General features: G+C 48.4%; 1 protein-coding gene across 1 annotated transcript; it reads right to left on the reverse strand.

Annotated features, from left to right (window-relative positions):
* Positions 1-4,061: 4,061 nt before the first annotated feature.
* Lpcat1 (lysophosphatidylcholine acyltransferase 1) lies at positions 4,062-57,234 on the reverse strand. Its single transcript, XM_057789918.1, has 14 exons — positions 56,933-57,234; positions 36,220-36,362; positions 30,930-31,144; positions 21,690-21,802; positions 20,469-20,529; positions 18,097-18,155; positions 16,077-16,111; positions 14,612-14,666; positions 12,169-12,251; positions 10,700-10,825; positions 10,173-10,326; positions 9,769-9,867; positions 7,023-7,164; positions 4,062-6,120 (listed from the first exon to the last, which is right to left on the reverse strand). The coding sequence occupies exons 1-14, from the start codon at positions 57,065-57,067 to the stop codon at positions 5,936-5,938; spliced, it is 1,605 nt and encodes a 534-aa protein (XP_057645901.1). The 5' UTR covers positions 57,068-57,234; the 3' UTR covers positions 4,062-5,935.
* Between the last annotated feature and the right edge of the window lie 14,855 nt (positions 57,235-72,089).

A 72,089-nucleotide genomic window follows, 5' to 3' on the forward strand; every position in this document is an offset into this window, starting at 1 on the left:
TTACCTTCCTTTGCACGCCTCCTACAGTCCTGCCTAGTTTGGATAAAACTCATGCTTACACACTTGTTTCCTTTAGAAGACTTGCTATATATTTCTTTTTGTGTAGCCCTGGCTATCCTGTAACTCACTCTGTAGATCAGGTTGGCCTTGAACTCAGAGACCCACCTGCTGACACCTTCCAAGTGCTAGTATTAAAGACTCGTGTCACCTCTCCTGGCTGTGACACACCTTTCAGTAGTGTACCTTCAGATAATGCCCTTCAGATAATACCTAGCTTTTGTGCTCAGCTCAGCTTCTTGTATTTTTGTGATTGACACTGTTGGCAATGATGAACTGGCTCACTGACTCAGCTTTTGCTTACTAAAAATGTCTTTATTTTAAACACAGAATTCCAGGCTGGTCTTTTTTCTTTCTCTCTTTGAGGATGCCACCAGCTATCTAGCTAGCATAGTCAGAGGCCAATGAGTAGTTGGTGGCCATCAAGGAGTTGACAGCTGTCAGTCACCAAGAAATCAGCAGGTACTGAGAACTTGTTGGCAGTCACTGAGGCGGCTCTGGTCATTGAGAAATTGGTTGTCCCTGAGAGTTTGGCTGTCATTGAGAAGTCATCTGCCAGTCATGGAAAACTTGGCTGCTAGTCACTGAGAATTTGGTTCTCGTTGAGAAGTGGACTACCATTGAGAAGCCAGCTGGTATTCACCGAGGAGCTGGCTGACAGCTATCAGTCCCTAGCCAGTGGGCACTCCGCAAACACCTGGGCAGGCTTGTGCCTTGGGAGCGCACACATTTCTCCTGGAAACCCTTGTGTTTTCCTTTCAAATTATCTTACATTGTATGTTTGTGTGGCATGTGAGTGTGAAACTGTGCCAGGCACACATGGGAACTTGTGGGAGTTTTTCTCTCCTTCGACCATGTGGGTTGTGGGAGGTCAAACTCAGATCATCAGGCTTAGTGGCAAGCATCTTTTCCAAGGCCTGGCTTGCTTGGTGTTTGTTCGATTGGGTGCTCACCGAGATGCCTCTTTTATGTCTGCATTTATAGATTTGGGGGAAATTATGGCTATTATCTTGTCAAATATTTTTTTCTGTCTCTGAAAGGTTATCTGACCATGTTTCTCGGGCTACTCATTTCTTTTCTCTGTATTTCTTGCCTGTGCTTGCTGGGACTGCACATTGCTAAGCTCCAGCCAGGTTCCTGTTTCTTCCTTCAGGACATCATCCAATAGGATTTTCTCAGGTGTAACATGGTATGCATGAGTTTGTCTCTTCCAGTGTGCATCTCATAGATCCTCTCCACGTGGCTGGAAAAGAAGGGTGGAGACTAAATGTGGATCAGCTGCGGAGCTGGTCAGTAACTACTTAGCCTGGTCGAAGTCGTGCTTCAATTCCCAGACCTAAAGCGGGCAGCACTCTCGGATCTGCCAGCTCTCCCAAGCAGGCCGATTGCTCTGGCCTTTCCATCACAACTGGAAAGGCTCCCTGATTGATACGAACCCCAAGTACAGATTCGGCTTCTAGGTTTTCCTGCCAATACCACCTGAAGTGCAGTGAGGGGCCTATTCGTGACTGTTCACTCCCCACTCATGGCTTTAAGCCTTGAAGGATGCAGGGCTGGGCTGACATTGGAGGTGGACCTGCGATTTTGGACTGCTTTCCCCAGTCAGAATGGTGCCGTAACCGAGGACTGGTGCGCATGGCTAACCGTGGCCAGAAAAGCACCTGTAACTGAGAAATTAGCAATGGCTCAGTTATATCTGGGGATGCCCTGGTGACTGTGCCCCTGTTCTAAATGCTCCCTTTGCCTTCTCAAAGTCCTCCCCCACCCAGCTATACTCCTGCCTACGACCCTGGGTATGGCCAGGTGACCGTTCGGCCCAGTGAGGCAGGAGGGTGACTGATAAACACCAACACAATGAAGACCCTTCACCTCCCTGCCATCTGACAGGCAGTCTCTGGAGGGGCTGGTCTGTCAGCCTGGGACAGGGATAGTAACAGTGGGCAGGGGTATCTGGGAGGATAAGTAGGGAAGAAAGGGAGAAACATTGTCATTAAATTACAATCTCAAAATCAATCAAACAAAGCCGCAGGCAGAGCTGCCTTGCCCTATGTGAGAAATAGATCTTCTTTGCTGGCTTCAGCTCTCTGTGGCCCTTATCTGTTACTGTGTAACTTGGCCTGGACAAATCCACAGGCCCTGACCAAGATTCTGCTTCTCCTTTTAATGTTGGAATACTTTGCTTAAGAGCCTCTGTCCCCAAGACCAGAGGTTTCTACCTGGGACCCCAAGACAAGTGCTGCACCAAGTTAAACAGCTGTCAGCCCCGGAGTTGTCTCTTTCCTGACTCAATGTATGACAAAGGGCCACTGTCGTGCAACTGGATAGAATAGGCAGGGGAGAGCCATCACTGCCTGTGGAGTCCAGTATCTCTCCGTGTGCTTATTGACATTGTCATGATTAAGACTGGGACTAAGGTGCTACCAAACCTGGGGTCAGGGGAGCACAGATAGGTACGGGGAGATCTGTGAACATGTGCCATCCTACAGTGAGACGGATGAGGACGGGTCAGCCACGGTACTGTGCAGTGCTTGACTGAGCATGTGCATACCTGCGCGCACGTGTGCCTGCTTGTGTGTGAACTTGCACATCGGACGGTTAATTGGTTACTCATTCTTCCCACTTCTCGGGAACCCCTATCACTTTAGACAGGGAATGGTGAGCAGAACTGGACTTTGAAACTCAGTTTTTCCCTAAGGAAATGTTTAGATTGGCTCCCGACCAAACTCAGTTCATCTGAAGGTGGAGACAAGGCTGGTGGAATTCATCTTCCCGGGAGAAGGTATAGCCTCGTGTTTATAGGCATGACTTCAGCAACCATGCTGGAAAATGCACAGGAATGTAACCTACAAAGCTGGGTGGTGGTGGTAGGGGTACAATCCCTACCCTGGTTCCATGTAGAACACGTAGTTTGCCTGGCTGCTGCCCTGCATGGGTGTGGCCAGTGTGTTCTTGAGCAAAATGATTACAGGTGACCACTTCCTGAACCAGCTCTGCCAGGAAAGCATACAGCTCATGTCTTGGTTTGACTCTTTAAACTGTAAACAAACCAGGCATGGCGGTGCATGTCTTTAATCCCAGCACCTGAAGGCAGAGGTAGGTAGACGTCTGTGAATTTAAGGTTAGCTTAGTCTACATAATGAGTTCCAGGACAGCAGAAGCTGGTGAGATCCTGTCTCAAGAAATAAGTCAAAACAAATTTTAAAAATCTTAAATATACTTAGTGTCAGAGCTGATGGTCATTTAAAAAATGACAAGTTCTTCAAAAAACACAAAGGAGAGGGATGGAAAGATGGTTCAGCAGTAAAGAGCGCTGAGTTTGCTTCCTAGCACCCACAGGGACAGCTCACAACCACCTGTAACTTCAGCTGTAGGGTATCTGACACCTTTGATCAGACCTGCAAGGGCACCTGCATTCGTGTGCACATAAACATAATAAAAACTGATAAAATATGAATCTTAAAACACAGGGTGTAAATAAAGCTTATGAAACAGTATCAGGCTAGACCCTATTTTCTCACTGCATGGAGCCCACACCGACATGCTAGTGTCCCACTGCTCTGGTAAACACCAGTCATTTATTCTGGGGATTGACTCGGGTCTCAGGCTTCTGCAGCAAGCACTTAGCTACTGAGCTATCCCCTCAGCCTTCACCAAACCTTTTTGAGGGTGTAGTTCTTCAGCAGTTGTTTTTACTTCAGTTTCTCCATCTTTTATAGTGGTTCCACAGGATGAATCTGCTGACAAACGTGCTCAGAGTTACACACGCATCGCGCATAAGAAACAGAATCAGCCTGCTGGATGCAAAGAGATGCACGCGTGTCATGGGGGTGAGAGTGGAGCTCCTGGCTGCAACACTGCCAGGAAAGCTTCCGCACACAGCTGCAGGTGCTTTCCAAGCCTAAAAGATGAGCTCACTTTGTTGGGCTTTCCTACCAGGCTGAGAAAAGTCTGTTGTCTTTCCACTGAGAGGCATTTAACAAAACACACTCAAGCCTGTAGAACTTTACATTGTGTTGTGTTTATTCCACCGAAAACCTGAAGACCGCACCCCAAAGGAGCCTGCAGGCAGGGCGGGCACAGCCCCAGCCCCTGCTTGCTCTGTACATTCACAGTTCTGAGCGCGGACTGAGGTTACTATCAAGAGTAATCAGGAGAATGAACTCCGTCCCAGGTCTGCTCAGGATTCTCTCAATATGCCCAGGGGCATTCCACAGGAATCCTTCACTTGCAGATGGAGGGGCAGAGCCCCAACCTCGGGACATCTTAGTTCATTAATCTCCTTCATTGGCCTTTTCATGGCTTTTCTCTTCTGGAAATTTGTACTCTACAGTTATAAAAACCAACCCGTTGGCTACAAAGGCTGTGTTCACATTTCATTCATACCTAACAAGCTAAGAGCCCAGAATCCAAGCTCCCTGCCCATCCTGCGGCAGTGTGGCGCTGTGTGGCTAAGGTTGAGGGGTTCTGTTTACGTATTTCTCTTGGGGGACGCACACACTAACACTCTCTCTGAGAAAGTTAGTAAACACCTGTTCCTGCACTTATTAGCCTAGTGGTCATTTTTTATAGCAATGCCCCGGATGTAAAAATCTAATTTAGGAGTAAAAAACAAAGTTACAAAGCAACCATTGCTTACAAAACAAACTAAACCTACGGTCACTGTTGTGCTTTAAGGATGAGTTTGTCATATAAAAAGATGAAACCAGGTAATGCCAAAGGGGACAGTCTGGACCCTGCTCCTTCCTGACTTCAAGGGGTGGCCAAGCGCAGTAAACGGTGTGGTCTGTCCCCTGCAGCTGTCATCCCCACAGAAGAAGGACACCTGTGCTCAGAGGGTGGCTGCTTTCCTAAGTCACCATGTTAGGAGAGGATGGAGGGCTTTGGACAGGACCTCCTGGCTCATCTCAGTATGTCTGCTCCGAGGTCTAGAATGACATCATAATGACATCATCAAGGCAAGGGGATGCCTTCCAGTTCTTTCCCTCTGCCTGATTCTGTACTCACATTCAATGCTCTCACCAGTTACATGAAGTAGATTTTGGTTATATTGAAACTGAAATACCGAATTGGCAATGTTTATTTAAAAAAAAGATGGGGATTCAGGAAGGCTTAAGAAAAGCAGAGGATGCTGGGGCCAGACTTTGTGGCTAAGCGTCCCATGGACCTAAATGGGAGGAGGGCAGAGAGACCCTTTAAACTGTGGCCACCGGAGACAGCCTCAGAATCTATCAAAAACAAGCCTGGAAATAAATATCCATAAGCTAACACAAAAAATGGAGTAGAAAACCAATTTTCTTTCTTTTTTTTTTCTTTTTTAAAAAAATGTTGACTGTTTTCCAAAGTACCTAAGTGAGGTTTATAAAATAGTCACGGGCTCCTGCACAAACACAGAAACACTTATCATTGGGTGATGCCCCCTCACATGGTGAGCCAGAGACGGCAGAGGCACGGAAGCAGGACAAGGTGACTGTTCCAGGATAGGTGTGTGCAGACCCCCACACTGTGCACACCATACAGACAACAAGGAGAAAGACTGACACACACTCAAGACCAGCGTATTCGAGGTGAGTCACACAGCCAGACCTGTGCCCACTCAGCCTGTGGAGTCCCGCCCCACAGGGAGGCCCCGAGCACCCACCCGCCTGTCTGCCTGCAATGGGCAGGTGGGATATACACACAGCTTCCCTGCAAATGCCCAGCTGGGCCCTGAGACAGAAAACAAATACATCACAAATCTTTTGGACCTCGGGTCTGCAGACAGAGAGAGACGGCGTGGGAAGACAGGGAGATGCAGATGGCACAGCACACACACAGGCTCCAGGCCACTGGAGGCGGGCGGTGATGCACGAGAGGCCTCATCCCTCCAGAATCGCCCATTCTAGTCCACTTTCTTACAAGAATTCTTTCTCCCAAAGTCTGAGTTTTCAGGGCTGAAGTCAGTGCAGAAGCCATTGGGAGTCAGTGCTGGGGGTGTCTGTGCACAGGTGTCAAAGTGTGTTTGGTCAGGGTACAAATAGTCCTCTGCGAAGTCGGGGTACATTTCTGCAAACTCGCGGAAGTCATCTGCAAAGACAAGGAAGGTGATCATTGGGACCGAGAGAGCCTCATCACCAGCCAATGGTCAGAGATCCCCCAGAAAGGCCAACCCGTGTGATGACCAGGAATTCCTCAGGTCAGGGACTAAGAGCAGGCTATGGCAGAGGGGCCCGAGATAAAGGCTGTGGGTGTTGGCATCCAGCTGAAGCTGCCTGGAGAGCACCTCCAATGCAGCTGGGGTGGGTGTTCCCCACAAGGATACCCAAGTCAGAAGCCTCTGCAACTTTGCCTGGTTGTGGGCTCTAAGCTTTAAGCTTGCTTCTAAATCACAGGGAGAAACTGGACCCATGATCATCATGTCTTTCTAGGTTTCAGAAGAACCTTCTCCAGGGGATCCATTGCTATGTGGGGAAGGGGTAGCTTAGGGTGTGGAGATGGGGAAGGGGTTCCATTCACATCCCCAGGCCTCCTGAGGCCATGCTCTCTTTTGCATACCTGGGCTGGAGTGTCCACTAAATCCTACCCCTGTTTGGGGACGACACTGTGTTGGGACCATTTGGAGTCCTGGCCTCCAGCTGCTCTTCCCTGTTAGAGATTTTTACTTTCCTTCTGATTTGAGTTACTGAAAGCTGTGTCAAAGTTGTTTACCAGCTCTGCTTCACGAGCGAGCACGTGTTGCCTTCGCCTTGAGGATCAAAGGATAAGGTTTTCACCTGTTGGCCCACCTGACTGTTGGATGTATAAGCCTCCATGGTGCTATTGAATAAGGGGCTTCTTACCAGTGACTAGAGGTCTGTGTGTCTGTCTGTCTCTGTGTGTGTTTGTGTGTTTCAACCTCCAACCCCTTGCCTGAAGCTCAGAAACTGTATGGTAGGGCACAGAGCGCAGACAGGCGTTGTGAGCTGCAACACTGTTCTGACTCCACTTACCAAATGTGATTCTTCCCTTCTCCTCTTGGTCAATAGCCTGGAACAAGTCAGTCACTGTTAGTTCTGATACACCCAGTGCGGTCTTGAGGATGCAGGACAGGTTGGCCTCATCTATGCTGCCGTCCTCAGGTGATCCATACATCTGCAAGGGACAGCGAAGAGTTACCCTGGGGGGTCCTTGTTCTGGGTGTTCATCAGATCTGGTACAGTTTCCCCAGTGGTCCTGTTCTGACCTTGTCAAGACAGCTGGCACCCTTGAGAGCCTACAAGTACCAGGCAGAGGCATGCATGCCTGTCTCTACTGTCCTTTGCAGGCCCCTCATGGACATGCAATATGTCTTGGGTGAGACATGGATGCTGTCATAACCGTGGGAGCAGAGAAACAAGTAGAGGGAGATGGAGTGAAGACTCAGCTCTAGCAGGGAGCACCAGAAGGACTCGGTGTGCCAGGGCCAAGCTAGGGCCAAGCTGGGGCTGCAGGGCTCTTGTAGCAAGACCCAGGCAAGCAGAACAGTGTGCCTCCCCTGCCACCTCGTGGCCAAATGATAAACTGCAGCATCTTTCGGTTGTGAGGCCGTGGTTTTGAAGAAGGCAAGTCTACATACATGTCTAACCAGAAAACTACACTGTATGGGAAAATGGATAAGGTGCCCCCAAAGCCCCTACGTGAAAGTTTTTCTACAAGAGTGATATTAACATGGAAAACAAGAAGGGACCCCCAAAGGGGGCAAGAATGTAGGAGCGTAAAGTCTCTTGGGTCTTCTCACGGTCACAAAGCTGTTTTACACCTTTATATTTGGCCCTAACTGTGGCGTGAGGAAGGCATCGAAATCCTTACACCAGATCCCAGGATGCTGCAGTGCTGTACAAGGAACCTAACAAACTCATTTGCTTTGCCAAGCTGGACTTGGTGGAATCATTCACTGGTCTGCCTAGGGTCTTAGTTAGACCGAGTGAAAAGATGATTCTGTCTTCCCAGACACCCCACTGACACCTTGTCCCTGTCAATACTGCCTATGTTCCCAGGGCTACAGGACAAGGATGGGTGCAGGTGGGGAGCCTGGGGAAGCCTGAGAGGTAGCAGCTGGCCCAAGGAGTAGGTGCAACTGGGCAAAGCTATCTATGGCAACAGGGAGCAGGTGCCTGCTATCCTACCACAGTGGGGATGTGGCCCCAGCGTGACTGCCAGGACATTCGGTTTCCTGCCACACTTGCTCTCAGGCGGCTGTGAGAGGCTTGGACCGAGAGCCGCTCGCCACTTTCACCCACGACAGAGTCTACTTGATGACGTCAGAGTCCAAGCGGGACGGCGCCTTCAGAACAGAACGCAGTGTCGAACAGGAGAGCCAGGCTTCTCCAAACAGCCAGCAAGTATTGACACCATACAGTTAACTCCCCTGGATTGATCACATAAGCTGCTACGTTGGCAACCGGGGGCACTGCCCAGCGCTACTCTGGACTGGTACAGCAGTAAGTAAGGGAAGGAGCTTTTGGAGGCCATGAGAGATGAGGGATAGCTGACACTCTTGAGCCTATCTGTGAGGGGTTCTCAGAGAATCTTGACTCTGAATGTGAGAGGCACCATCCCTTCGGCTGTGGTGAGCTGGGCACCATTCCTTGGGCTCTGTTTTCTGGCTGTGACTGCCAGGCAGCCACTGCCTCACACAGCTGCTGCCATGCCGGATGGCAGTCCCTCAAACGATAAACCAAAACAAATGTCCCTCCTTGAAGCGGCTTAAGATTTATTGTATTATTCATGTGTAAGTGTGTGCCTGAATGTATGTATACACACCATGAACATGCATGGACCCACAGAGGCCAAAAGAAGAAATCGTGGTGTGGTGTGAGCCATCTGGTATGGGTGTTGGGAACTGAACTCAGGTCCTGTGTAAGAGTAGCAAGTGCTCTTAACCACTGAGCCATCTCTCCAGTCTCTGGAGTGGCTTGTCAGGTATTTGGTTACAATGTTGACAAAGGTAGTGGATATAGAAAATTGGTAACAGGAGTCCTTTTTTTTTTTTTTTTTGCAAAGTACAGCATAAAAAATGTTTAATGATTTAAATTAAGGTGCAAACATGTCACTTACACAACTGGGTAACTAATATACTGAATGGTGACTCCAGTTAGCAATAGAGCTTACGTGTGCTAAGAGGGGTCTTAAAGGGTCTTACAACATAACAGGAATTCTTACGCCTTGAACTATAAAGGGTGGAGACACAGGATAGGAGATACTTCTAGGCTTGCCTTGTAACAGTGTTAACAGAGGATGGAGATACACCTTGAGTGGTGGCATCCCATACTAAATAAAAAGGGAAAAGCAAGAAATCAGCTGAGCATCACCATTCATCTCCTGCTTTCTAACTCCAAATGCAACACAGCCAGGCCCTTCACAGTCTAGCCTCCGTGGCTTCTCCAAATGCAACAAGACCAGGCACTTCACAGTATAGCCCCCACGGCTTCTCCAAATGCAACCCAACCAGGCCCTTCACAGTCTAGCCTCCACGGCTTCTCCAAATGCAACACAGCCAAGCACTCCACAGTCTAGCCTCCATGACTTCTCCAAATGCAACAAGACCAGGCACTTCACAGTATAGCCCCCATGACTTCTCCACTATGACTGTATCTCCTCAAACCACAGCCCTAGATGAACTTTTCCTCTTACAACATGCTTCTTGCCAGGAATTTGTCCCAGTAATAAGAAGAATAACTAACAGACGCAAACATCCCACTCAGGGAATCTACTTGCCTTGAATGCCAGCTGGATGGTGGCCAGGGTCTGGGATGGCCTGCACACCACGGACAAGGCGACCACATATTCACGGAGGTCTATCTCACCGCCACCGCTCTGCAAAAGAGAAGCACATTCGGTGATGGCTCGACCATGTCACCAGGGACCTGCTGACTAACTGCTTCACCCCAGCCTGATGTGGCAACATCTACATGTGTGAAAAACATGCTTTGGAAGATGATTCCTGGGCACGCTTGCTAAAACCCCAGTCGGTTTTCAAACATGAAGCTTCGCCAGAAAGCAAGCCAAGGCCTGCCTTGAGAGAACAGGCTAGCCAGCATCTTTGTTGGACTTGCTCCACTTAGGACCACTTACACGTGGACAAGCCAGAGGTTTTGCCCCAAGCTCCCCAGTGCACCCACCTCGTCAAACAGTGAGAACATGTCCTCCAGGGCATCTGAGACAGGAACCTCCAAGTAGGCTGCAAACTCTGGAAGCCCAATCTTCTCTCCTCTCTTCATCCTTGCACTCTCTGAATATTTGTCTAGATCTTTCTCAAGATTTTCTGGTTTCAATCTAAATAAAAACACGAGAAAGATTTATTGATAAAACCATAGCACAGAAACGAAAACAGGAGACTTATTATGAAGCTTGGAGACTCATCAAAATAGTTTTAAAATTTCTTAACAAGCAGCAAGTTAATTTCGGAGCCTGGCATGTCCTCACAGTTTACAAGATGCCAGGTTTTGTCTCTGCATCTAACTGTCTGCCCCTTGGGTGTGTTCCCACATAGTGTACAGGGGTAGCACCCATACACCCGGCTGGTATCCAGAAAGATTCTTAAAGCCCTTCTATGTGGCCCACTGATGACATCTGAAATCCAACAGGTCCCTTGCAACCTCGGCAGCGCTTGGTTCTCACGAAGGCTTGAGAGCTACAGGCCACTCACCCGAGGCCCCTCACAAGCCTGGCGAACTCTAGCAGGCAGGTGTCAGCGGGCAAGCGGAGCTGTCCTTCTGCCAAAGCCAGCTGGCAGTCCTCAAAGGTGTAGTCAGTTACCGAGACTTCCAGAGCCCTACAAGAGAGGGAACCTGCCATCAGGTTCCATGCCACTGGTCCTCACCCACCAGTAGGAGGAACCACAGCAGCTGCAAGGGAAGAGGGTCTGAGGGCAGCAGGGGTGGATAGCTCCTGACGGCCTTCAGGGGAGCACTGCTCTAACAGACTGGCCCAGGCCAAGAAGAAAGCCCAGAGGTCACGGAGGCACTGGAAGTTATGGGATACCCAGTTCTCAGATGCCAGGCTAACATGGGCCTCCCCTCGGGGGAAGCTGCAGAGTCTCATCACACAACCCTGCCTGCCTGAGACTATAATGGGTGCGTCCTCCCTCCTGGGAGTGCAATAGGAGCTCTAGACCAGGCCTTTGCTGATGTCTTGGTGCGCTATTTTAGCCACAGAAAACATTATTTTAACTTATATATCAAGAAAGGAAATGCCTATGAACACAGAGAGAAGCCAAAATAAGAATGACTATCACTGCCTATGAACACAGAAGTCACAACAAGAGTGACTATCACTTCCCAAGAACATACCCTGCCCAGGATATCTGAAAACAATGAGTTCTGTTGCATGACATATGCCGTGAGCACACTGGCTGGCAGTGCTCAGGCACCAACGGGATTCCTGCAAAGTCACTGCAGAAGCACATACACCAAGCACTCAGGTTAGCAGGGAAACCTCTCGACTCTTGTCCCCAGATGCATCAGTGCGGTGAGCTCATCAGACCCTGCTCTGGGTGCACACAGCTGACGAGGTCTGGCATCTAGCAGCAGCTTGGGATTGTGGTGACATGGCATGTTCCCAGTGGAGTCTCAGGAACATGGGGCAAGCTGGAATGGAGGGGTCTCGATCCCAGGCTTACTGTTCTGGGTCTAAGGGTGTGGACAGCTCTGCCACCATGTTCTGAGAGCACCTGGGTAACATGATTGTTGTCCAGACTAGCAGGAACCAGCAAAAACAATGCTTAAGTTCTCTACTGTGCCCAAGTGTCAGGTGGCTGCTCAAGTCACCCTAGGAGATTAAACACATGGACAGTACGATTCCTCCAGCAGGGGGAGCAAGAGTGTCAGCAAACAGTTCACCGTCTTAGGAGGCTGTGACCTGAGGCTGACCCCTGCCCAGGCCAGTGCATGCCCCAGAAAACGCGGCATCACTGATGACTACGGCAGGTTTGAAACTTGCGAAATGAAGCACAGATTAACCATCTTTTAAATGTCAAACAAGTCAAAACACCATCAGATAAAAGTAGGAGACACAAACCCAAGGCGGAGCGCACTCCACCGCTAGCATACGCAGGACCTGCTTGTTCACTCTTGCACAAACCCATTTCCCCAGCACCACTGGCAGCTGCTCACTCACTTGGCCATGACGCGCCGCACATTGCTGGCATATAGGGCAGGATTTCTCTTCTCCTCCTCCGAAGGGCAATACACGGGCAGGAACTAAGGACAGAAAAACTGTGTTATCTCTTGTTAGTATAAGACACTGATTCCATGGGTCATCATAAGTGGTAACTGTGACAATTTTAAGATGGGCAGAGCCCACCAATACATGCTTGCACACTCATAATGTACATACATATATCTAGACCCACATGCATGTGTGCACATGGGTGTGCACACACATACACACCTACCTGTAAATTTTACAACTCAGCCTTGCTAATCTGGAGAACCCACTGTCCCAGGTCACAATGTCCAGTTCCTAATTACAAGCATATCTCCATCCTGCAGTGACAGTTTTGTGTTGAGGATTACACAAGACAGTTCTTCTGCAGTTTCTACACCTGAGGCCCTCCTGGCAGCTAACATCTACTACATCTCTGTGATAAATCAGTCTAAAAACGTAGCATTTTAAAAGACTTAGGGGCCCATGCAGATGCCAACTCTACCAGCATGAAAGAGCAGAAGACCATGCCTGATTCCTATTCTTAAAATAAAGGTATTTAGGAATATAGAAGCATCCCGAAAGCCTGTAAATTACAAATATGTGCATATAAGCTTTCAAGGTCACATTTCAGAAATTCCTAAAAATTACAACAGTCTCTCACATTAACACTGGCACCACATACCAGCAATGCGAAGAAGAGCATGTAAAACATATTGCAGGACTTTTCTCAGTCTTTTATCTGAAAAGGAGAGACCATGTCTGAAATAGGCCTGCCCACAAAACAGGGGTCCTAGCCATGACAAGATCATGTTCCTTCTCAGGTCTGGTCTTGCTTTCTCCTGGCAGCTGACAGAAGAGCCTACCAAAAATATCCAGAGCAGCAGAACCGACAGTCTCTGGGCTAGGCTCTTTGTAGAAGTAGCTCACCTGCCCATTTTGTATGCCTCTGTAGTACTTACAGCAAGTGAGCAGGCTGTCTCACCAAATACAAAGGTGTGTATGACTCATCTCTGATTTCAGATGAAGGCCCATCAGAATTTTTTTTTTGAGAAAAACAAACAACCCCCCCCCAACAAAACTGAACAAACAAACAAAAACCACCACCTCCTTCACTCAGAAAAAGTTCTACAGACTATACATATATGACTGTGTTTGTTGAATTTAGCCAAGAGTGTGGGTTAGGACTTAGGAACTTGCCAGCAGCTCTGAGCTGGGTAGGTTCTATTCCATGACCAATGATGACAGAATGAAATTTAGCCATTCAAATCTGTATTGGTGGTATCAGGTAGTAATGAAGATAAAATGAAAATTCGGTCTGTCTCTGTCTTGTCTCTCTCTCTCTCCTTCCTTTTTGTTTGTTTTTCAAGACAGGGTTTCTCTGTGTAGACCTGGCTATCCTAGAACTCAGTCTGTAGATCACGAAGGCCTAAATTCAAGAGATATCCATCTACTTCTGCCTCCTGAATGCTGGGATTAAAGGTGTGTGCACCACCATTGCTTGGCCAGCAAAAAGAAAATGTGTATGTATCAATTTTATAAACTCTAGGTAGCAATCACCTAAATAACGAATGGCAGATTTAGTTTCCTTTTAATTTTTAAAAATCCTGCCCAGGTGCTAAAGAGATGATTCAGTAGTTAAGAGCACTTGTTGCTCTTTCAGAGGTCTGTTCCTAATGTCCATATGGCAGCTAACAACCTTCTGTGACTCCAGTTTTAGAGGACATGACAACCTCTATGGTCTCTGTAGGCAATACATACACTTGGTGCACAGATATACATGCACGAAAACACTCATACATACAAAATAAAAATGAACAAATCTTTAAAAAAAATCCTATGCAAATGTGTTTAAATGACACAGAGCACATAAAGCCACAGAGAGGAAGTGACCAGAAAGTTCCCCTTAGACCCAGACAAATGAAGATACTCAAGGACAGATATGTAACATTATCTGTGTAAGTTAGATACTATGTAACTATCTACACAGCTCTTGGTCTAATAGTTTTTAACAATGTATCAAGCTTATTCCAATGTAACATTGTATGATATACAACCAGAAAGACACCCTGTGCAACATTATATGACATTGTATCCTTCTGGGTTAACATTGTTGTAACACTATATTCCTAGAGACACCAATGTAAACTGTGTGACACTGTATTCACACAACTGAGGCTAATACTTTGTAATACAGACCCCAGTGTAGAACACTGTATCCATACAGACCCCATGTAATATTGTGACAATGTATCAACAGCCCCAAGTCTAATACTATTCAAACACTGCATCAGTTTATACCCTAATGGAACCCTGTATCTCACAAACCTTAGCAGAACTGACTCTGGGCCAGATGCCACTCCCACCATACCCATGCTGCATTCTGCCCACACGACATAACACTATGTTCACTCACCTCAATTTCCACCTGGTTTTGAAACTGGCACAGAGTGAGCCACAGGATTTTCAACCTTAAAAACAGCATTGAATAATTTTACAACATGTTTACAAAGTTAGGCTCCTAATTCTTTTTTTTTTTTTGGATTTTTCGAGACAGGGTTTCTCCGTAGCTTTTGGTTCCTGTCCTGGAACTAGCTCTTGTAGACCAGGTTGGCCTCGAACTCACAGAGATCCGCCTGCCTCTACCTCCCTAGTGCTGGGATTAAAGGCTTGGGCTCCTAATTCTTATAGCTGAATAACTCCAAATTCTGACCAAAGCCTCTAGGAGGTGCTGCTGGGCAGTGAACCTGGAAGGAAGGGGAACCTTCCAAAGTTGAAAGGTCAAGGAAAAAAAAGAATGTAATAAGATGATTTTATTAACTAATCACTTTTCTGGTTAGATATTTGCTTTGGTCTTTGGTTATTTTAGAAGGCCATAATGCTTCCTTTGCCCTCCTGCTTTGACAGCCTTGTCTCCAGGATGCCCATCTCCCTATGTATGCAGGGCAGACTTTCAGCTTTAAGTCATGCTATGACTGGTTTGCCTGATTTCCGGGGTCCTGGATCTTCAGTAGTATTGCCGGTACTTGTTGTACTGCATGGAATTACAGAGTTTCCTGGAGTCCCCATCCCTGAGGTCACATTCTCTTCTCTCTTCCTGGCAGTCAGTCACCCCCTAATTCTGAGCCAATCTTTTTCTGCCCTAACATGCCAGTCTGCGCACAGGACAAGACACTGGAGCCCAGTTCCAAGTAATCCTTCCAGTCCACCCACCCCCCACCCAACCTCGGAAGTGGTGGTCTGACGTCACTGCAGGGGCACTTCCCCAGCCAGTGATACAAATACCTTGAAAGGCTAGGGAGGGGTTGGTACCTGATTTCACTTCCTCCCTGAAGCCCTTGAGCCAGTTTTATCCCTAGCTGGCTCCTCCTCCCTGCATACAAATGGCAGCTTTATTATGGGTTGCCTTGACAGCCTGGTGTCCCAAGTTCAGATGCTGTAGTTTTTGTTTCTCTAATTCCATGGGGTTGATAATCACAGGACAACTGATTCCTTGTGTCTGTTCTGGGAGGATAAGGATACCAACTCTAAGAAGGCCTCCCTCACCTAGGACCCCCTGAATCCTACTGCCTATACAAAAGCCCCCATCCCCAAACACCAAGTGCTACCAGATTGACAGTACTAGGTATACTAGATGGGTAAGTGAAGGGCTCAGCTACCTTCCTGTGGGTGCTGGCATCGAGGAACTTATGTCCCCAAAATCTAGGAGTTAATTACATAGCCACACGGGAACACTTAGGTTTTTTCACAATGGGTCGATCCTAATTGCTATCAAGAGTAATTTTCACATTTGCAAAAGCAACGAGAGCACAGGGAGTCACCAGAGGTCTGTGCAGCCACAGAATGAGAGGACAGACAGGATGACACGGGGCCCAACTTACGCTCCGGGTCCTTGCCACGTCCATGTGATGGTGTCCTGGGAGTGAGAAAGCAGATGAATCAAAAACAGAGCCAGATCATGAGGGCCATCTTTATCCAGCCCAGGGGTGCAGAGCTGTTTTTCTCCCACACTAATATAGCCAGAGTAAAAGCAGCTGGTGCCCTGGGTTCCAGGGCCCTCAATAACCCAATCTCTCAAACGACCATCTTTTTTGTAGCACCTCTGAGGGTGCCAATTCTAACAGTGGCCTAAGTAGGGCTGGTACCCATTACCCCTCCTCTCCAGTGTTCCAGTTTGTACTTCTCAACCCTTCCGTATCCCCGGCCCACTCTAAGATGCTTCCTCAGGCAAGGTCTGCCTGGACCTGAGCACATGATCTCACTGCAGCTTCATTTTAAGGCTGCATCTGCACCCAAATGTCCAACCATGCCTACCACATGCATGCTCCTCCCAGGTCAACCCTGGGCTTTGAAGGGGGGCCCTGCCACCAGGGGACTTAGCTACCTCACTGTATGTGTGCCCAGAAGGACTTCAGAAACTATCTTAGAAGTTACAGACATTTTCACAGGAGCTAGGCAAGCACCTCACATGGTTTCTTTCCTTTGCCATCTTCAACCTCTTACTACCCTGGTTTGGCTCCCTGGGCAGACTCTGTGCTCAGAACTCTGGCAGCAGGGGTGCATCCTGCAGCTACAGAGCTGAGGAAGCTCACACAAACCTTCGAAACATGAACACAGGCAAACTTCCTGCTTCTCTGGATAATCAAACTTCCAAGGTTCTAGGGGGACCAGGGAGGACTATGGCCTTACCAGGCCAACGAATCAACTCAGAATGGAAACCTCACTCCCACAAACAGGCTGGCAGGCCGCTCTATTCCTGGGTGTGCTGACGTCCGGCAGAGGGCAGGGCCTTCCTCAGGAAACTGACAGGAAATGGACTCTTCCGTGGTTCAGCAGTACGTGACAGAGTCATGTTAGTATTAATAACTGGTGGTCCAGACGGCTTCCACTGCCTATCCATCTAACTCAGGTGACCTCACGCTCAGGAAAGCAGGCCTGGTTCCCACACAGTCAGGCAGGAGACTGTGTCCATGAGCTGCCTGCATTGCTGCCACTAGGTTGTGAGCTGAGAGGTTTCCTTCCATACTGTCCTCGGCTGTCAGAGTAATCGACTGTTGGGGACAGGGAGAGCCCACTGTGGTAAGCACCACCTTACTGTTTCCACCAAGAAATGCCAACTCAGGGCCCTAGGGCTCACATTCATAGACTGGCCATTTCTAACTGCGGACGCCATCAAGACAGAGAACACCTGCTCCAAAAGTCATAACAGAAAAGAGACTGTGGCTGGCATCTGTGAAACAGGTGGGACCTCATGCCTCTCCCCGGGGACTGGGAGAGTGTTAAAGACACTTGGGAGAAAGACCCAATGGCAAAACCAGCTCCCTCATCTGGACTCTTCCCTCCTCTAAGCTGGGGTCCTTCCAGGTTACCCAGGAGTTCTGGGACCAATTGTCCTGCCTTATCTTGTTTCTTTAAAACAAGTCAACGAGACTTCCAACTGGAGCAGAGGGAGCATAACCAAGTTACCAGATCTCTTACCTACTGCTCAGCTTTCTAGAATGTAAGCAGCCCTGGATTTTAAAACAGCCCAGAGGGAGCCAGGCTTTGGAGCTTCTGAGGACTGTCTGTGTGGAGTCTCACTAAAAGCTGGGATGGGTCATGGAGCAGGGCACCACTTCAGGGCCTGTGAAAGGTGCAACTCTGTGTGCCAATGCTGAGACCATTCCAGACCTGTCACGAATACACCACAGAGCTGGCTGGCACTTGGGATTCTACCTGCTGAGCCTGCCCCTCCCTCTCTGGGCTGAGGCCATGTGATGATACCAACTGTTCTCTTAACTACTGTGCATGGACAAAGGACGTAGAGACATGGCAATCCAGATACAACCAAAACACCTCACCGGCTCTCACTCTTCCTCAACACCCCCCTCCCTGCAACACATGTCCCAGAACATGACTCACCAGCTTGTTTGGGTAGCGTAGCACCACAGGCTGGACAGGAACTCCAGGAATGAACGCACCTGCCAAGGAAAACACAGGGTCTCATTGCTGGCAGGAGGAAGCATGGGAGGGTGGGACCTAGCTGTGGTACTTTTGCTGGCCTTGGTAAAAACAGCTTTTCTGTGCCAGCCTTCCAGGTCAGTGAAGACATTCTTTGGGTTCCTGGATTATTTCCTACACCCCTGCACTGCCCATGAAGAGAGGAGCTGCTGTCCAGTGTGACAGCATTAAATAAACAGACCCAGACAGAGGTGAGGGTCTCCAGGGTGTCTATACCTCAGAACCCTTCTCCATGGGTCTGCTCTGTTGACCTTAGTTTCTACACACTGCTCATGACCTGCATCTGGGGTAGGGCACTAAGCAGAATGAGGCACACCTGGTCTCACCTGGGGTAGGATGTTCTAGTCAAGCCCTGTCCCCATGGGTGACTAGCCTCTGTCTGAGCACTAGAGAAATATTACCTGAGAAGCCCCAGGATCGCCCCGCCAGGCTCCTATCCTATCTATATCGTGGCTATGCATTCCCTGATGAGTTGGCAAGACTGGCTTATGAGTTCTATTCTATTTAAAAAATGGCTGATTGAAGGCCCACACCTCTGAAAACCAAGGTGTCAGAAGCACCCAGACATGCGGGATGGACCTAGCCAAGGAGCCCCATGTTCTTCTGGACCAGTGCAGAGTCTCATAGAAACCATCATTCATCAGTGGTGTGTACCATTCTGGGAGGGGAATGTCCTAGAGGGACGTTCTCTGGTTGTTCCAGACAGCCCTCCATTCCTTAGTTCAGGGCCATGGTGATGGTCCTGGTTTAGGATTTCTGTACCCCTGGAAAATTTTCTGCATGTTTACTCATCTTGGAACCTGGGTGAATGTGTGCATCTGAACGCGCATGACCATGAAGGCAAGTATAAGGAGGGAGAAGCAGGTGCTGGGCTGGTCTCACGTGCCTAAGCAGGAACTAGCAGCAGGGATACCCACAGGAGGTGATGGCTCTTCCCAGACTCCAAAGCACAAAAGTTGAGGCCACATGGAGGCTTCATATGTGTCATGGAGTACAACAGTTGGTTGGACACTGGTGAACAGCAGGTGTCTAGGGAGTGAACCATATCTGGACACCACAATTAGTGCTGGTTGGTAACCGCGGCATACATCATACAACCTCCCCCTCCCCCATGATGTATTACCATTGGGGAGGCTCTTATTTATTCTCTGCCCATGGCCTTGGGGACATGGCCTGGTGGGGGCCTTTATGGGTCATACCCAGTGTGAGGAGCCCAATTGAGGTGGGTTATGGACTTTCTCCTGAAGCTACGCTTGTCTTGGCCACCACACGCTCCCTTAGCTGCTACGTGTACTTTAGAGAGAGCAACCCAGGGCACATTAAAAGAGATTTCACTTTCTTGCACTATATCTCTGCCCATCAAAGTTGCTACCACTATCTATGTCAAGAAAGGGAGGGCTCGGTCGTGTGCACAGGAGCAGAACAGAAGGGTGGCCTGGGGAGGTGGAGACTCTGGATTACCATGCAGAAGTAAAAAGAATGGAAAGACCATGAAGCTGGAAAACCTCAAAGACAGGGCAGTCCGATGTGACCCAGAGCAGAATACTAGCAACTGTACCCAGGATGACCTAGTCTGTGGGAGATGGTGTGCATACCTCATGCAAAGAGTTTGAGTCCCACCCTCCTCTTAACAGTACTAAGAGCTATGGCAGGATCAAGGGATAAACCTTTTACACCTCCCAGGGTATACAGAACTTTAACTACGCAGAGTCAAGAGTGGACTTTGTACCCCATCATAACAACTGTGCTGCTAAAGCCAGGAGCTCAACCCCAATGCGGGGCTTGGGGAGTGCCATGAGGAGGTGTCCCAGCTGATGGGTCACTGCCCACGCCTCTGGAGAAAGACTGCTGTTCTCTTGTGGCTCTGGAACCAGCTTTCAAGACTTTGCAACCTAAGAGCAAGCTACAGGCTGGAAGACCTCTCCTGTCAATAGGAGCTGCCAGGGCCCAAGGCACCTTGTAGGCCAGAGGGCAAAGAGATCTCAGCACATCAGGGCCTCACTGGTCAGGAACTCAGGGCCCAGGCAAACATTATCACCTCACGATAGTCACTGCCTCCATAATCTCCTCATCCTCCTGCAAACACTCCAGCTCTTGGCTCAGACACCGAGACTTTCCTGTGACTTCTGGAAATGCCTCTAAGAACTTGTCATCACAGACAACAAAGATTTCCACCACCACGGATGCCATTACTTTAAAAGTCATGGATGGCTTCCTCTTTTTGACAAAGATAAAAAAAAAAAACAAAACAGAACAAACAAAAACCTACATACCAGGTTTGAAGGTAATGAGGCAGGTCCGATTTGTACATGTTCCTTCTGGAAAAATCATTATCTTAAAATAGGAAAAAGATAGCATTAAATCAGAGGACTTAATTAAATCCACAGTCCACAGAAGCCCACCTAACCAACGTGTTTTTTCTACTACTAACGTAATTTTAGACTATGGCTCCCAGGTAGAAGAGGGTCTTCATGAAGCCCCCCTCAGGGTTGGGAACAGGAGGAATAAAATGAAACATGCTATAAGGATAAAGTAAGGAGCAGTGAAGGACACTGTGGTTCTTAGTCACACACACATCACAGGAGAGAACGGGAGCCAAGAGTGGAGGCACTAATGAGGGACCACATCATGAGGAACGGGGACACTGGGAACAAGCAGGAAATTGTGCAGCCATTGGTCACAACTACAGCGTGAAGAAACTCCTGTCCTTGTGGACATGTCAATGGCTGACTCACTGCTCAAGACAGAATATACAAACTAAAACTCCCCATGATGGAAAGCACAGCTCATAAGGCTTTCAGATCTGAGCCCTGATGAGAAGGTGATCCATTGGGAGGCTGGATGGACTCAGTGGGCATGCCTAAAGAACACAGGTAAGCTCCTTGGAGAAGAGGGAGCAACTCCTGTGCATGGGGGCAGGGGAGGTGGGGGCATTGGCCACATTTTACAAGCCAGAAGCCTCCCTAGAGGCTGCCTGTGGGCACAGGTCCTAAACGCCAGATCTGCAGAGTTTTTGAGCACCACAGGGCATCCTCAAAACCACCAGCCTCTACCTGTTGGCTCAAGTAGAAAGAAAAAACTGAACATGAGTGACATTAAGGCATCTCAGGCTTACGGGGGCCACGGGCAAAGGCAAGCATTATGGATGCAGAGGTAGGACACAGACAACAGGACAAGAGGCTCGGTCCAGATCTGGAAGTGCTGAATTCCTCAGGCTCACAGTTAATTCGAGCAGCAATCAGCAAGGCACCACCCCACACAATGACACAGGTGGGCACTTGAGGGAATCTGTTTTCATTTAAGCCCAGACACTGAAACCCAAAGTGCCCAACATCAAGTATGGTCTTAGATGCACTCCCTCCCCAAACACAAACAGAACAATGTCAACTTCAGCACTGAGAGCGACATGGTGGGCTGTGTGGTTTCCTCTTCCTCCCATTCTCAAATTACACATCTTTTGGGAGAACCCATAAAAGCAAGCAGGACAGTTCTACCTGAGGCCACTTTCCATCTGACTGTGCCCGTCGCTTGATCTCCTCCACTGTTTTCCTTCGAGAGTCCTGGTCAGACCGGGACACAAACACTGGCCGAATGTACCTTATCAGAGCTGTAGGAGGTAAGACAGGTTATCAGCACCCATAGCTTCCAACCACAGGGTTAGAACAAACACCTCTCAGGGGCTAGTGAGCTGCAAACCCCAAAGACACCTACCTCCCTAGGCCATGCTGATGCCTGGAGGGTGAGCGACCTTTCAGTGAACTCCCAGTACCTAAGTACCCTGGAGGAGCAATATAGTCCACGAGACCATCAGCCAGGACACACAGGACATACTGGAAACCTAATACTACCAAAACAGATGATCTGCTATCATTGTATTAGCAGAAGAAGATTCAAGTGCTCCTGGACCCCACTGTTGGTTGAATTTGCCTTCCTGAAAGTCAAGAATAAAGCCCTAACTCCTAACACCTGGGAATGTGACCCTAACTGGAAATGTTTGCAGATAATCAAGTTCAGATGGTATCACTTTAACTAGGATGGTCCTAATGAACAACTGACATCCTTGTAAGAGAACACAGGTGGGTAGAGAAGGTTGCATGACAAGGGAGGATGCTATGTGCCTGCAAGCCAGAGAGTACCAAGGACTGCCAGCTACCACTGTGCTCGGCTGCCAATGCCCTTCTCTTGGACTTCCAGAGTGGCAAGAACAAGCTCTTGTTGCTTCTTTGCTGCAAGAACCCTAGAGATCACACACAGTCCTGGAGTAATCGCGACATCATAGGGTCTCTACATTTGGTCTAGGTTCAAGGCACCTATATGGCCATGACTTGCAGGGCTCAATTGACCAAAATGTTGGGGACCACCAAAGTAAGACCATGTAAAAATAGGATAGTGCTCAAAAAAAAAACTATGAAGAGGTTTTAACATGAACTACCCTCAAGTAAGTCCATGTTCTGAGGAAAAATGGAGCAGGGAACAGGTAGCTATAGCTGATCTCCCAGGACCATTTTAGCTATAGGTTCTTTTGTAAATCATTTTGAGACTTGAAAAGATTACTCTGTGATTCTTTCTAGGTGGTTTTCAAAAAAGCAAAGAAAACAATTTTTTAAAAAAAAGGAAGAAAAAAAGAGAAAATCCCTTCAATCTTGTAATAACCCAGTGTCTTCATAACTCTTCCGAAGAGCCAACACACAGGGGTAGTGACATGTCTTTATAGGTCTTGAATCATTTTGCTGTTTTTGTCATTCTAGCAATTGTTTCATCCTTTTCTGTCATCCTTTTCTGGTGCTAAAATGACTTCAAGAGTCAAAGGGAAGAGGAATGACAGAATCCGCCCAGCAGGCTGTGAGGGTGACATCACAATCCCGACTTTATCTGCCTTTCTGTAAAATGCCATCACCTTCCTAGAGGTGCTGAGGCTCACCTGGTCTTGCTGTATAGTGTGTTTCATGGGGCTGAGTACAGAACTTTCTGTGTCCATGACGTCAAGGATAAGAAAACTGTCTCGGATAGTGGAAGATGTTGGGGGATATAATTTTAAGTGTGTTGCTTTTGTTTATGCTGCATTTGTTTAACTCTGCGAAGCTGTGATTCTTTGCCTGTCCAAAACACCTGATGGCCCTAATAAAGAGCTGAACAGCAGATAGCAAGGCAGGAGCAAGGACAGGCGGGGCTGGCAGGCAGGGAGGATAAACAGAAGGAGAAATGAGAAAGAAGAGGAACAAGAGAAGGAGAGGAGGACACTAGGAGCCAGCCACCCAGCTACACAGCAAGCCATGGAGAAAGAAGTCAAGAAAGGTATAAAGAGAGAGAAAGATAAAAGCCCAAAGGCAAAGATAGTTGGAATAATTAAAAAAAGAAAAAAAGAAAGAAAAAAAGAAAAAAGAAAGAAAAAGCTGGCAAGAAACAAGAAACAAGCCAAGATAAGGCCGGGCATTCATAACTAAGAATAATCCTCCACGTGCAATTTATTTGTGAGTTGGGTGGTGGGCCCCTCAAAAGAGTAAAACATCACACAACAGGAAGATGCCTTCCGGTCCTTTGGCAAATCTGAGAATGGATACAGGGAGGCAAGAAGGGTTCCAAGGATGGGACAAGGTAACAGGGATCATCTGGGCACCTCCTTCCATCAGACAAAATGATTCTGGGCCTTGATGGACAAGTTGCTCCTAAAGGCAGGAAGGGAAAGCCCACAGCTCCCTGGCAGTAGGCCATGCTGTGCAAATGGTCAACACAACCCTGCTGGAAGTCCCAACAGACCTGCGATGGCATTTCCTTAGTGTTTTACTTCCAGATATCACTTGGCCAGTTCAGTGTATGAATGAGTACTGGTTGATACAATTGCCATGAGATTGCCCTGTCCAAGGCAAGTGGTGGTGGTGCACACAATTATCCCAGGACCCAGGAAGTAGAGGCAGGTGGTTTTCTGAGTTCGAAGCCAGCCTGGTCTACAGAATAAGTTCCAGGACAGCCAGGACTATACAGAGAAACCCTGTCTTGGGGGGAAGAATTTGCACTGAAGCCTGTGGGCCGTGTGGGCATTTTCTTATGAAAATTGATGAGAGAGGGCCCAGCACACTGTTGGAGTGATTTTTTTTTTTTTTCGGTTTTTCGAGACAGGGTTTCTCTGTGGCTTTGGAGCCTGTCCTGGAACTAGCTCTGTAGACCAGGCTGGTCTCAAACTCACAGAGATCCGCCTGCCTCTGCCTCCCAAGTGCTGGGATTAAAGGCGTGCGCCACCACCGCCCGGCCTGTTGGAGTGATTTAAAAGTGCAGGCTGGGCAAATCATGGGGATCAATGCAGTAAGCAGCACTCATCCATGGCTTCTGCCTCCAGGTTTCTGCCTTGCCAACTTCCCTAGGTGATGGACAGTTACCAGGAGTGCAAGCTGAAATAAAGTCTTTCCTCCCTAGGTTGCTTTTGGTCACGGGGTTTTTATCACAGCAAGAACAACCTTAACCCTAACTAAGACACATAAAGTTGACTCACAGAATTCTGACAATGTAGAGACAGGAAAAGGTATAAGGTTGGTCACACTCCTGGCACGGACAGACCTAAATATAAAAATTAGGTATTTTCAACATTCATCTCTTCAACAGAGTTAGGAGCTGTCTGTCACAGGATTCCAAAGAAGGGCTGGAAGTTGGGACAGGCCGTTGCCTACCTAAGTCTGCTCTGAGATAGGAACCAGAACACGTCCTGGGTTCTCGAGGGGTGAAGAGGACCCTTCGCTGCATGCCCAGGTCAGTACCTTATGGGGCACACTGCCTTCCATGGTAGCTAGCTGGATAAGGAACCAACTGAGATGAGCTACATTTGGAGCCTAATCAATATTCCTCTCCCTCCAGAGACAGGGTCTCGATGCTCTAGCCGGGGCTCAACGGATCCTCCTGCCTCAGCTTCCGGAGTGCTGGGACTACAGGCACACATCACTGGACCTGGATAACAAACATTTCTGATAATCTTGCCACCACCATTCACTCTGTGGACAAGGAAATGTACAAGCTACAAGAAGAAACTCTGTGCACAGCGATAGTAATTCTATAAAACCCAACAGCCGCCGGGAGCCTTGCCAGGAGCCACATGCAGCGACGTTTGGGGCTTGTGACACCGTTCAGGGTTTTCGAGGTGGAGCACATATCTGCCAATTACAACCTCATCTAGCGTCCAAAAAATTCTTGGAATTCAACCCAAGTTTCCAGGCATGTGGAGTATTATCCTTTATTTGACAATCAGACTGATAAAATCTAGTCTATGACCCAAATAGCTCAGCTTCCCTCCAGGAACCTCGTCAAGAAGGGAAGTGACCATGCTTGCACAGAGCTGTTTCATAACCAACGTCCTTGCAGTTCATTTCTGGCTACAGGATCTATTATGCCTCTCATGGGTACAGGGCTACATACAGCCCCGCCTTCTGTCTTCCTGCTTGGCATCTCTGTAGAGTCCTGGCTATCTCAATCAGGAGACTGAGCAAACCCCTAGCTGAGCCCCAGTCTAGTCTCTTCCCCTCCATATGAGCCAACTCCGTACCAGCACCCTGTGCATGGAAGGAATTCATGGAGGGTCTATGAGCCTTGGAGCACTTGGTTCAGGATACTGACCACAGTGTTACCTGAACCCATGGTGAAGACTCACATTTCCCATGGAAGGGAATGACCGCACCTCTCAGGTGGGAGGCACCCGGGCTGTGGAGGCCGTGTTTGTAGCGGACTTAGCCACAGCCAGGTGCCTCTGAAAAGTCACAGGCACAGGTGAGGGAAGGGGTTGATCTGGGGCTGGGGACCTTGCTGCCATCGGCCTGGGTTCTTGTAGCGAGCTGCGTGAAGCCACACCTGATGGCAATGTAGAGAGCTGCGTGGAGTCGCACATGATGGTGCTGGCTCCCGCCCTCCGCGATCCCGAAAGCGAGTGCTCTGTGATAATCAGCTCCTAATATCAACTAGGCCTGACTTATGCTATTATCACGCAATGATTGTCAGCTGCTTGCATATGCGTGGACCTATGGGCAGTGCCCACCTGGCAATCTGAGGCTGGCAGCCCAGGCCTACTTAAGGGCTGGGAGAGGTTTGCCCAGAGAGAGAGGAAAAGAGATAGAGGAAGAGAGTGAGTGAGTGAGAGAGAAAAAGAAAGGAGAGAGGGAGGGAAAGAGAAGGGAAAAGATTGCTGTGAATAAGGTCCTGAAATAAACTGCTTAGCAAGAAGAGCTCCGGTGTTGCGCATCCTCCTTGCTGGACGAGGGGAACCGCGACAGTTGGTGGCCCGTACGGGGACAAGACAAGTGGTGCCGCGTACGGGGAACCTCCAAACCTCTCTCCGTGGAGCCCAGAACTTGCTGCAGTCAGGGGGTGCACCGGATAATCCTCAGGTAAAGACTGGGGATCCGCGAAAAAAGCGGGTTTTCTGCTCTCGCCGGTAGAAGGGAGAGTGGGGGTAATGAGAGCTGCGACTATAGCAGACGGATCAAAGTGAGAGCCACGACCAAAGTGGACAGTTTAAAGTAAAACTAAAAGAATGGGATTTTAGAATGGGCGCTTCAACATCACACCTGATTTTTCTGGCTCTTAACGAGCTGTTAAGGAGCACATTGGAAAGGTTTTTGACTGAATGTGACACAATTGTTCCTTGGTTTGCCGTCTCTGGCAATCTTAATGTGTCATCCTGGGACAAGCTTGGTAGAGATCTGAATTTTGCTGCAGAACAAGGTACGCTAAGGAAGTTAGATTCATGTGGTTTGAATTACCGAGACCTCCTGAGTTTGCAGTGGAGTGTGAGCAGCAGCAGCTCCAAGGCCAAGGAGCTCCAGGCGGCTCCAAGGCCAAGCAGCTCTGAGGGTCTGTGAAGCTGCAAACACCCAGGACCTGCCTTGAGGACCAACAAGGCCAGAATGCTAGGCCACTCCCAGCGTGTGCCTCAGGGCATAGAAGCGCAGCACAACCAGGGCTGTTCTGCACAGCCACACCTCCACCTTCCAGCTCGGTGGGGAGGTAGACTCTCCACCTCTCCCCAGTTGCTGCCCTGACCTGCGTCCGAGCACAGCTGAAAATGGCAGTAAGAATGCAACGTCCCCGCTCAGCAGGAAGTAGCCAGACAGATTGACAACGTCCAAATTCCCTAAAACGTGTAAGTGGGGACCCTTCAATGGTTGCAGAGCAGCAAGCCTGCTTCCCTGAGTTCCGCTCCACTCCGTGCACCAGTCTGGACCCAGAACGAATGCAGCTGGGGCTAGAAGGCAGCTGGAGCAGAGCTTTGCTAGGTAGGTGGCTGTGGTAGAAGGCACATTGTCTCAGCAGTCGGTGCCTAGCCTGGCGGATGCCACAGCAGTGCTAAGAGTATCAGCAAAGGCAACAACAAGTGCTGGAGCTGAGACAAGCTGGAGCACAGACCCCACAGGGCTGCCAGAGAAGGCAGCGTAGCTGCGGGGCAAGGAAAAGGCAATGGCAGTTTCAGGCTCTGCACACCGCTGAAGAGTCTGCAACAGAGCGAATTTAAATCAAGAGACTGCCCTATTGTAGGAAAAGGTACCTGTGTGTACTGTTTTAGCCAAAAGGGTTGGTAGAATACCATAGCCCAAATGGGAGGTTGGGTCTAGTGGTGATTGGGAACCCTACTGCTGGCAATCTCAACACCTGTTGTCATGGGCGTTTATCTTTAAATCCTGTGTAAGATCAGACAACTCATGAGAATGCAGCATATGGTCACTTAGCAGAAGCAGGATCAGCTGAGCTGCTAGGGAAGCCAAAGAGGTGCACGAGGGAGAAGGTGTCGTCCATGCACTCAGCTGACAAGAATGAATGTGCCACGGGGGTATGGCAGCTGGGGTATGTTAAGAGACGCAAGTCCATACCCTAGTCTGTCAGACATTTCTATCCATCCAGGGCTGTGTGTGACCAGCATTCAGTATGAAAGATTAACCCATGCAGCTAATCTGTCTAAAGAATTGTCTAGATATCTTTTAGGTAATTGGTCTGGTGAATTCAAAAACAACTGGAAAAGCTGCGGATGACGATTGCGACTGCAGATTCCACATGCATGGATACCAGCCTGGCAGAAGGACTATCCTCCTGGATCACTCCATGGATCATCTGAAGGAGTGGGCGGGAGTAGGAGCCCTAACAGGCTTAATGGTGCTTGCCTCCCTGGTATGCCTGTGGTGCGTCTGTCACATAAGGGTTTCACAGCATTGCAATGCAGTTATGACCATTCAGGCCTTCACGGTCATTGAAGCAGGACAGTCTCCCCAAGTTTGGCTATCTTAAAAGAGATAGAAGCGAGCACAGGATGCGAGGCTTGCGCACTGCACTTGAGGTAAGCATACATCAACCTCAAGAAGAGCAAGTCTGATTGCATGTGGGTTGGTGTCTAGCTCCCACCTCTGTAAAAAGGCACCAGACAGGTCTAGTGTTCTCTGGGTGGATGACACCTGGACAGACACTAGCACATGTTCCATTTTTAACAGAGATCAGACCTCTACTCTTGCCTGTAGCTTTACAAAACAAAAAAGGGGGAACTGTAGCGAGCTGCGTGAAGCCACACCTGATGGCAATGTAGAGAGCTGCGTGGAGTCGTACATGATGGTGCTGGCTCCCACCCTCCGCGATCCCGAAAGCGAGTGCTCTGTGATAATCAGCTCCTAATATCAACTAGGCCTGACTTATGCTATTATCACGCAATGATTGTCAGCTGCTTGCATATGCATGGACCTATGGGCAGTGCCCACCTGGCAATCCGGGGTTGGTTGCCCATGCCTACTTAAGGGCTGGGAGAGGTTTGCCCAGAGGGAGAGAGAGAGAGAGAGAGAGAGAGAGAGAGAGAGAGAGAGAGAGATTTTACAAATGTCAAAAGGTCCTGAATAAAACTGCAGTGAGAAGAGCTCCGGTGGTCGCGTCATCCTTGCTGGACGAGGGGGACCGCGACAGGTTCTAGCCTCCTTGACCACCTGCTTCTCCATGGTATTTCCATATGCAAGGGGAAAATGCCTGCTCACCAGCAGAAGGAGATGAAGGTGAGGACAGAGCCCTCCTTGTAGACATACACAAAAGTTCTAGTGCCTTTAGGTAGCTGGGATAAACTTTTCCTCATAATCTGGCCAAGTGTCAGCAGGCTGCTTTTACGCTTTATTCTAGGACAGACATCTGGGTCAGGGCCAGACCAGAAGGGTCAATTCAGACTGACAACCACATCCTTTCTTCTGCCCACCTCTAGGTAAATATACCTCAAGATTTCAGAGGTCTCTCACAGAGCAGAAGTCTTGTATGTACAGAGAGACTGGGATACCAGGGACACTGGCTAGTTTTATGACAACTTGACACAAGCTCAAACCATCTGTGGAGAGGGGAACCTCAGGGAGAAAATGCCAGCACCAACTTGGCCTCTGGGCAAGCCAATCATTAATTTAATGATTGATGTGGGAGGGCCCATTCCATTTTGGCTGAGCAAGGCATGAAGATCTAGCCAGTAAGCAGTACTCCTTCATGGTCTCTGCTTCAGTTCTCTGCCTTGACTTGAGTTCCTGCCCTGATTTCCTTCAGCGATAGGTTGAGGTGTTTAAGTGTAAGCTGAAATAAAGTCTTTCCTCTCCAAGCTGCTTTTGGTCATGGTGTTTCATCACAGCAAGGGCAACCTTAACTAAGACACCGCGAGGCACCTCTGTTTTCAGATGACACTCCCGGGGCCCGTACAGTCTGGGAGATTCAAAACTATGCCTGTAGTGTTGTGAGACCCACAGAGCTATCCCAGCAGAGTGCCCAGACACCAGAGCAAAGCTTCAGAACGAAGAGCCTTTCCGTCACGTCTTCTCTTCTTGTCAAGATGTGGCTCAGAGCTGTGGCTCTTCGACCACAGGTGTTGGGCTGAAATCTGCTCCCTCCACTGTTCTTCAAGGGTACCACAGCCACCACAATAACCACAGTACCCAGTAACCACCCTACACTGCCCCCCTCCGACCCCACATCATCTACTGAGATGCCTGGGAACCACGAAGGAGGCCAGCCAGGGTGTGAAAAGCAACTGAATGGCAATACTGTGTTCTCTCTATGCCTTAACTCTAGACCCTGTAAACATGGCCTTTCAGACAAAAAGTCTATGTAGATGAAATCGTGGATCTTAAAATGAGGCTATTGTGGGTTATCCACTGGCATGGCTCTTAGCTAAGACACACACAGTTGGAAAACGGGAAAGCTGGCCATGCAACCAGTGAGGCAGGACATCCCCCATGGAGCTTCTAGAGGGATCCCCCTGGCACACACTATGACCTTGGACTCATGGTTCCTAGAATGAGACAAAGACCTTGTGCTATATCAAAGCACCCAAGATTTGTGATCCGATCAGCAGTCCCAAGACACTGCTATTCCTGTGGGAGTCACTGGTACTCAAGAGCAGGCTTCCCAGAAGCTCAGAATACCCTGAACTGCCCTGTGATATAGGAAACATGCCTACAAGACAGACCTTGGGCATGTACGTCTGCACTTGACAGTACCGGAGGACACACAGGCATGATAAAACCCACAAAGGCTCATGCTACCGGGGAACCACAATGCAGAACACAGAACACAGCCAGGGCCTGTTGTGTGATGGCATATAGCCTGAAGGGACCTGTCACCGGGGAGGTGTCTTACCCACTCTCAGGGTCTCCTTGCTCACCCACCCCTGAAGTTTTACCTGCTCTCAGAAGGTTCACCCACTCCCATAGTCTCACCCATTCCCGGGGGCTCATCCACTCTCAAGTGCTCTCACTCACTTCCCCAGATTGGGATGTCTCTGCTCTCCGCCTTCATCACAATGGAGGACATGGTCATGGTGACAGGGATGGCGTCAAAGTAGGAGGAATGTGGAGCCAGTGTGAGGATAGCAGCCTCTGCAGGCAGGGCCTGCCGCCCCTTCACAGCCACACGGTGGAATCCGCCAGCAAACCACATGGTGCGCATAATGGCCTTGAGTAGGAAGTCCACAACCCTGTAAGAGATAGGCAACGTCAATCTGGTTCCTGCCATGACATGGGCATGCAGGGGGTCTGGGAGAAAATGATGCTGGGGTCTTGGCAGTGGGGCATTGAAGGCTACTTCAGCAACTGCCCAGAGAGGAGAACTGTGTACTTGATTCTGGGGGCACCCATAGCCAACGGTTCCCACCTCTGACAAATAAGGTTTGTTTCCCATCACGTAGCATCTTGCAAGTGGGCACAGCTATTCAGCATTGGCAGTGGATCACATGTCAAGGTCAAAGACATCCACACTTTAGATATCAGCAGCTCAGGTTAGCACTCAGTCGTGCAGGAGTAGACAAACCATCAAGGCATGTAGAACACCCATTAGAAGCTGCATGCTAAGCATCTGAGAGCAAAGGCAGTATCCTGGTGAGACTTCTAGACCTTCTCACAGGTCTCCCTAGCTTGGAAGCTGACCACATGAATCAATACAGCTTTTGGAAGGGCCTAGATGGACATGAATGTAAATGAAAAAAAAAAACTGGCTGAGGTCATCCATCTTGGTTTCCTACGATATCCTTTTTAAACACACGAGAATTCAGGCATTCAACCCTGGTATTTTCCTTTCTCCTCACCTACAACAAACCTCAGTCGCAACTCAGACACCTCTCAGGACACCCCTGCAGTGACATGTAGCATGGACAGCCCTGGGAGGAGCTTGGTCCCCAGAGGAGACTTGCTGTAAAACACACCAGGTATCACTGACTGTGGGCTAACCAGGTGATTAAAAACACAGAAAAAAAAAAAAGCCCAAAGCCCTGTTCCTTGACTTTCCCAAAGTGCTAACTCCCCTGGAGGTTCTGCGAGAGAAGCCCCAGCAGATCTGAGTCGAGGCCAATCACTGTTGAACGCAGAGCCCCTGGAGAAGTCACCTTGGAAAGACCTTTGCTTACTCGGAGAATGAGCAGCTGCTGTGGTTACAATGAGACACTGGGGAGCAGACTCAAGGTTCTATTTCTAGGGACGGTGTGAGACATGGGTACACATTTCTCAATGTCAGCTGGACACTTCTAGATGGACTTACAATAAAAAGTTCAAAAATAAAATGCACAGCGACTGCTAAGGAAGAGGCTGCAGAGAATGAGGAAGTGGAGCTGTGGGAGTTGCACTGGAACAGGAATCGGTCCTGGGAGGGCAAGAGGAAGAGGGGAGCTGGAAAGAAAGTACCATCACCATCACCCTGCAGTCTTGTTGACAGCAATGCCCTTCTGCCCTCATAGGGAAAGATGAGACAGCATGGGGGCAGGGGGAGCTGGGTGCTCCAGGCTGATGGTGTGAATGGAGATAGACCTTGTGGGCTCAGTGAAGGTGAAGACCCTCATCCTGCTGATACTGTCACAGGAGGCAAGGAGGACACTTAGCTCTGGGCAAAGTTGGAGGTCAAGTAAAGGCCAGGAAAGAAAGCTACAGGAACATGAAGGAGAAGAGAGATGGAATCCAGGCTAAATAGCTTACGCAGTGCTAAAGAAGACCTGGGGCTTTGGGCACAGGATGAAGGGAAGATTCTGAAGATAAGCTGTTTGCCTCCAAACACAGGCGCATGAGCCCCTAGACCAACACTCTCCAGGAGGACATTCATGCTATATTTCAGCCAATCAGAAAGCCAGGCAAGGAAGAGCAAGCTGGTTGTCAGTAGTTAATCAATTAGTCTGAGTTCCTTCTGCAAATCCTCTTTCTGGGAAAAGAACTTGACACTCCAGAAAGTCTTCTTCTTTAACAACAACAACAAAAACAATGAAAGACCAAACAGTGGGTCATTCGGATGCCCCAGGAGGCAAGCACCACCCCATAGTGTGGCTTGACCATGGGGCTTAGAGAACTGAGGCTGAATTTGGGGTTTTGACACTCTTTCTGCCACAAGAAAGAAAAGGAGATATTGAAACTCAAGGGGGGTGGGGGGAGACAAAGGGTACAGTTCAAATGCAAAGCAAAGAATGTGTGTAATTTAAAAACTTTAAATCATAGGATGTGGCTATGCTTCTGCACACAGAGGAAGTTGTATTCATACCCAGGATGTGGGGACTCCTCTCTCAGGGTGGGGGTAAGATAGTCGGTCCTCCAATCTCACGGTTAACCTATTAACCCTGTTAACCCAGGAGCTGCTGTGGGCTGAGGATCAGAGGCAGAGGACCTGGACTGCTAGCTGCCTGGCCCACCCTTGTACTTGCTCTGGCGGGTAGAAGAACCAGTTTAGGGTCAGTACTACTAAAAGGCAGCAGTATGATTTTCATGACACTGTGCATCGAAAGTAACTTCAAAGAAGCATCTTTTGTAAACCCGTGTCAGTCACTGAAAGCCTGAGATTTTGAAGAATGTCTGAATGCTACCAACTTCATCCAGGAAAAAAAAAAGTCGTCTCTAACATCAATCTGTTCACAACAGCTCTGCTGTGTGAACGTAATGCCGTCTGAGGCTGAATGGATCTGCTGTTGTAACTCAGCAGAACGTAAGTTATTTTAAACCCCGCTTTTTCCTGATTCTGAGCCACTCTAACTGCAAAGCTCATCACTACGTCTCCTTTCAGGAGTCAGAAGCACCCGTGAGTGCCCAGGGCCACAAACACACTTAGTTCCCATAGATACCAAACGATGGTGTCTGCGGCTTCCAGAGGCACAGCCCGGTACATGCAGGTTCAGTATACACGTGTATATTGTACATATGACACTCTTATCTATATATAATCCAACCTATATAATCACATAATCAAATCTGTGCACACATACATGCACACATGTACTCTCCTACACATATTCTCACCAACATGCACATACATGCCCACTCCAACATGTATGTACCCTATACATATGTACATTTCAGCATGTGCACACTTGCATGCTCTTATCTACATACATGTATAGTACAACAAGCACATTTATGCATGTTCACATTCCAATACACTTAACTGTATACTCATACTCCAATACCTACACAGATACTCTCATCTTCATATACACATGTGTACTCTAACAGGTGCACACACACATACTTTCACCTGTGTACACTCATACATGCACATATATCAACAAATACATGCCAAACATACTCCAGTACCTACACATATTTATCCATATGCTCATCTAAATGCACACTCCAATAGGCACATACATACATATTCTCATGTACATATTCTCATGTGTGTACACTCAAATATGTGCATGCTTCATATACACACACTCATATACATACATACACATGCACTATTATACACATATATATCCTGGCATAAATACATCCTTCGCTCTCACACAGAATGGCATATTTGTGCAGCGAAGGAAGCTGTTGACAGACTGAGTGACTTGGACACACAAGGACAGAGCTGTTGGAACCAGTTTGCTGTAGCCCTTTGTAGTTTGCAGAAGCTCATTGTGCGTGCATGCAGTAGAGTCCCAAGGGAGCATGTAGGCCAGGAACACAGCCCAAGTCACCCACTTTGAAGATGGTCCTGCTGCTCAGAGATTCTGAGTTGGTGTAGGGAAGAGAGAAAGAAGGGTGATCAGGTCCTTGTGATGCCAGGCAGTCAGCACAGAGAGCCATGGCAACATCCTCAGCCGCTTGTCACCAAGAGCTGACACCTGTCACACTCCCAGCAAACTTCTGCATTCAGAAAGCTCAAAGTCAGAATCTGGTTTGGCCTAGATTTGGCATGCTTGGTTTTATATCATACCAGACTCATAGTTATGTTGGGTTTTTTAAAATCCTTTTAGAGGATGTCACAATAAAGAGGATTAGGAAATCTCAGACAAACAAAAAACTGAGAGCAAGCAACAACTTCACGGATGCCCAGCCTCATTCAACACCCACACTGCGTGATCACCATCATCTGATGGGGACCTGATACCCAGAGAGCTGAAGTCTCTCCTCAACAAACATCCTGGGCACCTCACAAGAAAGGCTGAGAGGTTTGGGTGAACATTCAGGTCACAGAGTATCAGGTTGTGATATTTTAGGCTTTGGGATCACAGAGCCCCCCACACCCACACAATTCAAGGAGCCCTGGGGTGCCCATGTCCCAGGAAAAGGTTATTTGCACAGCAGCCAATCTGGTCTGTAGACCTTTCTGCCAGCATCTCTAGCAAGGATTTGTTTGTCCTTCTGAGCCGGCAAAGGAAGCTCTAGAGACAACAGTAGAGTATTCTTAGAGTGCTGGCTAAGGCACCTGTGGCAGGTGGAAAGACACAAGAAAATACTTAGTGTCTACAGCATCTTGTACTGTGGTTTTAATGGCACTTCAGTTAGGCTCTGTTCCCAACACAGTTGAGGTTCATTCATATCTAACACTTAAAAGTGGGGCTAGTTCAGGTCTAAGAGACCAGCCTGCAGCAACAGTGTCCAACACTCCGGAAGTCTGGACTGTGTGCCAGCCAGAGCTTCAGCTTTGCCAAGTTTGGTAAGAAAGTGAGATTTGGTATCAAATCACTGGACGTATAAAGAGTGTGGGCTTGTCTACTTTCAGTGACCCCGAGTGGGCAGGACCAGTGTCAACCATGACCTGACACTCAAAAGCTGTTCCCCTTGAAACTGCTTTAAGTATACCCAGAAGATGTGCTCTCTCCTCCGCCCACAACACCCACACTGTGGGGGTTGAGTCAGGGACCCGTATCACTGTAGTGCTGGGTCAACTCAGCCTGAGAGCTGTCCACTCAGGATACACTCCCCAGCTCCCACCAGCAGCTCCAGAGCTGAGTGAGGGTCACCTGGAGCTCTGGTTTTCGTCTTCAGGCTGTCAAGAGACAGAAGAGGTTCTGGAACACAGCAGGCCATGGTGGTGGGAGGATCTCTGTGCTCTGGGACATGGGTACAACAGCCCCATGACCCACAGAACCTTGAAGATGAAGCCTCAAGACCAGAGGAAGAGGTAGGCAGGGAGAAGCTGGTTTCAATAGAAGCAGCAAGAAGATAGCACTGGTCCCTGGTGAACAACAGGTCTCAATAAAGCATGTTTAGAAAAGGAGAGACAGGTCCATACTGAGTCCAGTAACATTGTGACAAGGATCACACCACACACACACACACATACACACACACACACACACGAGCTACTTACTTCCTCCATAAGGCCATGGGCTGCTCTGGCTCCTTATCAGGCGGTCCCAGGGAGGCCACAAGTGCAAAGGGCCAGGCCAGTAGCATCATGAAAGCAGCGAACAGGAGCCGGATAGGGAACAGCGTCAACGTCATGAAAGCCACCTGGGAAGACAGGTGTTATTTTTTAAGCACTCCTGTTTGAGAACACGTTGGAGTTACCTGCACCCTGGGGTCCTGCAGAGCCGGGTCACAGCTAGCCAGTGCACTGCCATCGCTGTAGACCCCATGCTCTCGGGACTGGCATGGCAGAGCGTGATGGGTACACTCGGCTCTACTCTCACTCTGAGGCCATATCCACCAGAGGGTCTGGCACTCTAAGCTGGAGCCAGGCTTCCAGCTTGCTCAACACATTATCATACCTTCCTGCCTCTCCCTCAAATCATTAAGGCAGGGCTGGGGAGATATATCAGTCTGGAAAGTGCTTTTTGAAAGAGCTGAGGACCTGAGCTCAACCCCAGAACACAAGTACAAAAGCTAGGTGTGGTGAAGCCTGGAGCTGTCTCGCTAACCAGCCAGTCTATCCTACTTGGTGTGTACCAGACCAGTAAGAAACCCTGTCTCAAAACAAGGCAGATGGTGCCTAAGGAATTATATCTGAGGCTGACCTCTGGGTTTGACACGCACATGTGCACATACTCAAATTACTGATGTGCAGAGATAGTATATGGAGTCCCAAATGTCTGTGAGGCAGTGAGGGTGCTGCGTGGAGTTGTAATACCAACCTTAGACCAGACAGCAGAGGACTCAGGGCACCTCCCCAGCCAAGATTAAGTTGGGCGGAAGGCCAGAGCCCAAGGGAAGCATGGTTCACTGACCAGTGCTCACCTCAGGGCAGCAGGAAGCTACAGGACCAGGTGGCTGCCAGTTGCTCTGAATTTGGAAGACAGGCGGTGGGCAGTTCAGCTCCATTGGGCAGAGCCAAATGCTGCATCAATGGAAGGCATTTTCACAGCCTTAGAAATCAGTGTGGACTTGACACTGAGAATGAATTAGCATTCACACCTTTTAAAGGCCCAACAGTCACTTATGCCTTGAGGGCAAGGCAGATCCAGGTACCAATATCTGCTCCAATACACAGTTCATTCACTGGGACCAATGATTATGTACTGACATCTTGTAGAGCAGTGGGCTGTCAGGAGATGTCTTTGGAGGTAAGAACATAAACCACCTCGCCTGTCTCTATTGAGACATACTACTTATTCTTATGCAACATACTGAAGTGCTGTGGCGAGCGTTTCTCCAATGTCAAATTCTTGCTTGCAATGCTAGGAAGTAACATGATGGGGCTCGTGTTAGGGGTGCCGGGAGGCTACCTGTCTGGGCTTGTGTTAGGGGTGCTGGGCTTGCCGGTGACGGATCTGGACCAACCCTTCTCTGACTTTCAAGGGAGACTCCTATAATCAATCTCCCACTGACCCCGTGCAGTTTTAACTGGCACTTCCCACTGACACATCTCTGGCTAGCTGGCTGCAGCTTCCAAGATTTTAGGATCCCCGCTTTGCAAACTCTGTTTTTCTCCCTAGGTTAATCTTATTTATTTTCCTTGAGTTTTCCTAGAAGCCCTTAGCAGGCTTCCCAACAACGTCAAACTTGAGAGTTGAGGAGGGAGTCTCTGCAGCACTGTTCAGTATGCAGGGTGAGTGTGAGCTAGGGAGGAAACCTGTTGTAGATCGGTGTGCTGCATTGGAGAGGGAGCAAACACCCTCTGCAGCACTGCAGTGCTGTGTGTGGGGGTACACGAAGTTGGGGAGACAGCTTGCTATGGTGATGTACAGCATACTGGGGAGGGTCGAGAGGCCTCAAGCATCAGGACCAGCTTCCTCTATATTCCACCTTCACCTTTACTCACTGCTGGCTTTCCAGCTTTTGTCTGTATCCCAGGGAGCAGGGAACCCTCCCCCAGGTAAGCAAAGCAGGACTAGTGGGGCCTGCCACAAACTTTCTGGAACCTACTAATGTACCTTTTGCTTATATCTTCCAACATCTGCACAGGTTACCATCTTCATGCATTCTCAGCCTAGTCACTGGTCCCTACTTCATCAGTGCAGACTGGTCTGAACAGACTCAGGGGACCACAGACATAGGAGAGATCAATGTTTCTGAGACACAACAAAGGAAGCAGCTAGCCAAGAGGCTAAGACACCAGAGTAGCTGAATCTGGTAGTGATGGTATGGAGTCTGGGGAGAAGGAAAGTTCTAGGCATTCACGAGGACCATTCTTAGATCAGGTTAGAATGAAGAGCCACAGAGTATCTGACTCAGGAACAGGCTAGAATGAAGAGCAATTAAGTATCGGACACAGGCTAGTATGAAGAGCAACAAAGTATCTGACACAGGCTAGAATGAAGAGCAAAAAGTATCTGACACAGACTAGAATGAAGAGCAACAAAGTATCTGACACAGACTAGTATGAAGAGCAACAAAGTATCTGACACGGGCTAGAATGAAGAGCAACAAAGTATCTGACACTGGTTAGAATGAAGAGCAACAAAGTATCTGACACAGGCTAGAATGAAGAGCAACAAAGTATCAGACACGGGCTAGAATGAAGAGCAACAAAGTATCGGACATAGACTAGAATGAAGAGCAACAAAGTATCAGACACAGACTAGAATGAAGAGCAACAAAGTATCGGACACAGACTAGAATGAAGAGCAACAAAGTATCGGACACGGGCTAGTATGAAGAGCAACAAAGTATCAGACACAGACTAGAATGAAGAGCAACAAAATATCTGACAACTTTCCAAACACACTATCTTCCAGGTGCGGGTGGCCACCACCAGGGAAGGCAGGGCCGCCTCTCTACTAAAGCCCTGAGGCACCTTTTCTTGCTGTAGCTTATGAAATCAAGAGCTCTGTCCACACCAAGAGCATAGGGTGCTGGTAAGATGCTGGGAGGGAGACAGGAGTCCACTCTCCACACCCACGAGGCCCAGTGCCATGCCGGATGCCAACTTATAACGGGTATGGGAAAGTCTCCAGAACCCATTTTACAAAAATTACATGCAGTATGGCTGTCCAGCAGTGAGACAGCATGTAGCAGATTGGATATCCTGTACAGGAACTGGCCAGTGAAGAGCTGGCTAAGAGTATAAATGAGGGGACAGCCTGGTACAGGCTATAGGACGGATGAAAGAGGGGAGAGACACAGAGTAAAGGATTCAGCTGTGCTCTCAAGAATAAAAGGGTTGGGCTCCATGTGTCCAACTCATGTGTAGGGCCACTAATGCTGGTACCCACAGCCCCACCTTTCTAAGTCCAGCTGTGGAAAGTGGAGACCCTACTCACTATAAAGAGCCACATTACTCTCAAAGGTACCAGGCCAAGCAAACTATGTGGTCATCTTGCCTGTGAGCTAGAAGGGAGTAATTGTACCACAGTTCAGTAAGGAATTACACTGTCCTGAGGGCTGTGTTGACTTCAAATGCCCTCTGAGGGTTGATTATAACAAACCAACCCATTAAGAGAGATATAGTCTAGATGAACAGGACTGTATACACACACAGTCCATCACAGCACCACAGGAGACTGTCTAAATTAGATTTTGAGGGCCCCCTTGGGAGGAGGGCTGTGACCTGCCTCCACAGAAGAATTCTGTCCAACGGCAGTCACTTCATAACAATCCCAACAAACCTAGTCTCCTTGTGTAAGGCTGGGTCTGAAAAAGGGCAGAAAGTGTGGACTGAACCCCAGTATCTACTGTAGCAAAATATGGGAACAGTGAAAAACGGCGGAACTCAAGAGCCCACAGACCAGGACAGAGCTGCGATGCATCAATGGGATCAAGGGCTGGGGCATGATATACTCAAGGGCATCTGTCTATAGCATACATACATACATGAGCTCACAGGGACACACACAGAATGATACACATTTACATACCCACTGGCAGAGAGAGGTACAAACACATGTGCACATACCCCCCAGTATATACATGGACACATTCACATACACATTGTACACATACATATAGATACACATGTACAAACATAATCCAATTCATATATACACTGAACACATAACATTAGATATACATGCATATACATATACCAATAAATACGATATGGGCACATTCATAATACACTGAACAAATATACATATGCACAAATATTCATGTACACAATGATACACATAAATACCAATACAGACAATGTGGGCATTAAAATACTTAACACATATACACAGTACACATGTACATACACACAATGTGGACATATTCATACACACACTGAACACACATGTTTTCACATACACTGACACATGGACACATATTTACACACAGTCACAATTCACACATACACTGAACCCACACTCATTCATGGTTATACATGTACATACTGGTATACATATATAACACACTGAACACACACACGGTTACCCATAACATGGATATACATTCTCTCACACACTGAACTCATGGATACACAGACACACTCCACTCTCGCTACTACCCCTGGCAGATACAGCTCTTATATATGAAGCTGGTCACAGTTGGGACACGGAGACCTAGGGTACCCCTCCCATGAAGATTGTTCTACAGGTCTTCTATAGACACAGGCCTGGAGCAAAGAAGGATAAGCAGGCTTTGGGGCTCAAGTAGGAGGAAGCGTGACCACCAGAGACTCTCTTTAGGATCAGTATTCTGAGAAGACAGGTAAAATGTCAGTTAGAGAACTCCCTGCCCCTCCCAAGAGCAAGGATACTATGGAGGTGTGCACTGTAGGCCTATAGGTACTCTTGGGGTACTACTGCCCCTACTCATTGGAACTGTCCTCTGTGGTTTGAGCCACCCAGTCTGTGGCCACCCTACAGCTACTGACAAGAGGGAGGAAAAGTAGGTCAAAGTGAACCCAAAAGCTACACTTCTCCTCAAAAGGAGCTGGCCCTGTAACACTTGAGTATGAGACAACATGAGGCTGGCCATGCACTTTGTCTTGGTGGTCAGGGTGGCTAAAGTAGGTATTATTTTCTTTTTCTTCCCTTCCTCTCTTTCTCTCTCTCTTTCTTTTCTCGAGACAGGGTTTCTCTGTGTAACATCTCTGGCTGTTCTGGAATTCACTATGCAGACCATACTGACTTTGAACTCAGAGATCCGCCTGCCTTGCCTTCTGAGTACTGGGATTAAAGATGCACCACCACCGCCCGGCAAGGATTCTTATTCTGTATGTAAGTGGGGTCAGCCTGATGCAGCGGCCTGTAACAAGGAGTGTGTCTGCTAGAGTGAGGTGCTCCAGCATGAAGCACTAACACCACAAGCAGCCAGCACAGGCCCTTTCACCCTGAGTCAGTCTGGCAGGGACAGCTGAAATAGACAGTTCTCCTCAGAGTACATGCCAACCCCCATGTGTTCACTGTAGGGGAAAACTAGCAGAACTTCTGAGGACATCTGCAAACACATGACATCCTCCACATGGATGAAGACAGCATCAGTTGCCTTGTGAACAGTCTAAGCTGCTGTTTCTTCTCAGAGTGTTTAATAGTAAGTGAGTAAAAGCAGAAAGCTTCTTGGTGGTATACAGTGCATCCTAAACCAATCCATCTGTGCAGGGCACCATGAATCCAAAAGGATAAATTAGAGTGAAGTGACCAAGCGGTGATCACACACAGAGAGCCCCTGCCTGGCTGCTGGGATCAGGTACCCAACAAGCTCCAGCCACAATCTCTGGGCCATTGGGTGGTTCTTACTTGCCTACCTGCTCAGAACCTCTGGAGCCCTCACTTCCTCCAGATGTTTTACAAAGCTGGGTTCCAAGAAGGTGCCCGAGGAATGGCTGGCTCTGGGTGTGGCTTAGGTTCACTAGATAGGAACAGCTGGTGACCTATTCTGGACTTGCATCAGGATCAATGCTTCTATCTTATTTTAAAAATACTTCACAAAGACCCCCAGGGACATCCAGCCTCCCCTGTGGTCAATTTGCCCAAAAGTTAGGACTCAGATGTGTTCAAGATTGGCGACACTTTATTCCTGGAGGCTCACCCTGCCTACACCCTCCTCAAGCAGTTGACAGATTGAATCCTGTCATACGTCAAAAAAGGAGAGAGAATCTTGGGGCAAAGCAGAGGACAACATGGTGCTTAAAGTGTAATGTAGGGGGCAGTTAGCAAGTGTCTAGGGAGGATGCTAGACAGAGCGAGACCAGGAGGATATGGTCCTGAAAACCAACAAGGAAAAGACCAGAGGCCAGATAATCTTTGAGAGCCAAAAGAATGTCTTTGGTGGTAAAGATGCCCAAGCTTTACAGCCTGAGTTTGATACCTAGGGCCTACGCTGTGAAAGGAGAGAAGTAACTTCTTCAAGTTGTCCTCTGATTTCCACAGCATGCTGTGCAGCAACCCCCCACTCCCACTCACATATGCATGCATGCACACATGCATGCACGCACTATAGTACTAAAAATCTGGCCCACATTCTGACTCCTTAGAAAAACCAACCAAGGGTCACAGTCAGACACTCTCATGAGCAGTCCTTCCTGGAAGGCTGCTAGAACTCTCCCAATTTGTCTAGGGCTCAGATATAAACCAAACTAGGTTGATGGACAAGGTCCCATTCTGTCCCTGCCCTAGGCTGGTACCAAAATGACCCAGAGCCTCTGGCAGAGGGTGTCCGAACACTCTGAAGGTGGTCATTCTCTCTGCCTCACTGTCCAGTATTTGGGCAAAGGCCCTTCCATACATTGAGTCTCCATAGTCCCACAGCCTTGGCCATTCTCAGACTTGAAGGTCTCTCTCTGACTACCAGGTATGTTCCAGTTCTATTAAGGGGTCACCATCCCACCTGACAGGGCAACTTCTATGATCAGTGAAGAAAAGCCTGGAAGGTTCCAGGACAAGTGAGCACCCAGTACTTCATGCTACACAGTTCCGTGCGGAAGGTGATGCAGGCCTTGTATGCTCAGTGGGGATGTGTGTGAGCTTTGTACTCGGGGGAGTTGTGCTCCTCCATCGATCATGGAGACAGTCTGAGACTGCCAACTTTATTGTTGCTGGTAGCAGTGGAGCTGGATGCCACCCCAGGGGCACCACTGGGGGACAGGTGAGTCTGGGTTCTCTGTGGGCCGGCTGAGGGTGGAGCTTCAAGCTACACAAAGCACCAAGGATTGATCTGAGGCAGCAAGCATAGAGACGGTGAAACAAACAGAGATGGCTTTCCAGCGGCCTCGATGACTTCAGATTTGGGGCAAGCATAGCTCAAGGGTCACAGTGATGGCCAACTGGGGGAGTCCCTGACAGGTGCAGCAGTCTGCAAAACACAGAGACTGGACGGGGTGCTACAACACAGCCAGCAACTTAGCTGAGACCATCGCCATGAACCAACCACAGCAATGAACCAACATCCAAGTCAGGGCATGCAGAACTGTAACAGGGATCTAGCCATCACACTTAGAGTGTCACCAAAGCACCTGGTGTCAAAGACCTGCTACCAGCTCCTGAGGGGATGTATCAGAAGCCCGAGGTTCACATGCTATTTCCTCACCCAGAAATTCAGGGTAAGAGCTAGGAGATTTGCTCAGGGATTAGAGGAGATGATATGCAAATGAAGGGCTGCTGCAACCACAGGAAGCAGCCTGAGTACAATACAAGAGGAACTGCCCTAAAGTCTCACCCACACCAGGGGGAATGAGACACTCAGGTGGGCCACCCTGAGTAGGAAACAGAGATTGGGCAGCTGACCATGTACCCTCATACCACTGAACCAGCCTGCCCACAGAGGACAAATAAAATCTTATCTGGGAGGCAGCGTTGTACTTCAAACCAAAGGGGGAGGGGAGGAAATGAGGGGAATCTGGCCAGAGAGTGGAACAAGGCAGCAGCTGACCAGAGCACAAGGCCAAGCAAGAAGAGAAACCATTTGGGGATACAACAGGCATCAGGTCCTGGGACCCCTGCCCTTCTCAGGATGCACACATCTCTGACACAGGGGCAGTACTACCACAATGACACCACCCTGGACCTCCTGACCCCTGTGGTCAGCAGAGTAAGTAAAGTCACCAGCATGGTGGCTGAGTCCTTGCTCCTCTCAGCTTCCCCTCTCTAGGGTACGGCTGTCCTGTCCCACAGGTCCTACCCGAGGGACAAACAGCCACAGTTGTCTTTCTCACTTACCAGCTCCTTTTGATTTCTCCTATAAAACAAATTCAGAATGCAGCCCAAGATGGGCCTCTGGCTCTTGGGTTTGGGACAGCTACAGTGGCCAAGGAGGGGGTGGAAATAAGGCTGCAAATGTCACATGTCCTTGGTCTGTATGACCCCAGGACAAGAAGTAATGGGTAAACATTCAGTACCAGACACGAGCCAGAAGCAGGCGTCTAGGTCAGAGCCCTGATGTAAGCAAAGCTGTCCTGAAAGGACTTACGTAAGTCTAGAAGGGAAGACAGATACGGTTCTTGAGCATTCAAAAATGCTATCCTCGTAGGCTGGTAGTCGATGAGGCTCTGGACCTCAATGGATTTGGCAATGGACCTCCCAAATGTGTTAGAGATGAGAGGTAAAAACTACAGGGATGCCTCTAGGGCATTGAGACACCTGGGAAAATTAGCCCTGGGGTCAACTGTGGGCCAACAACCCAAATCAGGAACTAATGATCAATGTCTGGAGCAGTGGGTATTAGGTATTTGCTCTATTCAAGACTTTGGGCTATCTGGTCAGAGGCAGAGAGAGAGAGAGAGAGAGAGAGAGAGAGAGGAAGTATATTTCGTGAGTATATTTCCCCCCTTTTATACCTTAATAAATCCTTGATACCCCTTTAAAAGACACATATGGATTTCTCTTAACAGCAGTGTGAACATTAAAACATATCTACTACCCAGCACTTGGGAGGCAGAGGCAGGCGGATCTCTGTGAGTTCAAGACCAGCCTGGTCTACAAGAGCTAGTTCCAGGACAGGCTCCAAAACCACAGAGAAACCCTGTCTCAAAAAACCAAAAAAAAAAAAAAAAAAACCAACAAAAAAAAAACCTATCTACTAGAGCCCGCTGCCCCAAATTAGACAAGAAAGACACACAATTTAAGATACACTTTCCTTTTAAAGTACAGGCAGGCTTTAAAAAGCATTATAAATCCCACACACAACCCTCAGCTGGAACCCCAAGGCACATTTGCTGAAGTCCACAGTCCAGTGTTTAACACCATGCAGCCACCCAGAGGTCTGGGTGACTTCAACTACATCCAGACCACACAAAGCACATACACAGACTAGCCAACAGGCACCTCCTGCCTTATGTGTAGCCGCAATACTTTAATTAGGTCCAGAGTGACTCTGTCCTGGCTGAACATGGTTCTGAGGCAGGGAGCATTCAATGGTCACGTTCAGAACCAAAGCTTATTGCCACATAGAAACTAGAAGAGGACGAGAATACTTAAGCTGTTATGGGCAGTTTTATCTTTTCACAAACAGCTCCATCAAACAGGCTTGTCTGACACTAGCCACTGTGCAAAAGCAATCCCATAGCATCTGCCCACTGCTCAGTATCCTATACACCCCAGAGGCCCAAGATGAAGCTTGATATGGGGCACAGGGGACATCTGAAGAACGGCTTTAGCAGTTATACTGCCTGGTGGGTGTTTGTGTTTCTCCTGTGATTTGTCCATTTATTTAAATCTTTTGCCCATATTTACATTGCGTTCATTCGCCCGTTTCTCACTAACATGTTAATGTCCCTGTCGTGATGGCCTTAGTTCCCAGTTGTGTATTGGGCTGGAGTATTCAGATGTTCGTGCACAGCCAGCGTCCACGTCTCCACCAGAACTCTCCTCGGAGGCTGTGCCTATGGCTATTTATAAGTGCTTCTTAGTTCTCCCACTCAAATCTAAAATTAAATATAGCTTTTTTAAGATGGAGCTACTTTTTCTTCCAAACCTTCAGTCCCAGCTCCCCAGGTCTACACCAGGTCCACGCAAGGACCAGTAAAGTCTCAGCCTATCAGAGCAATCCAGACGGTTCTCGGTGTAGACTGATGTGAGCCTGTCTTTGGGAGAAACACTCAAAACTTACAGAATCACCTTCAGAACCACATGGGCCATTACGAGTGATTTCCTAGAGGGCTGTCCCTACTACACACTGCTGTTGAACATTCCTCACAGCCTCTTTGGTCTTACAGAATCATCAGTCTAGTACACAGTATGGAACTATGGAGAGCTGACTAACCTTGGGTAGATGGCTTTCACCAACCTTTGTGGATTTGGTGGGAAGATCCCAGAAACTGTTCGGTCAGCTGGATCCCCCCAGTTCAGGCCTGTGTATAGTGCCTCGCTGACAGAAATGGCACTATTAGGGAGAGCATCCTTGGGGTGGTGCCACAACACCCTGGCATTTACTCTAGATCCTGGTGACACTGGTGTGTGACCACGGAAGGCTGAGGACTAAGTAAGGCTACAGAAGGGCACACTGCTTGTGTGGATACAAGAGGAATGATCACTCTTGTCTCAGGCACATGTTTCCCCACGGCTAACCACACATAGTTGACGTCTTTGCAATCTACAACACAGGTTGGGAACACACCTCTTGCTGGAGATGCCCTATGAGCATGCGAAGGGCTAAGTCAAGAAAACCTCAGGCCCCTAGATGGCTCTGGAACTCCATAACTTAACAAACAAGAACCTAGGACGTCACCCTGGTTGCCTGCTAGGGTCTCCACAGGCCATTTTGTATGTAGCCACCCGGCCATTCCCTGCTCACAGCTGTGCTCCTACGGGCAGGTGCTGTGACTTGGTGTCCACTGAGCGTTTGCTCATCCATCTAGTTCAGCAGATTTCATGGCACAGGTAACGACACCACGCTATGTCACCATGTCTCTTAGTGTGACAGGTAACCTTCACCCTATGCAAGCCCCACACACAACAGTGTAGGCTGTGAAGCTGTCTATCTCAGCAGGAGGACCCAGGCATGGCCCTAACACCGGTGCAGTCAGGGGAAAAGCTCCATAATCACACAGTGCAGCCTTTGGCAGGGAAGAAGCAAGGCACTCGCACATGGGGGGAGTAACTGCAGGCCTGGGAACCTCCAAGAACGTGCTCTGTCAGAGACACTGAAGTGTCAAAGAATACAAGAGCTCTAGATAAGTTTAGAAGTAACACCCTAAACACACCCAGGCTGCAGGCATCTCCGAAATGATCACATTGGAAACAGTTTTCTTCCCTTAGGGCAGGGGTTAGGGGAGGATTTTACCCTGAGGCCAGAGGGTAAAATAGACCAAGTGCCAAGAGAAGGTTCTGGACAAGATCTTTCTAACTCTACTCTTTAGCCTCCTTATGTAGGCTTCTGGGCTTTGAGAGCCCTATAGCTGTGCTCAAAGTCAAGAATGTGCCCAGCCCTTAGAAAGCCCTGTGGCTTATAGATACAGATTCCTAGGTACCTCTCCCTCTGGCCAGACTGTGCTATCTTCCCTCAGCTGGGAGCCACTTCCAGCCTCTTACACGCTGCCTGGACAGTTGGCATCCTAAAAAAACCAGTACAGAACTTCATTGCCAGCAGACCCCTGTGCTAACACATGAGTAATGAGACTAAATGGAGAGGCAGATGATGGAAGGCTGACTTGCACTCACCAGACACATGTCGATACCTGTGATGTCGAAGTCAGAACTGCACACACCAGATCCCGTCTGCCTTGATGAGCATGTGAGGGAGGGTGCGGCAGAAGCCGAAGAGTGCACACAGAGGACATGTGTACATGGCCTCTGCAATGACTACAGGACCCCAGACGGACTGGAGAAAATGGGCAGACGACAGTGTCCCACACAAGGAGCAGTAAGTGCAGAGTTCTTGGGTGGGAAGGCCCAGGCTGAGCATACATGGGCACCCAGCACAATGCTTATTCTCTGATTCAGGAGCATCCTGGCAGGCATGATGGGAGCCTCTCATCTGGCTTCAGGGGTCTCTCTGGGCTGCTTTTTCCACCCTTCCTATTACACATGCAATTGTTAACACAAGTCCTCTGTGTGTGTGTGTGTGTGTTGTGTGTATGTGTGCGTGTGTGACAGGGAGTGGCTCTGTCCTCTCTCTGGTCCCCATGGTTCTGCTCTGACAATCTTGTAGCCTAAGAGGTAAAACACTACAACATAACAGACTGAAGCTGGGGTCCTGCCAAGGTGGCCTTCCACCCAAGGGCTCTGTCAAAACAGAAAAGTCCTGAAGACACACATTTGGGGGCTCTATGCACTACCTCCTAAGAATGAGACTCAAAATCAGAAACTGGTTCTAAATCCCTCTCCAGAGCTGCAGAGACTTAGTGGTAGTTGACCTACTTTAGGGAACACTGAGGACAGGACTCCCTATAGTTACAGTCTTCCAAGAGAGCTTTCCAGGCACTCAGCACCACGTGTGCAAACAGCCCAAGGCTACCAGGACCAGGTGGAACTGAGGCAGGAGCCCTGCCAACAGCTTCCCAGGGTCTGTGATTCTGGAGGAGGCTCCAGCTTCTGATAGGTGAACAGTCCGGCCTCAGGGGACCAGAGAGAACCTGAGTTAAAGGACCTGCTTCCACGGGCTCCCACAGATCCTAACCCTGCCCCTGCTCGCTGAGGGTGGTAGCTCCAAGAAGAAGAGGTACTTCCAGTATGAGTTGGCAGGGAAGTGCCTACGTATTAACACACTGTTCCTTCATCAAGTCTTTCCTGGAAGTGTCCGGGACATAGAAGCCCTGCCTAGGGACACCAGCCAGAAAGGGCTCAGGATGAACCCAACCCTAGTGTTGAGATGCAGGGGGAGTTCTGCAGCAATGTGTCCTCTAGGTCAGTGGTCATGGGGGCTGGGACCCACGCATATCAGACAACACAGGGAGGGGACCCCAAGAAGGGCATCAACAGTAGAAGTCCACCAGAGCAGGGCAGGCAGGACTGAGAGCTGTGTAGGAACTCACTCTGGTCCCCTCTTCCCTGGGTGGTCAGAACTCAGCTGAGGCGGGGAGAAAGACCCACCCGAATCTGTGATTGTCTCCAGGACCCACTGTTTGAGCTGAGAGAGGGAATCAGAAGATTCAAGCCCAGAGGTGTTCTAGCTGCTTTCACTGTTCACAGGAAGGTTATCTGGGAGGAAGGCAGCTCACATGCTCTGCTGTTGGTAAGAGGGACGCTTATACAACCTCTGTGGGTGGGAACCCCTGCCCCTAGCACACTCTGAGTCCCCTGATGAAGACCACAAATACCACCAAGTCTAAACCACGTATATACATCTTATTTTCGCTGAACAGGGAAGGACGGGTATTGGGACTGGTTTGTGCTTCTATTGCTGTGAAGAGATACCATAACCATGGAAACTCTTATAAAGGAAAACATTTAACTGGGGCCGGCTTACAGTTTCAGAGGTTGGTTTAGTCCATTATTGTCATGGTAAGAAGCGTGCAGGCAGACATGGTGCTGGAGAAAGAGCTGAGAGTTCTACATCTTGATCCACAGGCAACAGGAGACTGTGTACCACACCAAGCATAGCTTGAACATATATGACCTCAAAGCCCACCTCCACAATAACACACACCTCCTAATAGCGAGACTTCCCATGGGCCAAACTTTCAAACACATGAGTCTATGGGGACCATTCCTATTTCTACCACCACAGGGACTGTGTCCCTGAGGTTGGTTGTTCCTCTGAAGGGTAGAGTTGACTTGATCCCATGCTGCTAGAGGGAAGGTTACCACCTCACTGACCACAGGAGGTACACAGTCCCACGGTGCTGGCCAGAATGAAGAGGTCTCTGAAGAGTAGGGGAAGATGAAGTCAGTTTGGGATGGGTCTGAGCTTTTGGGAACTTCTGAGGCCATACGAGAAAGTCAAAGAACAGGCAGGACATACGACAAAGTAATCAAGGACCCCTTCCTGCAGGTGAGAGACTTCCTGTTGGACCAATGGACCCAGGGTTTGTTCTGTCCACAGCTGTCCCCTTACACGATAACTTGGTAGGCAAAAAGACACTAGAGACTCCTGAAAAGTGTGGCACTTACTACCTGACCCAGCCTGAGCTTAGCCCATAGGCATCGATCTCTATGCACAGACCAGCACGTGATCTCCTCTCCATCACTGGGCAAGAGTCAGTTCTTATCCTCCCAGACTTTAGGTTAGTCCAGCTCTATTGTCTACTAGTTAAACTGTGGTTTTAAAAAAGCCTGTAGATGTGGGGAAAAGCCTGTAGATGACAAATAAGTTCTTGGGAAAAATAAGTCACTCTTCTGACTGGACAGCAGCAGAGAGGACTGAACAGTAATGCGGTGGCTCAGGAAAGGAGCTGTCCCCAAGACAAATGGCCTGCTCCAGTGGCCAGTCCCAGGTTAAGCCACGGCTAGTACCTCCCACCATGGTCCATATAGCATGCCAAAGGGCTACCACATGGAAACGCATTAGAAAATTGCCATAGTGATACAATATGATATGGGCCTCATCACACTATTGGCGCACGTGCGCATCCCCTCCCCAACACTGGGTACGTCCCTCTGGGCTCACTTCCACCATCATTCACATCTGGACTACAGGCTTGAGGAACAAAAGAGATGTCAGGAATTCCAATCAGGAGTGATAAGGATAATCTAACACTGATGGAGGAAGGTCATTGGTTAAAAAATAAAGAAACTGCTTGGCCCTCATAGGTTAGAACATAGGTGGGTGGAGTAAACAGAACAGAATGCTGGGAGGAAGAGGAAGTGAGCTCAGACGCCATGCTCCCCTCTCCTAGGCAGATGCAGGGCAGCTCCTCTCAGAGGCAGACATGATGAAGCAAGCCGCCAGGTCAGACATGCTGAATCTTTCCTGGTAAGACTGGTGCTACACAGATTATTAGAGATGGGTTGATCGGGATATGAGAATTAGCCAGTAAGGGCTAGAGCCAATGGGCCAAGCAGTGTTTAAAAGAATACAGTTTGTGTGTTGTTATTTTGGGGCATAAGCTAGCCAGGCAGCCCAGGAGCTGGGGCGGCAGGAACGCAGCCCGCAGCTCCCACTACATAACACACTGCAGCAGACTCACAAGGACAGGGTGCTGAGTGGCGGCCCTGGTCATCTGGGCTGGCTGTACTTTCCCTGGGTTATGTTCAATGAAACCAGGTATCGACCGGGTTCGTGTTAGGTAAGTCTTCCTGGATCACTGGGTCAGGCATGCTGGAATGCAGTTTCAAGAGATGGGAGTTGATATAAGATTTGCCTTAACACTCAACACTCAAGCTTCATAGTCCTGGGAAAGGAAGTCCGGGGAACAAACACTGTAGGGGGGTAGACATTTGGACTTACAGGCACTCTGCTACCTGGAGGAAATGGACACACAGGACACAGTGCCTGATAAGACCAGCAGGTGGGCCCCAAGTCTGGGGTCTGTGGTTGGGTCTAGAAGGCCACTATTTAAGGCACAAAGTTCTCAACATTAAAAAAACAAAACAAAAAAAAAAAAAACAAGATTAGAGGGATGGCCCACTGATTAAGTGCTTGCCACTGAAGTATGAGGAACAGAGTTTGGGATTCCCTGAACCCAAGAAAAACCCGGTAAGTGTAGCAGCTCAGCTGTAACTCTAGCCTCCTAAGGCAGAGATGGGATTCCCCAGAGTGAGCTGACTAGCCAAGCTGACCATATTGCTGAGCTCTGGATGTGATTAAGAGACCCTACTTCACTGGAAGAGGTGGAAGAGCTATTAAAAATGATTCCCAAGATGATCCTTGGGCCTCCACATGCATGTGCCCCTACATGCTCACACCTGACACAAGTAAACATGCATACACACAAGAAAAATGAAAACAGAAGAAAATGAGAAACAGATAATTCAATTACACAAAAAATTCAGAACATCAACATTGGCAATAAAGACTGAGGTTGCCACAAGGAGATATGGACAGGAACGCCATCTCCAGGAGCAGCCTGCAAACAGCCTCAGGCTCCATGTCCATCCTGCAAGTATCAGGCTGCAATGTGCACCAGCCTACGGAGATTGCTAGTGGTGCCTGATTGCACGAAACTGGCACAGGCCTAGAGGGTTGGTGGCTGACCTGGGGTTCCAGCAACCACAGTTTCCCTTAGGCTGAATACTCTTAAGTGCATTTCAGAGGTTAGGTATAGGTCACTGCTACTTCTCTAAGAATGGTGATGACCAAGGGTCACACAGCAGACTCATTGAGCACTTGTAGATGGAATGGGTTACGTTCAATGCAAACAGAAGGAGGAGGAAGAGGAAGAAGAAGGAGAAGAAGCAGAAGAGGAGGAGGAAGAAGAAGAAGGAAGAGGAGGAGGAAGAGGAGGAAAAGGAAGAAGTAGGAGGAGAAGGAGGGGGAGGAGGAAGAAAAAGAAGGAGGAGGATGAGGAGGAAGAGGGGGAGGAGAAGGAGAAAGAAGAAGGAGGAGGAGGAGGAAGAAGAAGAAGAAGGAGGAGGAGGAAGAGAGGGAGGGAGGGAAGAAAGAAAAAGAGAGAGAAAGAGAAAGAGGTTTAATTGGAAAGGGCTGGAGTTGCAGTTGAAAAAGAACACAATGTAAGACACCAGCCTGTGGTTCCTCCTGGCACACTAGCACCCAAACAATTGTGGAGGAAACTGTGACACCAGCTACATCCAGCAGAGAACCAGGCCCTGGACGCTGTGGAGAGGGGGTAGGCCTTGATATTACAACAATCTCCAGGCCAGCCCCAGGCAGCAAAAGGCTTAAATTACATTCATACTCTCAAAGGTATGTGCTCTGCTGGACTCTGCTGGGTGCTGTGACCAGGGCCATAGTGAAAGGAGGCTCTCCAGGGTCAGCTTCCATCTGTGCTGTGGACGATGACACTCTACCTATGCCTTATATGGGGATCAGGCTGTGTGTGCAGAAAAGCACAGACCACAGTCAACAGCAGGACAAAAGCCAGTGGCCACTGCTAACACTAAGGGCTGCAGAAGGGAAGCCCAGAGTTAAAAAGTAAAAGAAAAGCCAGGACTGGGGTTGGGCAGATGGTCTAGCTAGTACAGTGCTTGCCGCACAAGCAGGAAGACCTGGGTTCAATCCCAGCACCCACATAAAAGCTAGCGGTGGCAGTGGGTGCCTGTCATCCCGGTGCTGGGGAGGTGGAAAGAACAATCTCTGGGGTTTTCTAGCCAATCAGTCTAGCTGGACTGGTGAATACCAACTTCAGTAAGAGACTGTGTCTCAAAATGTAAGGTGAGGGCTGATGAAAACAATCAAATGTCAACCTCTGGCTTCATGTACATGTGTACACCACACACACACACACACACACACACACACACACACACACCAGCACCAAATCAGTGAGGACAGCAAAGTTATCTGCTGCCCCTTATAAGCTGACATTAGCACAAAGATATTCAGGTGAGTTCTTCCAGTGACTGACACTGGGTTCGAATAGGCTCCATGCCTTAACTACTGCACACATGTGTGGTTTCCAGTCAGCTAAGAAACAAAAGTGTACATTTACATGTAAAGTATGCACATACAAATAACATACAAGTAAACACTCATGCTGCTAAAAGCCCAAATTCTAAAAGGCTATAAAAGTTAGGTCTTTCTCTGGACACCATCTCTTCCCACTGTTCGGTTACCACCATCTAGAACATTAGGACTACAGATGGGCTAGAGATGAGGGCTCCCTACAACAGCAGGCAGACATCCACACTAAGGTTCCACACTGTTAGGAGACAGGGATAGTTCAGAACCTCACCTGACAGTTCAGCCCTCATCTGTGACACAGGAACTCAGGCTGGCCTTCCACCTGCCTTTAAGCCTTAGAGTCTAGGGGCTGTAGCTAACAGTGACCAAAAGTCAGACACAGGGAAACAACCTTGGGTCTTCCTGAGAAACACAGGCACCAACAGAGTGGGCCATCAGATGCCATGCTTCTTGCAGGAAGTATGCATTCCAAGCCTGACACTGGTTACAAGCATTCCTGGAAGGGCTAAGCACTGTGTAGCCAAGCCAGCTGGTCCAGTGTCTCTCTTCCCCTCCCATAAATCTTTCCGGTCCAGTGCTCGCCTAGTCCAGAAGTTGGTAGAACACCTGCACCCCACACAGCATGCTGGGGTGCAACAGGGCCTTTTAAATACAGAGCACCCCTCTTTATTAAGTCTCCTGCAGTGTCTAGGTGCCCAGTGGGCGGCACCTCCCTGTGCCCATATGCCAGGGGCCTGGAGTCATCTGCAGGAGAGGCAGGATGTGTGCTGTCGGGACTCTGCTCTGGCATCACCCTTCCGATGGGAGGCAGGCCACAGTGACAGCCCATCTGTGCTGTCACTGTGCTGTCACCTTAACTCAGACGTTAGAACAGCCTGCCGGAAGAGACTTCCGTCAGTTACCTGACCTCACCATTGCCTTCTCCGGGATGGGCTTGGGTGGCGGGGTTGCAGCCGCTTCCAAACCTGCACCAAACTAGGATTGGCTCTAGTAGAAGGTGGCTCTGTTGTCCAGGAAGCAAACTCAGATCTAGTTAAATTTCACAATTGGGAAAACCCATCAGAGTTGGGACGGGAAATGCTTGTACCACAGAGTCCATGGGGAGTACCCCAAAAACCCTGTGACAGAAAACCACTTTAGGACTTCAAAAATAACAAACTGTGAAGAATCTTAGCTGACAGCCCAAGCCCTTCTAGGGCCTGTCCTTCATCTGTATCCTTGCTGTAACAGGAAGTGGCGAGTTCTTCAGACTCCAGTGTGCCAATCCTAGCCTGTTATTTTCTGTCCACTAAATGCTTAAGCTGCTTGCTAAATCTGTAGTTAAGTGACAGATGGGCTGCTAGGGGCTGAGGTGGCCTGTGTGTCCTTAATCCAAAGCTATATGCTAACCCCTCCCTGGGCAATTCGGAGTCACTTGGAGTAGGAAGTGTCTGAGCTTCAGACTTAAGGGTCCTCCTCCTGAAAGGGAAGCAGGATTGTTTTGCTTGAATGCTTATCCATCTACCCTCTAGAAAAACTTTTCAATAAAGCCTTCCATACAGGCAAAGGCTCTGCAAAGCATGGCTTGGGGGATGTATAACAGAGAATTCTGTGGACAAGTACAAATACGTTCTTTAGCCACAGGCTGCAGACGCCCAAACAGTTATACACACCAAGGTTCTGGGCAGAGCCTTGTGGGCACATGCTTTTGGGCAAAAAAGGCCTGGCCCTAAAATCAAACTAAGTGGGTTAAGATTGCAGCAAGGATGGGTGCATAAGGAGTGATGAGCCAGCTTTCGGGAGAGGAAGATGCTTCATGCAGACTGAGTAGAAAGGGGAGGGGCAGGAACAGAAAGGCAACAGGACCAAATGAGGCAGACCAGATCAGGATGGGGGTAGAGGCAGGCTAATACAGCGAGGATTGGAAAGAATTACCAGGGATGGGTTGTTTAAGATGACCAGAGTGGAGCAGCAGCAGGGTGAACAGGCTGGATTGGGGTAGGGTGAACCAGAATGGACTTGGTTAGGGAGGAGCCCCCAAATCCAAAGGAAGGGGTCAGGGCTCCCTTGGATGAAAATCTCAGGAAGGCTTCCAAGCAGCAGATCCAGGAGGACAAAGAAGACCCACTGGTTCCACAAGTGACTCTGGAAAGAGTTGTAGGGTAGGAGGTTGTGGAATGGAACAGAGGAATATTTAGGCTCAGAGATGACTGTACCCTAAGTCCTCCTGCTGGGCACAGGCCCTGGCAGTAGGGACCAACTGATAGCTGCCTTGCTGAGTCCCACAGGCAGCTGCCTTGTCTCATATCTGTCTGGCTCCAGATACAAGCAGAGAAGGGGGTAAGACCTGAGGCGTGATATGAAGGTTGCCTTCCCCCCTCTCCGTGTTCAACTCTGTCGACCATCAAGCTCCCACGAGTGATAACCAACCCTATTAGAGGCTTTGAGAAGAAGCCCTTGCCTGGGAAAGTGACAACTTCAACGGGCTTCACAGACTTCACCTTAATATTACGTCTGATAAGTTACACATTTAAAAACACTATCTCCTCTCAGAGCTGGTTCCTCACAGTTGGAAATACTACTCAGCCCATAAACCACAGGGCCACAGACGTCTGAAACCGTGAGCTCTACTCATTAAGCAAAGAAAGGCCCCCAAAGTGACCATAGCACCACAGACCCGATCCCAGAGTAGGAGAGGTTCCGCGTGCCAGGTCTCACAGGGAGAGCCACAGGAACAGATGGTAACTGTACCTGGATCCAGGTTCCCACCAACCAACCGCAGCACACCGGTTCCCTCTCACGTGGGAACTAGGTTGTATAAAGTTGATTCCGGGCACAACCACCCCAGGGAGCGTCGCTAACAGCCGAAATAGTGTACTCGACACAGGAAACAATCTGCAAACATGGATGTGGAAATCCTCCCGCCAGGTTATGCCAAGAGGTTCGCACGTCCGCTGCTGACCAAGATGACCATCCAGGTTCGGGCACTAGGCCACCGAGACACACAGTCGGCCTCCTAACTGAGCGGAGGCGCTCGAAAGGGGCTGCTTGACGCGAGGGACAACCCCCCGCCCTCCGCCCACCACCAGGCCTCCTACTGGCGGGAACCCGCGCCAGGCCCGTGATGATGTTGTGGGGCTCAAGAGATGGAGTTCAGGGGATGGTGCCTAAACCACAGAGGGTCTAAGTGGGCATGTGCGCAGGCGGCGGGAAGCGGGACTCTGGCGCGGGCTCAAAGGGTGCTGCAGGGGAGGGGCGCGGCTCTCCAAGGACCGGGCGGCGCCCAGCCCCTCCCCACCGCATCCCAGGCGCATCCTGGGCAGAGCACAGAAGCGACGCGGAGAACCCACCTGGGCCTTCTGCAGGGCGCTCAGCCGCAGTTCGTGCACGAAGGGGTTCCGCCCCGGGGGCGCTAGCCGCCGCGCGTCGCCTGCCCCTGAGCTGGAGGAGGGGGCGGCCCGTGGCCCGCGGTCCCGCAGCCTCATGGCGGCCCGCGCCTGAGCACCGAGCGGAGCAGACGGAGCACAGCTGACGGAGATCAGCGGAGCGGAGCAGAGCCGAGCGCAGAGGAGCAGAAGGCGGCAGAGGTAGTAGCAGAGCGCGCGGGAGAGGGCCGAGGATGCGCGGCCGCCCGGAGGCGCAGGCGCGGGAGGGGCGGCGTGACGTGGGTGGGGCCAACGGGATGCCCCGCCCCGACCGAGCTGGAATATGATTGCGCCTGCGCGGCTCGAGGCTCATGGACTTTCCTAGAACCTGGGGCAACCTGCGGTTTCCCATGAGTGGGGAGACCCTGAGATTTGGACCGCAGAAACGAGGCTTGTGGGCTCAGCGGCCGCTTAGGACCCCACTGACGCAGCTGAGTCCCCCTGCGCCCGCACCTGCGACCCTGGAAAGAGGTTCTCGGAGCTACCCGAGACTGTGCCAGGCCCGCTTCTCTGCGCAGCACTGACCTCGCAGGCAGTTTCCTTCCCCTAACCACTGTAATCTATCACTAGCCATCGTGGGTGAAATGGATGCGTTAGGGGACCTTACTTTGTGCTACGCTATTAACTAGGGCTCAAAATAGCCTTCTTGTTAAAATGTATACATTTGACTACCTGAATACCTTTTGTAGTTTGTATTACTGTTTTTAACTAGGACACAAAATAACTTTCCGGTCAAAAAATGTCTTTTGTAGCAATACCAGGTGTATTTATTTGTATATCGTGGAACCCCTCAAAAGGCGGGTGGGGGGAGACTGAGGGTCCAGCCTCAGTCACCAGACTGAGCCAAGTTCTGCAGAATTCCGAACCCCCTCGGCTTCCTGTCTCACCTCCGGCAAAGCCCTGTGTTCCTGTGGACACCAGAGCTCTGAGAGACCCCACCACATCCTCTCACAGAAGTCTGTTCATGGGGTGACCAGAGCCTCTGATACCTGCTTACAAGTGGGGACCAGGCTGAGCCCTGTTCTGTGTTTTGTCTAGCAGGAAAATGCACTTGCAGGTCTTGTCCCTTCAAAGCTTCATTTTGTATTCCACACCTTGACTTCACCTTGAGACTCTCTTTGTCTGCTCTGAGATGAGCCTTGCAGCAACAGCAGTTCACGCAGCTTTTTTCTCTGGGTTACAAAGCCTGTGGAGGCCCTTGAACTATGAACAGGCTTAATGCTCTGTTGTGTTGCCCTGTGGCTGAGCCATGAGCATTCCACTGACCCTAGCTTTTAATTCTCATTTACTCTAGCCTTAGACACAAGAGTGCAGCGTCTAAGGACATTCAGCTCCTTGTCAAGAAAACCCCAGGACCAAAAGGCCTGTTTGCATACAGATCTTTACCCTAAGGAAGACAGACTGTCTAGGTGCCCCCTAAAGTCTGTAGGTAAAGAGACCTGAGGGTGTCCTGCATCAGGATTCCTGTAGCCTCAAAGTTGGGTCTCAAGATTGTGGACGTCTTGTAAGCGTGTTAGCCCAGGTCCTCCAGCCACAGAGGGCAGGATGAGTTACCTGCTTGATATAAGTGTGATGGTAGATCACTGTAATTGTACAAGTGAGGAAGTTGAGGTAAGACCAGCCTGAATTAGATAAGGAGACCCTGTCTCAAAAATCAAAATAGCTACATAGTGTGTGTGTGTGTGTGTGTGTGTGTGGTGTGCTTGGCAGTGTGTAAGAGAAATGCCTATTGAGATGAACAGAAGTCCAATTAAAGCTCTTGGCTTGGGGAACTGTTATAGTATGTTGTGAACTGCAGTGTGTTCCACAAAATTCTGCTATGCAGTACCTATGGAGGTGACCTTATGTGGGAAGAAACCTTTTTGCAGATGATCAAGATGAATCTAATAGGTTGGCCGGACCCATCCAGAATTACTGATGTCCTTATAAATGTGAGTTCTGAACAAGGAGACACCAGTAAGACCAGAGTTTTGCTGATATTGGCTACTCAGCCACCCGAGCTGGAGAGAGCTGGGAGGGTTCTCCTTTAGGGACATCAGGAAGAATTGCCTCAATCTGGATCTTGAACTTCTATCTTTCTGGGCTGTGAGAAGATACAGCTGTTTGTTCACACCCCCAGGAAGTACATTATAAATCCGTGAATCCACGAGAGGATGAGTTGAGAAGGACACTCTGGGCACCCTGTCCCAGCCCCGCAGTCAATGCAGAGTGACTGGGCCAGACAGGATCCGTGTTCGAGTCCTAGGAGAGGACTTGCCTTAGCTACCTGCCCTGGCCTGCATTTGTAGAAGCCCCATGAGATGCATGGCCTGGTGGAAACCCACAGTGGATCCTTGGGTCAATGAGGCTTGTTTGGAGGAGGCTGGGGGAAGGAAATGAGTTATTTAGATCAGGTTTTGATAAGACACAAAGGCAAGGAAGTGGTTATCGAAGGAGCCAATCCTGCTCACAGATGAAGGTACATCAGAGGGGAAGGTGGGAAGTCCTCTGTCTTAGCCTCTTTGTACCACTGTAACAAAATACCCAAACATAGGCGGTTTATAAGACACAGAAAATGATTCTCTTACACTTCCAAGCCCGAAATAGGAGCCAGCAGGTTTAAAATCTGATGAGAAACCAATCTCTGCTTCCAAGATTCCACTTGAGCATGGTGTCCCCAGAGGGGACTCCAAGTCCTCACGTAGCAGGAGAGAGTCTGAGTGGATATCGCAAGCCCTTTTATAGCTGTAGTGGCAGTAATTATTTCCTCCCTCTCGTTCACTTGAATTTGCTATTCTTTCGCTGCCTTTGTAAGGCAGGAGTGCAGACTTTTCTTATTCAACACTGTCTATTTTCTTGTCAGCGCGGCTTTGTCTGTGTCCCAAGAACGCTGGCCTGCTGGGTTTCTACTACTTTCCTTTGATTTTTAATTTACTCTCTATTTTCCCTGGTGGTCTCTTTGACCCATGTGTTGTTTAGTTAGATGCATAGAAATGTCCAAAATATTTGGAAAGGTGCCAGACACATTTCTGTCGTTAATTTTAATAACTCCTTTGTGGTCCCGACACAGGCTCTGTGATCTCATTGCATTTATGGCCTGTAATTATGCATTTGGGGTGGAGAGTTCTGTGAATGCGGGTGGGTTACATCGGTGCATAGTTTTGTGCAGGTTCCACATCTTTCTACACTTGTGTTGCTTGTTCTGCTCATTACTGAAGCCAACCTTATTTGGGCACTTTTCTATTTTACTTTTAGCTCTGGTCTTCTGTATTTTCCTGCAGTGTCTTTAGGTACATACATCCTCAGAGGGCTTGTTCCTCCACTAATCAACCTCTTTATTACGATGGAGCCTCTGGCCCATCTTTATTGTTGTTCACTTTTATTGGCATGTTTCCCCATCTTGTTATGTATTTTGCTCTTTAACCAACCTCTAAACCTAGTCTTTTCACAACAGTGTTTAGACAAATGGGCTTGGCGATTCATCCGATAATTCTAGCACTTGAGAAGCTGAAACAGGAGGATCTCCGTGAGTCCAAAGCCAGCCTAATGTACATAACAAGACTCTTGTTTCGAAACCAAAACAAAACACTCCCCAAAGCAAACCAAAACAGCCGTGTTTAGATCTCTTGTGTCTGAGGTGCCAGCAGACTAAGGTTTAAATAGTCAATCCTGCTGTTTGCTTTCTGATTAACTTCTCTGGCTTTACTTTGTGCTTTTCTCTTTTGGACCAATTTAGCAGGTTTTCCATCTTATCTCTACCATTGGCTCATCAGCTATACATCTTTCCTTTAACATGTTAGTATCTGTTGTAGGGCTCAACATGTATTCTCTGAAGACATTTCAGGTACTATGATGCCACTTAACATGTGAGATTTCACAATATCCACTTTCGTTTCCTTCCCACCCTTCCTGCCTCTGTTCTTGTATATTTTAATTTTATATATGCTAAACCTCCACGGCACACTATTATTATTTTTGCTTTGAACAGTCAATTATCTTTCCAAGAGATTATAGAGAATTTAAAAAAGACTTTTGTATTTGTGCCAATGGTTGTCTTTTAAGCTCATTCATTGCCCTGTGCAGATCTGAATTTTCTTCTGCTGCTGTTTTCCTTTCTCCTGAGGAAATTCTACTAAATATTTTGAAATGTAGACCTGTTTGTTTATAATTTTATGCACTGAGGTTATCTGAGGTGTTTTTAGCTTGCCCTTGTTTCTGTGAGTTTTCTTCTGATGACTGTACAATTCTGCAGCAGCTAGACTGTGTCTTATGTTTTGTGTACTCCCAGGTCCTTGCCAACACTCAGTCCCTAGACCAGCATCCTTGTTGTGGTTCCTAACTGAATTTGCAGTGGGAGCCTCTTTAGATGTGTTTATTTATATGTGTAACTCTCCTTCAGTGAGATATCTGTTCAGATATTTACCTTTTTTGTAGTGGATCTGATGAGATTGTTTGTTTCTGAGACAGAGTCTGCCTGTATAGCTCAGGTGGCCGGAAACCCAATTATTCTCCTACCGTAGCTTACTGTGTGCTAGAATTACAGACAGACACCCTGTGACATTTAATATATCCTGAATTCATTTCCTTATGGCTTATATGACTTGACAATAGATTCTAACATCCTCTAGCTGTCTTTTAACTTTTGAACAGTATTTTTTTGTTTTTGAATAACATCACAATCTCACTCTGTCGCCCAGGTTGACCCCAAACTCACAGGGTCAAGTGATCCTTCAGTCTCAGCCTCCAGAGTAATTGGCACTGTGGGCCTGAGCCACCATACCTGGCTGTCATATGGGAATCTTGAAAGAAAAAGACTCTTAATAGTGCTAGTCTTAGATTCATTGACCCAGTAGACAAAACACAATTTGTCTGGTCTTTATAATTTCACTCAACAATGTTCTGTGACTTGCCACGCATAGACAGTTCACTTCTGCCATGTGTGGTAGCTTTGAGTTATCATAGATGATCCTTTTAATTTTTGACTGTTTATTGCCAGCATACAAAAACAAGCTCGTTTCCCATTTTAATTCTGTGTCTGTGACCCCAACCATAAAATTATTTTGTTGCTAATTCATAATTGTGATTTTGTAACTGTTGTGAATCATAGTATAAATATCTGTTATGCAGGATATCTGATATGTGAGCCCTGTTAAAGGGTCATTCAATGCCCTCCAAGGGGTCTCGACCCATAGGTTGACCACTGGTGTAAAGGAAAGAACCAGATCACTGAGAGGCTCTCTCTAAAGATTAGGTGGAGAGTGATTGAGGAAGACACTCAACTTTGACCTCAGGCCGCCACCGGAGCATACACGGGCACGTGTACCCACACTGACGTGCACACATGCTCATATAAAACTTCCCAAACACATAACTATTCAGGAATATTCCAGATCTGTTACTGGCTGCTTATTTAATTCCATAGTAGTCAGAGAACATATTTGGTGTGTTCTTTAAATTTATGGACATTTATATTAATTACTTTTCTCACTGTGACAAAATACTTAGCAGAAACAACTTAAAGAAAGCTAATGGTTTGAGGAGAATCCGTCCATCTTGGCAGGTATGGTGTGGCTGGTCACAGGAGAAATGAGACGAATGCTCAACTGCTTTCTTCCCTGTTCCCTTTTGTTCAATTCGGGATCACATCTCCTGGGACAGTGACAGCCACATTCAGGACAGCATTTCCTCCTCGGGTAAATCTCTCTGCAAACTCTCTCACAGACACACCCCAGGTGTGTCTGCTAGCTGCTCTAAATCCAATCAAGCTGACAAGGAAGGTGAACCAGCACGTGTTCTGTGTTTGCAAACGTCTTTCGTCTTTCAGGAAGTGGAGCAGGTTGTGTGCACCGCGCTTGTGTGTGACAGGTCTAAATACCAAGTAGCTAGAACTCCAGAGGTTCCAACTGAGACTCTGAGGGAGTTTGTCTAAGCTGGGCTCCTGCCTCTGCCCACCACGCTCCTCAGCTTGCTGAGGCATCATATACCATACCACCCTCTGCCTCCCTGCCCTGTGGCCTTCTTTACTGAGTCTGTGCTTCCCCATCACACTTCCCTTCTCCTGGAGGGCAAACTCAGCAAGGTCGCATCCTGAGGTCCTTCCTCCACCACACCTGCAAAGATCCTTTCCTGGGTCTCATTCACAGTCTGCGTTTGGGCGTCTTTGGGAGGGGCACATTCCAAATCAAGGCATTCATCTAATCCAGGCAAATCTAAAGTCGGGGACTGGTCCTGAGGATAAAATATAGTCCTTGAATCTCTGTGTGGCCCTTTGCTGCCTAGGCTTCAGCGTACTGAGGCTGGGGTCTGGGGTATCCTCCAGCAGTGAGACCTTAAGATGAGACCAAATTGACTTTACAATGGCCTTAAACCTAGTGGTGCTCTCCCTCCAGGGGAAATGGCTGTGTGATTCTGCTGAATCACAGCCAAATGCCACGTGAAGTAAGTAACAACCGCCAGATGACTTCAGCTTGTCAGAGCTTGAGTCCAATAAATGTTGACCAGGTGAAAGTCATAAGATGCATAAAATGTAAGCCAGGCGGTGGTGGCACACGCCTTTAATCCCAGCACTTGGGAGGCAGAGGCAGGCGGATCTCTGTGAGTTCGAGACCAGCATGGTCTACAAGAGCTAGTTCCAGGACATGCTCCAAAACCACAGAGAAACCCTGTCTCGAAAAAACCAAAAAAAAAAAAAAAAAAAAAAAAAAAATGCATAAATGGATAAATGGCATTCAGCAGATTTTCTCCAGCACACTCTGGCCATTTTTGTCTACTCCCTTTAGTTTTAAGGTACTTAGCCAAATAAAGAAATCCAAAGAAAACACCATTCCTTAAAGTAAATGTAATCTGATGTCTCAGCGCTTCTTCACTGCCCTGGACGGAACCCACATTTCCGTGTCTCTAAGTGTGTCAGTGTATGTAAGCAGACTGAGCCAGATACTTTTTGTCTGTGGAGCTGATATTTCTTGGCCACCACCACATCACAGAACTGGTTCATGGAGTTTTCAGTTCTTCTGCAGACAGAAGAATCCTGAGGTTATAGTGCCTTGGCTACAGGCATCTGCTTGGTCTCACACTTGTCTGCTGGCCTTTGTTATGCCCACAACAGCAGATGGCAAATAAAGGCAGTATGTTTGTGTCAATCTGGGGACTGTAGATGAAACTACTTCTAATGCCCTTTTTTGCCGCCAGAATTTGGCTCTAATCTCCTTAGCCACTGCTGGACCCCAGGCCCTTACAGCTTACTATTATCTGGACTTCATAGTATCTCACAGCTAGCTGTTCTGAAAGCCTCCCTCCCTCTGTGTTTCTTGCCTCATCTTGTGAACACAGAGTTCTTGGGGCACCCTCTGAGCCCCTACTCCCACACTGTTTTGCCCTCCTGTTCTGGCTAGACCTGGGTCTCACATGCTGTCCTCTCATTAACCGTCAAATACTGTCCAGTGTATGACCTCCTTCTGCAGCTAAGATCAAAACCACACAACCATGGCTGGCTTGTGGTCTGTCTTAGTTCCAGAACACCACAGACCATGCAGCTTAAAGCCCAGGCATTTGCTTCACTCTCCTGGAAGCTAAGGTAAAAAGGTGTCAGTGGTTTATAGTGTTTGGTGAAGGACTGGCTTCCGGTTTAGAGATGACACCCCCCAGAGTCCTCTCTAGTGTGTTAGGAGTGAGGCAGCTCTCTGAACCTCTGTCTTTAGGTTTCATCCTCTGAGTACCTCCCCCACTCCCCAGTTCCTCTGTCTGTTCCTGTTCTCTAGGGGTACGATTTTAGCCCATGCATTTGGGGAAACAGCTCTGTCTGCAGCAAGGCCCAGCAGGCACTGCAAGCCTACCTCATTCCCTTCTGAACTCCTGAGTCCTCACTGAACCTATCACCAGTGCATGGGCCCACACCAGGGCAGACAAAGGAGGAAGAAAGGATTTATTTGGATTACACTACCGTATCACTGTTCATCACTGAAGAAAATCAAGACAGGAACTCAAACAGGGCCGGAACCTGTAGGCAGGAGCTGATGTAGAGGCCATGGAGGAGTGCTGCTTACTGGTTTGCTCCCTGGCTTGCTCAGTCTGGTTTCTTATAGAATCGAGGACCACCAGCCCAGGGATGGCATCACCCACAATGGACCGGGCCCTCCCCATCAATCACTAACTAAGACAATGCCTTACGGGCCTGCCTACAACCTGCCTACAATCGTATGGAGGCACTTTCTTAATCGAGGTTCCCTTCTTTCAGATGGCTTTAATTTGTTGATATAAAACTACTCAGCACACCCAGAGTAGACTACATTTTTTAGCCTACCTGCCTTAGGGGATGTGATCACGTGACTAGATTCTGATAGCAAATGAGACATAAGCCCAAGACTCATTGAGCTTTGGAGAGTATGTTTAAAGGAGTGTATCTCCATGCAGGCTGGAAGGTAGAAGATATGGCTGGAGCTACAGCATTGGGGCCTGCCTGAGAAACAACCGTGGGAATGACAACCTCTGAGAAGCAGTGATCCTCCCTTCATAATAAGAGTACTGAAGACTCGGTGTAGCAAAAGCTAAGCAGTTTATTTTTCAGTCTTGTAATGCCAGGCATCAGCTTGAGAAAAGGCAGAAAGGGCTGGCACACCAATTTGGCACCAAACAATGGTTTTCGTATTCCTAATTGCATTTCTCTGCTCCTGAATTCCTCATTGATTGAAGTCTTCAGGGAGGTACACACTTTACAGCTCATCTAGCTCCATCCTCACCACCAAGTCCCCATCTTCTTGGGGCTCAAGATTCCCTCCTTTTCTGAAATGTGCATTCAGTCACATAGCAGACTGTGATTTTTTTAACTATAAGATAAAAAAGTGTTCATGTAAGCAGGCGCCAGCCACCAACTAGGAAGACAGGGACCCAGTGCCTCTGCTCATCTGTGATTCACTGATGAGCCTTAAACGTGCCTCGCACTGAAAACAGACCATAATGATTTACTTACACAAGCTCTCTTTGCCACAACAGAGAGAGAGCTGGGCCTGAGGGAGGGCCTGCTAGCCCTAGGCTGGATGCTTCTCCCTTTACAAATGCGAGGGAGAAGTAAAGATTTAACTAGGATTGCTATTGTTTTAGTTTTTCTGCTACTTGCCAGTGATCATTGAGGTTTGTGGGGATGCTGGGGGTAAGAAAGCAAATACCATGGCCATGGAATTTGTCTTTGTAGAGTAAATAGATTTAGAAAATCTTTTGACTTCCCCTGAAAGCTCTGATTTGCAGCTCCTCCCAGCCCCACTGCCTCTGCTTATCCCACGGTAAAGACCTTTCTGCCTGGCCCCTTGGTCCCTTTCCCTATACTGCCTCCACCCACAGGGATTCCTGGACAGTCTGGTGGTCCAGTCTCTCAGGTCTGACACCTGTAGGTCTCTCCCTATTGCTTCTCCCCTGTGTCCTGTTTTTTTTTTCTGGTCCTTAAAGTTGCTTTATACATTTGCCCTTCTGCCCTTCCTTCAGGTAGCCTCTATCGCCTTGTGTAATAGGAGACTGCTCATTCATTTCCCTGTTGCCCAGACCCACATAATCGCACAGAAACTATATTAATTCCAACACTGTTTGGCCAATAGCTTAGGCGTATTGCATGTTCCTAGCTAGCTCTTGCATCTTAAATTAACCAATTTCTATTAATTGTGTATCACCACTAGACTGTGACCTACCAGTAAGGTTCTGGTATCTTTCTCCTTGGGAGCTACATGGCCTCTCCCTGACTCCACCTTCTTGCCTCCTCCATCTCTGCTTAGATTTCCTGCCTTGCTATAGTCTGCCCTGCCATAGGCCAAACCAGCTTCTTTATCCACAGCATACAGAGGGGAATCCCACATCAGCCTTGTAAGTCCACTACCCTGGAAGCCCCATCTTCTCAGCTGTTCATGATCTAAAGTGCCTGGAGCAAAACCCATTAACAGGAGTGTACAACCTTTCTCCATTTGCCATGTGAAATGGTCACCCACAGAGTTCACTTGGAGAACCACAGAATCAGGTTACAACAAATTACAAAGTAAATCTCATAATGTTTTAAGCAAGTTTTCAATTTTGTAAGCTTTTGGCTTCATTCCTGGCTATCTCTAGTCACAGATAGCCTGCAGGGCACAGGTTAGATTTGCCTGAGATGCTTTAGGGATTAGCAGATGATTCTTAGTGATGTGGCTTTTGGCTCTAAACCACCAAGACATTTAGGTCGTGTATTAGTCATTGTCTGAGAAAAGAAAAAAAAAGATTCATTTGGAGAAGAAAAAACTTTAGAAGGATTTACCTATACATGTCTTCATTATCATTAATAATTAACTATTTTTGTATCAGCTCGGGTGGAGCAGAGTCCTGATGCTCAGAATAGTCCCCTCTGCAAACTAATACCCCATCGTCTACATGAACCCAGAGAGAGAAGAAATTACCCCCAGCAGTCAGGGAGGGTCCCCACAGGGAAGTTTGGGAAGGGCTGGGAGAGGTTCCAGGGAGCCTCAGGGTGACAGGTCATCAAAGCTGGAGCAGCTGGCCCTGTGACATACCAGGACGAGCCTACCAGGTCTGTACCACGCTGCCACGTTACAAGGAAGTGGGTGGAATGTATGGGCTGCACCCCCTCTCCCTTCTGCTCCCTCCGTCTGTCTCAAGAAGGACCTGATAGTGGATACCATCCTAGGTGTGTGTGTGTGTATGTGTGTGTGCGCGTGTGCATGCACGTGTATGTGTGTATGTGTGTGTGCGTGTGTGTCACAGCTCCCCCCAGGCACCACATCAAGATGATCAAGAGGCTGTAATCACGCCTGCACAAACTAGGAACACATGTATCTGCTCACACTTACACACATTTACATCCTACATACATGCTGATGTGCATGACTGGTGGCCCACAGGTTTGTTTGTACCACACACCTGTGTTCCTGCAAGCAGAGGTCTTGAGCAGATGCACATGGTTTGATAATGCACTGAGGGTGCCTGCCTGGCTCTTCACTGTGGTGGTATTTATCTGAATAGAGCCCTTGTACATAGTTTCAGCATGAGTGAACCAGGCCCAGAGACTCTGAAGATCACAGGCTTCTTGTGCCACTTGGCTTTAAAAGAAAGTGTGGGTCATAGCCATCAGACACTGAGCAAGGTGTCTGGATGTTTGGGGAAGGATGCTTGAGCCCTATTCTGTGACAACATGGAATGTGCCCGCCCTCCCTTCTTAGAACTCTTGTGCAATCAGAACTGAAGAACAAATGTTTCACTTCACTGGTGAATTCTTTTTCAAATATCTCTATTAAAAAGGCACCGGTGACCCAGAATAGGCATGTGTTTTGGCAGGTGCTTTCCCAGTTGAAATGAGTGTTTGCTTGCACACTCTGAGCTGTACCAAGTGTCTTTGAACACTATAGTGCTCAGTTATGCTTTAGACAAACATTCTCTGAGGCAACATGTTTGTCTTGGTCACTTTCCTTTGCTGTATTTAGAGTGGATGGATTGACTCAGACACCTTTGGGGAGCTGGAGTGCTGGGTAAAGTCACAGCTCACCATATCACCTGATTACTGCTCTGAACTAGGGTCAGGCTACAGTGTAACCACTGCCCTCTAGCCTCAGACCCTCGGTCTTTCAGTGGTCATTCTCCTCTTCCGCCCTGCCCTTCTCTGATATAAGGCAGGTGGAACTTCCTCCAAGGGCTTTCTTAAAGTGAGAGTGAGTGCTGGTGTCCAGAACAGAACTGGCCATCCTACCCTATGCTTCTTGTCTGCCTTCCAGGGTTGACAGTCTTCTCATGAACAAGTGGGAAATTTAGGGGTAGCAAGAACAACCACGGAGTTTCTCATGAGTGGGACTTGTGCTTGTGGGCCATCTTGGGCGGGGATTTTAAGACTATGGAACCAGCCATGCTTTCTTCAGTGTTGCCTGGTGTACTGAAACTGGAGCTTTAGGAAAAGCTGACCCTCACCAGGTGTTACCTAAATTCCCCCTGAGAAGCAAGCACCCATTTAGTGTGCCTTCACCAGACTCTAGGTTTGACATTTTCTAATACAACTCTGCTTTAATTGCATGTGGCCTAGACAGGCCAGACAAGGTGAGGAGGAGCTTTGTCTATGCAGTTACCAGGGAAGCTCTCATTCCTGCTGGGGAAAGGCTTTTGGGGTGTGTTCTGTTGAGGGAGGAACACCCACACCTTTGTAAGTAAAGCTTCACCTCTTCTGTGTAAGGAAGCCCAATAATTTATTGTTTCTCCAGAATGAACTTTGTCAGAAGTATGCTTCAGTTTGTCATTAGGACCCAAGGAGGAGGGTGGACATTGATTCTATCTCCCCTGGAAAATAATTTTAGCAACAAATATACTTTAGCCTGTCTCAGGTAACAGCACTGGGGGTCAGGCTCAGGACAGAGGGCGTTGGGAACTAGGAAAGGCCTTCTTGGCTGACTGGATCAATGTATTCTTAAAATCCTGAGTGCTACCACTTGTTGGAGGGAAGCCTCAGACCTGGGCTCAGTACCCTCTGAAGGTTCTGGGGCAGTGCTGTGGAAGGCAACGGACACATTAAGGCATAGGGCCTACTGGGACACTAAGTTGTTGGACTGACCCTTGAGGGCACTGTAGGGCCTCAGCTGCTTCCTCTTCCTCGTTTTGCTTCCTGACCTCAAAATGAATGTTTTTCATGGTGAGTTCATTATTGACAGAAACAGAGACTAACATGTCTGTGGCTTGTCACCATGTCAGAATTTATTGAAAAACAACAAATTCACAGGGTGCAACAGCTTTAAGGGCAGCGATTTTCCAGGTAATCCCACCTACCCTGCAAATGTAGGTTCTTTATCTTTTTTGTTTGTTTGTTTGTTTGTTTTTTTGGTTTGTTGAGACAGGGTTTCTCTGTAGCTTTGGTGCCCGTCCCGGAACTAGCTCTTGTAGACCAGGCTGGCCTCGAACTCCCAGAGATCCGCCTGCCTCTGTCTCCCGAGTGCTGGAATTAAAGGCGTACACTACCACCGCCCGGCCTGTTTATTTGTTTTTTAAGACAGACTCTTACTTTGTAGCCTTGGCTGCCTGGCTGGTCTGGAAGTCAGTGTGTATACCAGGTTGGTCTCGATCCACCTATCTCTTCCTCCTGAGAGATGGGATTAAAAGTGTGAGCATCCATCCCCCTCGGATTCTTTTATTTCAGTTTTAATTACTGATATTAACTCTGATATCACAGAGGACAAAGTAAATATATCTACGTAGCTATAAGTACATATGCGGCTTGTAACTAGTTAAAGAGGCTCTAGAAAAGTGTCTATGGCTAAGATGTGGAACCAAAATGCAGCCAGAGAGAAGAAGCTGCTTCTGTTAGAAATCGGTCTGAAGAAGGGCTAGGGTTGAGATCAAAGATGTGGTCAGCTGGAGAGATGAGAGGGCAGAACCATGTCAGAGCATGAAATTGTGGGTTCATGTCTAAATGGGCAAGACGAGCAGGAGCACAGGCAGCTGTGGTTGAGTAGTACACACTAACATTGGGGGACAGAGTTGAGCTGAAGCCCCAGGCACAGTTCTGTGGGTCCTTCATGCACACATGAGGTATCAGATGCTAGTTTGGCGGTTGGTTATTGCAGTGTTAAACATATATCACTTTATGAGGTCCAGGTGTGAGGAAGTTACACCTTTTCCTTGGTTTGGCGTGTCTCATAAATCTGATAAGGCCTGGTTTCCCTGATAGGATTTTGGTATGCCCATGTGTATTGTCTCAGTTCTCCTTGGTAAATTCATAGTATTCCACACTTTTTATACTAGGAATAAGTCCTTATCAGACTGTGCTGCACGGGGCGGTGCTGTGCAGGTAGTACTGTTTCCTTGTTTGCACAGGAGAGCAATTATCTCCCATCCTCAAAGGGGAGTTGAAGGTTCCTTGTGAAATGGAGTCTCTCAAGAAAAGGCACAGCCTGAAAAATTCATGGTTTTATGCAACATGTAGTAACTTATGCAGAGCCAGGCCTCAACACTCTTGCTCTGGGCTCCCACTGTGGTGTGCTGCCTCCACACAGTCCCAAACAACAGGGCCAGCCAGACATGGACCAAAATGAAATACAAGAGAACTCATTTCTCTTTATAGGCTTATCTCCTGTGTTTTGCGGAGTCAGAGATAGCTGGTACAGGTTTTTTGTTTTGTTTTTATTTAACAGCACGCATCAGGAGGTAAAGATACACTATGGGAGCAGAGGAAGTGAAAACATAAAAACATTTCCTGAGAGCTACATCTAGGAAGGAATTCTTCAGAGTTCAGAATATTGAACTCTAGCAAAAGCTACAAGAAAAGCCAAGCAAAGCCAGCTAGCATGTTTACATTGTAGTATCGGTACAAACTGTTTGTTTTTGTCTTTAAGGCTGTTTATAAGGTGCTGACTTAATTGTCTTCTCTGATTTTTCTTTCCATTTGTTTTTCTTAAATTCAGTTATAAAGTTTTTAAAGATTATCTATTTTTATGTATGTGTGTTTGCCCGCATGTTTGTATATACATCACATGGCATGTATAGTGCCTGTAGAAACCAGAAACAGGTGTTGGATCTCCTGGAACTCTAGAGATGGTTTTGAGCTACTGTGTGAGTGCTAGAAACAAAACTGGAGTCCTCTGAAGAGCAGCAAGTGCTCTTAACTGCTGAGCCATCTCTCTAACTCAAGTAATAAAGTTCTTAGTTGTAAATCGTTTTGCAAAACATAACCTCTGGGAACCTGTTGTCCTTTGATTTACAACATAAATGGGCCATCAGTATCACACATGTCTTGGGACCCCCTACTTTCCTGTATAATTGGGTTTTCACTTACTCTGAAGTAGCATCTTGTTATTTCTAGAGAATATACCATCTTGCTTTGCCAGAGCTTCCTCTCAGATCCTCTGTTGCAGTGAGATTTCAAGTGGATGTGGGGGAAACACGCAAGAGAAATGCTGGGGTGCTGGCCCTGCCCTGGGATGTGGATGAAACAAGGCTGAGGTGACCCAGAGAGAACAGGGAGAAAGATGGCTGGAAATGAGGTATCAAGGATCCACTGCAGGGTGCCAGCAGAGCGAAATGTCCACTCTCTTAGGGAGCCACTTTCTAGTGAATACTCAGAGAGAAGGTGTGGACGCATGGGGCCTGCTGAGGCCACACA

Source organism: Chionomys nivalis, chromosome 15 (assembly GCF_950005125.1).
Source record: "Chionomys nivalis chromosome 15, mChiNiv1.1, whole genome shotgun sequence".
In the NCBI taxonomy this organism is placed as follows: domain Eukaryota; kingdom Metazoa; phylum Chordata; class Mammalia; order Rodentia; family Cricetidae; genus Chionomys; species Chionomys nivalis.

What these genes read in the sequence shown, in the direction of transcription:
- Lpcat1 (XM_057789918.1), bottom strand. Translation starts at nt 57,067, where the DNA reads ATGAGGCTGCGGGACCGCGGGCCACGGGCCGCCCCCTCCTCCAGCTCA. An exon ending in GCGCCCTGCAGAAGGCCCAG is followed by an intron (nt 36,363 to 56,932) that starts GTGGGTTCTCCG and finishes CTGTCTTCCCAG; the next exon opens with GTGGCTTTCATGACGTTGAC. An exon ending in AGGCTTGTGAGGGGCCTCGG is followed by an intron (nt 10,327 to 10,699) that starts GTGAGTGGCCTG and finishes GTTTTTATTTAG; the next exon opens with ATTGAAACCAGAAAATCTTG.